This window comes from Mercurialis annua, linkage group LG8 (assembly GCF_937616625.2).
Source record: "Mercurialis annua linkage group LG8, ddMerAnnu1.2, whole genome shotgun sequence".
Taxonomy (NCBI): domain Eukaryota; kingdom Viridiplantae; phylum Streptophyta; class Magnoliopsida; order Malpighiales; family Euphorbiaceae; genus Mercurialis; species Mercurialis annua.
In genome coordinates this window covers 36,288,697-36,360,189 of record NC_065577.1, presented here as the reverse complement: position 1 = coordinate 36,360,189, position 71,493 = coordinate 36,288,697, and the positions used below count along the sequence as shown (strand labels likewise).

Sequence of the window (71,493 nt, the reverse complement as noted above, 5' to 3'; positions counted from 1 at the left end):
AACACCCAAATACGATCCTATAATCGAATAAACGATAAAATCGTTTCGTGGCCTAAAACTTTGAATCAATATAACTCAAAATATAATCAACGAAACGGTAAAACGTCAAGCTTACCGTGATTCGCCTCGTGAATATGATCAATTCGAGTTATTAAACGTCGAAAATGGACGAGAAACGGAATCGAGCGACGGAAACGGCGATGAACTGACGAGCGAAAGGAATGAAAGGAATGGAGTGTCTGGATCCTTCATCTGAAGGGTTTTTATATATATATCTGGCTAACTTGCACTTTGGTCCTTGAAACTTTTCAAAAGTTTCAATTTAGTCCAAAACCTATTCGCGTCCAAATTTTAAACAGTCTCCGATTGACTTGAAACTTTTACCATAAATACTATAAATTATTTCGCGGACTTTGGCGAAATAAAATTCCTTACGGGATTTATAAATTATTTTATATTAATTTCTGAAGTTAAATCCCCAAATCCCGCTAATTGACTTATTAAAATTTATTCAAATTTCCCGATATAATTAAATTAAATTCTTCTTAATTTAATTTATCGGAAATCACGACACGTGGCACGACGTAATTATCTTAAAATATTTTGGGGTATTACATTCACCCCCCCTTAAAATAAATTCGTCCTCGAATTTAAAAGTTAGCCACGTACCTTGCGTAAATAGATATGGGTACTTTTGCCTCATATCCTCCTCTGTCTCCCACGTGCACTCTTCTACAGATTGACTTCTCCAAAGAACTTTCACCATAGGGATTCTCTTCGTTCGCAGTTGTCGTATCTGGGTATCGACAATCTGCACTGGTCGTTCTTCGTATGTTAGTTCCTCGCTCACGTCCACCACTTGCGGTTGAATTATTCGAGAAGGATCTGGTACATATTTCCGAAGCATGGAAATATGAAAGACAGGATGAACTTGCGACATCTCCTGTGGCAAGTCTAGCTTATAGGCAACTGAGCCTATACGCTCCACGATCTGATATGGTCCGACATATCTCGGAGCCAATTTACCCTTCTTTCCGAAACGAATTATTCCCTTCATCGGTGACACTTTGAGAAACACGTAGTCTCCGAGCTGAAATTCGATATCCTTCCTCTTGGGGTCCGCGTAACTCTTCTGTCGACTGGAAGCAGTATTCAAACGCTGCTTTATCAACGGAACTTTCTCTGACGTAATCTGGATGATCTCTGCTCCAGTGAGCTTTCGTTCACCGACTTCGTCCCAACAAATAGGAGATCGACATTTTCGCCCATACAATGCTTCGTAAGGAGCCATCTCGATGCTTGAATGATAGCTGTTGTTGTAGGCAAACTCGACTAGGGGTAGGTACGTATCCCAACTACCTCCAAAGTCTAATACGCAAAGTCGAAGCATATCTTCTAACGTTTGAATCGTCCGTTCAGACTGACCGTCTGTCTGAGGGTGAAACGCAGTGCTGAAATTCAATCGCGTTCCCAGCGCGTCTTGTAAGCTCTTCCAGAAATGAGAGGTAAATACGGAACCTCTGTCGGAAACGATTGATACGGGAACTCCGTGTAGGCTCACAATCTTAGTGATATAAATCTCCGCTAACTTTGCTGCAGAATAAGTCGTCTTGATAGGAATGAAGTGCGCTGACTTCGTCAAACGATCCACGATTACCCAAATAGAGTCAAAACCTTTCTGTGTCTTGGGTAGTCCGATTACGAAATCCATCGTGATCTGCTCCCACTTCCACTCCGGAATGGGTAATGGTTGAAGAAATCCGTAAGGCCGTTGATGCTCCAACTTGACTTGTTAACAAGTCGGGCATTTCGCCACGAACTCTGCGATATCCTTCTTCATTCCGCTCCACCAATACGTTGATTTGATGTCATGGTACATCTTCGTGGAACCAGGATGAACGCTATAAATCGTTCCATGAGTCTCTTCCATGATCTTCTGTCTTAAGTCTTCCACATCTGGAACGCACATTCGACTGCCGTATTTCAAGATTCCGTTGACGATACTGAAATCTTGACTCTTTCCTTGTTGAACTTCCTCGATTAGATGCGTCAATTGAGGGTCGTCTGCTTGCAACTCTTTGATCTGATCAATCAACGTCGATCGTACCGTTAACTGAGCCATTAGGTTTCCGAGAGATGAGATCTCGAACTCCACTCCTTGGCTAAACATCGTATGTATCTCGTTGATTAATGGCCTCCGCCATGTCGTTGTAACGTGCGCGAGACTTCCAGCTGACTTCCTGCTTAAGGCATCTGCCACTACGTTGGCCTTGCCTGGATGGTATTGTATCGTGCAGTCGTAATCTTTCAGTAGCTCCATCCATCTCCGCTGTCTGAGGTTTAACTCTCGTTGGTCAAAAATGTACTTGAGACTCTTATGATCTGTAAAGATTTCGCACGTAGCGCCGTACAAATAATGTCTCCAAATCTTTAATGCAAAAATCACCGCTGCTAGCTCTAGATCATGCGTGGGATAGTTCGTTTCGTGCTTCTTGAGCTGTCGCGAAGCGTATGCAATCACTCGACCGTGTTGCATAAGGACACATCCTAGCCCAACTCTTGACGCGTCACAGTAAACTGTGAATCCTTCCGTTCCTTCTGGTAACGTTAGGACTGGTGCCGTCGTTAAACACTCCTTCAATTTCAGAAAACTGAGTTCACACTGGTCCGTCCAGTTGAATTTCACGTTCTTCTGAGTTAACTTCGTCAAAGGTACAGCGATCTTCGAAAAGTCCTGTACAAATCGTCTATAATATCCCGCTAAACCAAGGAAGCTTCTAACTTCCGTAACTGATTCAGGTCGTTTCCATTCTATCACAGCTTCAATCTTCTTTGGGTCAACCTTAATGCCGCTTTGTGAAACCACATGACCTAAGAAAGCCACTTCCGTTAGCCAAAATTCACATTTAGAGAATTTGGCGTAAAGCTGATGCTCTCTTAGCGTCTGTAGTACCATCCGCAAATGTTATGCGTGCTCTTCTTTTGTACTCGAATAGATTAAAATGTCGTCGATGAACACGATCACGAACTGATCCAAGTACGGTTTGAATATTCTATTCATCAAATCCATGAAGGCTGCTGGGGCGTTCGTCAATCCGAATGACATAACGAGGAATTCGTAATGTCCATATCGAGTTCGGAAAGCAGTCTTCTGAACATCGTCATCGCGAATCTTTAGCTGATGATAACCTGATCTCAAATCAATCTTGGAAAAGTATTTCGCTCCTTGTAACTGGTCGAACAAATCGTCGATCCTAGGTAACGGATACCTATTCTTAATCGTCACCTTGTTCAGTTGTCGATAGTCAATACATAATCGAAGCGATCCATCCTTCTTTTTCACAAATAGCACTGGTGCACCCCATGGGGATACACTCGGTCTGATAAAACCACGATCAAACAATTCTTCTAATTGATCCTTAAGTTCTTTGAGCTCTGCTGGCGCCATTCGATAAGGTGGTATCGATATTGGCTTCGTGCCAGGAGCCAATTCGATACAGAACTCAATCTCGCGGTCTGGGGGTAATCCAGGTAATTCTTCTGGAAAAACGTCTGTATACTCTGACACAACTGGCACGTCACTTAAATTTATACTTTTCTTCTCTGTGTCTCGTACTATCGCTAAAAATCCTTGACATCCCTTCTTCAACATACTACAAGCTTTAATAGCTGAAATGATACTTGCAGAAGATTCCATTCTATCACCCTGAATTGAAACTGCTTCAATTCCAGGCGTGTTAAACGTCACCGTCTTCTTTCGACAATCCACATTGGCGTAGTGCTGAGCTAGCCAATCCATTCCTAATATGACATCAAAAGCTAATACTTCGAGTAAAATCAAGTCAACTAACAAATCTCGTCCTTGAACTCTCACAGGACAGGACGGATAAACGATACTAACTTCCACACTCTCGCCAACTGGGGTAGCTACAGATAAAGGGTTCCTAAGATACGCTGGTTGCACTCCTAACTTACTAGCAAAACTAGGTGAAACAAACGAATGCGTAGCGCCCGGATCAAATAAAATTAGAGCGTCTTGAGAAGCGATAGAAAAGGTACCTTGCACCACCGCATTGGAAGCCTGAGCCTCCTGAGGATTCAGTGCAAAGACTCTGGCCTGACTCCCGCCAGCCTGCGAAGTCTGACCAGTACCGCGTCCTCCGCCATTTCTTCCTCCACGATTTCCATAGCCACGGCCTCTCTGGCCAGTGAAGGTACTTCCTGTTTGATCATATCCTGACGCTATCTGCTGCGCAGTTCTCTGCTGTTGATAGGAAGGCTGTACTACAGTAGTCATCGAACCTTGGGGCATCTGCCTTGGACAATCTCTAGCAAAATGGCCCCGTTGACCACAGTTAAAACATGCTCCACTAGCAGTGTAACACGCGCCATAGTGCCTCCTATTACAGTTCAGACATATGGGAACTCCGCCTCCCATGTCACTCATCGATCTGGCACTAAATCCAGTGCCTGAAGTACTGACTCTAGTTCCATATCGAGCTCTCTTATTTCTCTGCTGACGTGATGGAGGTCGAGAATAATTCCCAGCATATGATCGGGTAGGTGCGCTCTGTACGCTACGAAACGTATTATCTCTCACAAGTGCAACATTGGAAGGGTCAGGAATTCTTCCAAAACGAATCAGAGAAACTTCCATTTGCCTAGCACTATCAATCAGTTGCACTAGGGTTCTTCCGATATCAGACGTCAGACTCACAAATTCAGCTCCTAGACCCTCTACAAACCTCGAGTTCACTCTGACTGGGTCTGTAGTCAGGTCTGGTGCAAACCTACTCACCCTGGTAAACTCCGTCACATACTCTTGCACAGACCGATTGCCTCTACTCAGGGTCAACCACTGGCTACGATAACTCTCTGTCACTGCATATGGTAAAAAGTATTCCCTAAAGTGGTTTGCAAATTCAGCCCAGGTCATAGTATCCATAGTTGGCTGAATGTGCTGCTGAAACCAATCTTTCGCGGGTCCTTTCAATGACATTTCCACCATAATGATGGTCTGTCTCTCATTAGCTTGCAGGCGTCGAGCATTACGTTCTACTTCTTCGAGGAAATCAAGAGCATCACCTGTACTGTCGAACTTAGTTGGCTTAAGGCGCATATAGGCCAAAACGATATCTCGATCAGTGAAAGCCACATTGCGTAACTGTTGCTGCTGTAGTTGCTCACGATGCATATTCTGTACCTCAGCCTGATTGGCTTGCATAGCCGCAATTCCCGTAAGAAACTGATTCAGATCGAAACCCACAACATTAGGTTGCTGGGCTTGCGCTTGCACTCCAGGTGCCTGCGCCTGGGCCTCTTGGCCACCACCTCCTCCCTGAACAGAAGACTCATCTTGAGCTTCTGGATGGACGTCATGCGCCCCTTCTATAACGTTACGTGCTGCAGCGGCAGCTCGCTCTAGTTCTTGTCGTTGGTCAGACATCCTGACCAAGACAAACAGCGTTATTTAGCCACATAACCGCATATTATTGCAAACGCATACCGTAATAAACGCGCATCTCATCACAAGCGAACACACACGTAAGACAGACTCACATCCTAGAGGGAAAGCTAAAAGTTTGAAAATCAAACGAATACGTAACAAAGACAAGACAAGACTCGAGTTCTAGGTGCTGCAGTAGAATCCTATGAAAATCAATCACTCTTCTAACATAAGCAATGGTAACTGGACCATGCTCTGATACCAACTTTGTCACGACCCAATCTCAGGGCCGAGACCGGCGCTAGGGAATGGGAGTGGTTGCTCCGAAACCCGTAGCAAGCCTAAAAACGTAAAATAATTTTTCGCAATTATAAATGTAAACGTCATGCATGACATAAGCAAACACGTGTCATACAGAAGCACACATGCCAGGCACACATATCCTCTGGCAGTCACCACATATAAATAACGCAGCAAGCGTAAAACGTTTAAAACTTTAAAACGTTAGAGTAATATTTACAGAAAACTATATATTACAGCTGACTCACAAAATACTTATCTACTGCAGCTCTAAGAGTAAAGTACTGTTTCTTTACATACTCAAAAATACAGACTTCTGGAAGTAGGATAGAAGTCCGTTGCTTCAAAGCGTCTTTATCCTGAAAGGAAATCTGTGAGGGGTCAGTATATTGGGATATACTGAGTGAGTTCATACATTTACTAATAAGTATTCAAATAAAACGTAAAATCGCAATCAATCATATGCGGCCAAGTATAAGATCCGATTGAAACCTTAATCCTCAAACATACTAATAATCAATCTATCAATCCAATCATAAATATCAATTGCGAGTCCAACTCGCTGGTGGCCCAGCCACTAGATACGGGGACTTCCAGGCTACACCGTAGCCTAGTTCACTCTGCGTATCTAAATCATAACCCAATCGTAAATTTCATATTCATCATCAGCTCCCAGCTGAGTCATATCAAAACTGGTGATCACACAGTCCTATTGTCGCCCAATAGGTAGCACGTTCCATCGGATCAATACTGGTTTCAAATCAAACATATGCAATTCATAAAAAGAATTCGCGTACCAAACATGAAATTCAAACACAAAGCAATATAAAATAATTGCTTAAATACTTTAAAAGCAAATCGTATAAACTCACAGAAAACGCTTATCCAAAAATACGTCGGGGCTTTAGAACGTCAAGCTTCCCGAACTCCTGGTCCAGCTCCTTCTTGCCTTGCTGGATCTAAAACAAATTTCAAAACATTTGACTGACATCAGAATCCTATTCTAAGATTGACTCTAGACTCAAGACTAGACACACTGAGCTTTATTAACCATCGTGCCTCTCACGTGATTATCCCGATAAACGGTATCAAACTCGTTTATGGATAAAATATCACTTTTAACTTCATTAGGTTAATGTCTCACATTAATCAATTACTAACCCATTTCACGTCTCGATATGCGCGTATAAAATTTCTCGAAGAACTAGGTCGATAGACGAAAACACTGTGCGTACGCACGTCTGCCTGTGCGATTGCACAGGGGACTGTGCGTCTGCACGGTGTGACTGTGCGTTCGCACAGTCCTAGCAGACTGTGCGTTCGCACAGTCCATGACTGTGCGTTCGCACAGTCACCTGACTGTGCGTTCGCACAGTTGACTGTGCGTTCGCACAGTCCATTGACTGTGCGTTCGCACAGTCCTGCTGTGCGTTCGCACAGCTCGGCTGTGGGACGCACAGCCACGGGCTTTTGCCCGGAAATCGTTTTCCGACGTGCTCCATCGTGCCAAAACGCTCAAAACGTAACTAAAACGCTATTTCTAACTTCAAAACACCCAAATACAATCCTATAATCGAATAAACGATAAAATCGTTTCGTGGCCTAAAACTTTGAATCAATATAACTCAAAATATAATCAACGAAACGGTAAAACGTCAAGCTTACCGTGATTCGCCTCATGAATACGATCAATTCGAGTTATTAAACGTCGAAAATGGACGAGAAACGGAATCGAGCGACGGAAACGGCGATGAACTGACGAGCGAAAGGAATGAAAGGAATGGAGTGTCTGGATCCTTCATCTGAAGGGTTTTTATATATATATCTGGCTAACTTGCACTTTGGTCCTTGAAACTTTTCAAAAGTTTCAATTTAGTCCAAAACCTATTCGCGTCCAAATTTTAAACAGTCTCCGATTGACTTGAAACTTTTACCATAAATACTATAAATTATTTCGCGGACTTTGGCGAAATAAAATTCCTTACGGGATTTATAAATTATTTTATATTAATTTCTGAAGTTAAATCCCCAAATCCCGCTAATTGACTTATTAAAATTTATTCAAATTTCCCGATATAATTAAATTAAATTCTTCTTAATTTAATTTATCGGAAATCACGACACGTGGCACGACGTAATTATCTTAAAATATTTTGGGGTATTACACCCCGTTAAGCTAACTCCGACGATTACGTGCTGCGTCGATGCGTCTGTCAAGAATACAAACTAAATGCGTTTAATTCATAAACGTAAACCATCTATTATAGTCCTAAATTTCAAACTTAGGTCGGCGTATTTTACTCCTACTATATTCTCTAACTTGATCATAATCTTGCCAACTCAACAACTTTACTTTAAACCGATAATGTATTTAACATTTTAAATACGTATCTCTAAACTCCAACCCTTAAACCTTGATATCTCGATGGTTTATTAAAACTAAACATCATTTTTCTATCCATTCCATTTAACCATTTCTTTAGTTCAAGCATTGATTTATAAACTATTTTGCGCCAAAATCGTTTCCTAGTTTCATAACATAGCGCTTAACGAAAGTCGACAAGTTCATGCTACGGGGGAAGGGGTGGCTCAGCCCTCTCCCCTACCACCGTGCCCTCTCCTTTCCTGGCAAGGGGAGGGACTGATTGATCAGCCCTGGTGCGTCGCACCAGGGCTGTCACAGCCCTGCTCACTGCCGTGCTGAGTTCAGCACGGCGTGAGTCCTGCTGGTCGGAAGACCAGCAGGTATGGTGGTCTTCCACCTCCGGAACCGAACACCAATGCCTATCCAATAAACACAACTCTCACATCTCACCACAACACATCAAACTCAGCCCCCAATTAATAATTAATGCTATAAACTATCAATTCTAGCTTATTAACCATCATCACCAACTTGTTATTTAAAACAGCCCTTAGTTCATTAAAACCTAACTAGATATTGAGCTTTTTTTATCTTGATTATCAGCCCTTAGATGATAGATATTTATTTCATCAATCCAACGCCATAAAAATTATTCAAAACCATTATTTACACATCAAATAATCATGATTTTAATCAAACCATTACTTCACCACGAACAGATTATAAACCCTCAATTTCAGAGACAAAAACTTAATTTTTACCTTGAATTGAAGCTGTATATCAGTAGGTCTTCCTCCCCTCTTTCCGTCGCCGCGAAAACCACTCAATTCCGATGTGTAACGAAGAATCTACAAGTAATACAATCCATTACCCATTCATGAACATAGAACAGCCCCTAATTCCGAAAACCTAACCAAAAATTGTCATCCTTACCTTTAATTGATAGGTTAGATCAGTAGACAATCTTCTCCTCGTCCAACGCCGCGAAAATCACGTGAATCCGATGTCAAACGAATAAACCCCAAGCCTTAGAAATTTTGAGAACTTTGAAGAAGATGATGGGTTCATCTTCTTTCTCTTTGCTGGAAATCAGTTCTTGAAGGCTTAATATTCATAAGCTAATGGGCTTATAAAGCTTGGCAAAGTGCTCTCTTTAGTCCTTAAGATTGCCACCTCCATTCGCTTTGATTCCTAACATTTCTTTCGTCCAATTTAGCCCAAAAATCACTCAATCGTTAAATCTCGATAAATTTTCGTATTATTTATGTCCAAATAAATAATACTCTTCCGCCCACTTATTATTTAAATTCCGCTAATCAATTTTGTCAAATTTTGGCTAAAACGCTCACTTTTCCAATTTGAGCGAAAACGACTATTTTCGTCACTTTTCCGTCCTTATTTTAATTTGAAAAATATCGATATCCAAGTAATCGATATTATTATCTTAAATACCAATTTCCGTCAATAATTTATTTAAATTATATTTTTCGGACAATAAAATTTTATTTTCCAATTTCTTATGGACTTAATCTTATTTTTAATTCCAACTTTTCCTTCGTCCCGTTTAATTAATTTAGGCATTACAAATATTGAAATTCCTTCTTTAAATTTCAATATCGACCTATCCTCGTTCTTAATTACTTAATTCCTTCGCTAACTCCTTTTCTAGTCGCTCTGACTATTAATTTAAATTGCGTTGCTCACTTCGGCAACGTCAAACGTACGGGGTATTACATTCTTCCCCCCTTATAAAAATTCGTCCCCGAATTTTCCAATACTTTAAGTACCTTCTTAGGTAAACTTTCTACTATCTTCTTATACGTTTTTCTTCGTGATTTCTGTCATGTGTAGTTGTCGCTCCTCCGCAGTACTTCAAACGTCGTATTTCTCTCGTATCGTACTTGATACAACTTTTAAACGTCCTTATAATATCCTTCATTTATTAATAAAAATCTTAATTTGATTAATTTAGAACACTTTAATTGAATAACTTAATGTCTTAAGTTATTTTAACTTATCCAAAATTGCTCTTCTTGTCAATTTTGACCCTTAAAATTGCTTTTGTCGAGTAGCTCGTTTGTTAAACAAAGTTGGCAGTCTTATAGTCCTCAATGCCATCTTCAACTTTCATTTGAACATCGAGTTCAAAATAATCCTTGATGATGTCGAAAACTTGCGCTGAAATTGCTTCCATGAGGTAGCTTTGGAATTGCACTTGCAAGTCCTTTAGGCCGCTAATTAAGTGGATCAATCAAACGTTTAAAAATTTCTTGAGCTGAATTTAATTCAGCATTCCCATATTTTATTATTTCGTCTACAACTTTCATTGAGACTCGACTTACTTCCGAGATTTCCTTGACTTCAAAAAAAACGTCCTCAAAGTTGACACCATCTCAACACTTTTATCCTTCCTTTAATTTCGTGTTTTTCACTCACTCTTAAGGTTTAAAGACAACAAATTTAATTTAACCATGCCTTGATTGAATTGTCCAAATTCAATCTATACAATACCATCTACTTACATCCATTAATTTCGATTAGTAATAATCGAGTTCTAATACCACATTTTTCTCCCTTTATACGTTTACTCTAATCAAGTATTAAGCGTTAAACGCGTATTATCCAATTCTTCTCAATACTACTCGTGTCCCGCATTCTTTTCGGGTCTTTACGTTTTATTCTTTTCATTTTATGCTTCTTACTTTCTCTCCGTCTTACCATTTTGTAAGTATAATCATAAGTATCTCATCGACACCTCTTATTACTTATCTCGATCGATTCCATAACGTTTTATTATTATTTAGGCTCAATGCTTTTATTGGGGTGCATTTTATCACATACGTTCATATTTTTATTATTGTCGCAGGGCTTTACATCGGATTTCTCTTACAAAACAAAACAAAATTTCCAATCATCTTTGATTGGTTTGGCCGGCCATTTCAAATTTTTCATTTGATTTCAAATCACTTTGAAAACTCTAGTACAATTGTGGCTCAGAGTGATGACATCTCTCATCACTAAAGAGTTGCTCGATAAAATCACGTTTTCTTTCATCGTTGTACAAATATGATGCATGACCTATATTTTGAAAAACTATTTTTTTTTTGTACAAAAATTGTATGCATTGCTAACGTGATTATGATTGGCCATATGCAGTGTCTGAGCACAATTGCACTGTAAAAAAAACATAAGATCTTCGCATCATTTGCAAAACCGTAAGTCCCTCCAGATTACACACTCTGCGACATTATTGGCTTTTATTATCATTATTGGAGTTTATTATGATTTTGATATTGGAAGTTTCGCCGTCCGTTAACCCTTACCTAAGTATTTCACAACTAAAAATATTCCTCTCCAACACTTCAAATCAAACATCCCGCTCGATACCTTCTAATGTCCATTTATCTTTACGATCCATCTTCTCGACCACATACTTGTATCTCGTAGCCCTTAGGCATACATATCGATTCTTCACAACAATATTTATTTACTAATCGCTTACCATCCTTCGTGATAGATAAAACGTAATATTAGGAATTACGTTTGACGATATATGTATTTTATGTGTTTTATGTATTTTTCGTTCAATTGTTATATTATAAACTATGCATAGGATAAATTCTAATAAACACAGTTTATCATAATCTATTTCTATAGGCATTGCCTACATGATATACTATATATCATATGCGCGCCATATCAATCAAACACAATTACGATCAATCATATACCAAAACAAGGCAATTAACCATATAAAATATGCAACGCACAGTTTATACTATTCACGTGAACACTTAAGAAATCTCACACACACGTGTTCTACTCGGCCATAGAGAGTATATAGCATCAAACAAATTCAATCAAACACATATAGTCAATAAGGCTCGACTCTATACGCTGCAGTAGTTCCTAGGTACTTAAGGTCAAATAGACACTTTTAATAGACTGGCAGTGGTAACTGGACCAACTGCTCTGATACCAACTTTGTCACGACCCAAAATCGAGGGCCGCGACCGGCTCTAGGGAATGGGAATTGTAGTTCCGAATCCCGTAGCAAGCCTGAAATTCACTATAAATTTTTCGCAATTATGTTATAACACGGAAGCATTTAATTATGAAAACATTAATAGTTATTTTGTAAACACTGGCTACGTAAATCTAACATCGTTATAAACATTTTCCAAAACTATAATATTATCCTAGGTCATGACTGGTCACACAATGTACTACTGCAGCGGTCACGGAAGCCGGTCTGTACATGGCAAGACAGACTCTCGGAAAAATGATGGACTTCTAGTCACTCCAAGTCTAGGTACCTGAAATGTTTAAAAACCACGGGGTCAGCTTAAGCTGAGTGAGATATACCTTACTAACGGTATTATAAACAAAATAACATCGCAAGTGAAAATCATTTATTCAAACATACATAATATTATTATATTACAAACAAAGATTTGATCCGATAGAAACCTTAATCTTAAACTGCTAACCTTTCCTAACATGTATCGTATTCATATCAAATCATTTTGATCCAAGTGGTACGGTCCCGAGATAGTTCAACCGAGTTACTCGTTACCACGTGGCATAGTCCCGAGATAGTTCAACCGAGTTACTTATGCCACTACTTTATCCCAAGGTGTGAGTCCCGAGATAGTTCAACCGAGTTACTCACTAGATACGGGTCCCGAGATAGTTCGACCGAGTTACCTCGTATCTACCAAAATTATAATCCTCCTTTCCGATACCCAAACATATTCCATTTCATAATCATAATTATGATCAACATTTAATGAGCTCATATCAAACATTTCTATATACACGTATCTAGACTCTTATAGACACCGGTGATCACACGGCCTATTGACGCCCAATAGGTAGCTTGTTTCTTCGGATCACACACCAATTTTAAACATAGAACAAACAACAACAAAATACTACAATTTGATCCAACACCAAATATATAATTCATACTCCGTGTATCTCACGGTAGAATAACCATTTAGTTCATACAATCTCAAATCACAACAAATCATCATATAATGCGATGTGTTTTTATAACATATAAATAAAATATTTAATAATATGCTTATAGCGTAATAATACGCGAGAGTAAAGTATACTCACAAAATTCGCCATCCAATAAGCACGACATTAAAATGATAGCCGAACCCCGTTAAGCTAACTCCGACGATTACGTGCTGCGTCGATGCGTCTGTCAAGAATACAAACTAAATGCGTTTAATTCATAAACGTAAACCATCTATTATAGTCCTAAATTTCAAACTTAGGTCGGCGTATTTTACTCCTACTATATTCTCTAACTTGATCATAATCTTGCCAATTCAACAACTTTACTTTAAACCGATAATGTATTTAACATTTTAAATACGTATCTCTAAACTCCAACCCTTAAACCTTGATATCTCGATGGTTTATTAAAACTAAACATCATTTTTCTATCCATTCCATTTAACCATTTCTTTAGTTCAAGCATTGATTTATAAACTATTTTGCGCCAAAATCGTTTCCTAGTTTCATAACATAGCGCTTAACGAAAGTCGACAAGTTCATGCTACGGGGGAAGGGGTGGCTCAGCCCTCTCCCCTACCACCGTGCCCTCTCCTTTCCTGGCAAGGGGAGGGACTGATTGATCAGCCCTGGTGCGTCGCACCAGGGCTGTCACAGCCCTGCTCACTGCCGTGCTGAGTTCAGCACGGCGTGAGTCCTGCTGGTCGGAAGACCAGCAGGTATGGTGGTCTTCCACCTCCGGAACCGAACACCAATGCCTATCCAATAAACACAACTCTCACATCTCACCACAACACATCAAACTCAGCCCCCAATTAATAATTAATGCTATAAACTATCAATTCTAGCTTATTAACCATCATCACCAACTTGTTATTTAAAACAGCCCTTAGTTCATTAAAACCTAACTAGATATTGAGATTTTTTTATCTTGATTATCAGCTCTTAGATGATAGATATTTATTTCATCAATCCAACGCCATAAAAATTATTCAAAACCATTATTTACACATCAAATAATCATGATTTTAATCAAACCATTACTTCACCACGAACAGCTTATAAACCCTCAATTTCAGAGACAAAAACTTCATTTTTACCTTGAATTGAAGCTGTATATCAGTAGGTCTTCCTCCCCTCTTTCCGTCGCCGCGAAAATCACTCAATTCCGATGTGTAACGAAGAATCTACAAGTAATACAATCCATTACCCATTCATGAACATAGAACAGCCCCTAATTCCGAAAACCTAACCAAAAATTGTCATCCTTACCTTTAATTGATAGGTTAGATCAGTAGACAATCTTCTCCTCGTTCCAACGCCGCGAAAATCACGTGAATCCGATGTCAAACGAATAAACCCCAAGCCTTAGAAATTTTGAGAACTTTGAAGAAGATGATGGGTTCATCTTCTTTCTCTTTGCTGGAAATCAGTTCTTGAAGGCTTAATATTCATAAGCTAATGGGCTTATAAAGCTTGGCAAAGTGCTCTCTTTAGTCCTTAAGATTGCCACCTCCATTCGCTTTGATTCCTAACATTTCTTTCGTCCAATTTAGCCCAAAAATCACTCAATCATTAAATCTCGATAAATTTTCGTATTATTTATGTCCAAATAAATAATACTCTTCCGCCCACTTATTATTTAAATTCCGCTAATCGATTTTGTCAAATTTTGGCTAAAACGCTCACTTTTCCAATTTGAGCGAAAACGACTATTTTCGTCACTTTTCCGTCCTTATTTTAATTTGAAAAATATCGATATCCAAGTAATCGATATTATTATCTTAAATACCAATTTCCGTCAATAATTTATTTAAATTATATTTTTCGGACAATAAAATTTTATTTTCCAATTTCTTATGGACTTAATCTTATTTTTAATTCCAACTTTTCCTTCGTCCCGTTTAATTAATTTAGGCATTACAAATATTGAAATTCCTTCTTTAAATTTCAATATCGACCTATCCTCGTTCTTAATTACTTAATTCCTTCGCTAACTCCTTTTCTAGTCGCTCTGACTATTAATTTAAATTGCGTTGCTCACTTCGGCAACGTCAAACGTACGGGGTATTATCTGTATGATTTTCACGAATAGCAAAGCAGCAACGTCAACAGTTTTCACGAACAGGCTGATGCTGCTGCTACTGTGCATGGTTATGGCGAGCAGACCGAGCTAAGTGAGTAAGATAATTTGGTTTAGAAAGTCAGCAACAAAGGTTTCTCAGCTAAAGATATGGAGCCCTCATTAAAAATGGTACTGGTTTGATGATATTGGTTTCGACAGCAGCTTCTGGCAGTCGGAGGCGCCTCCAAGGATAAATATTTTATGTGGACGGCTTTGCAAAATAGCTTTCCAACATTATCTTTTCTTGCATCTCGCAAAATTATCTCGACTGATAATTTGAGCTGTGAAATTTGTGGGAGGATTGAGACTAAAAACCATATTTTCATACACGGCAGATTTGCGAGAAAGATTTGGTAGGAGGTTTTTGAGAAGATGAGCTTTTTTTTATGAATGAGACGATGGGTTTATCTTGAGTTTTACCTTCTACCTTTGAGCAATTTTTCTTTCAGTGGATAGCAATTATTCAGAACAGGGACTGTAGAAAGCTTTGGGCTACGATTTGGATGATCTTTATTTGAAAAATTTGGAAGTGTCAAAACAAAAGAATTTTTCAGCATAAGGATTCGTATATGAAAGAGGTTATTTTTTGATACTTTCACAGTGTAGCTTTTTATTACAAATATAAACATCCTTGTTTTGTTTACTCCAGATTAGATTTGTATAGAAATTTGGAAAATATTTTTCTTTCTTAGCTTGTTTTTTCCTTTTTTAGAGTCGTAACATTAAATGGCGGAAGCTCTTTAAATAGTGGAGTTTACCACTTCTCATGACTTTTAATAAAGTTTTTATTCATAAAAAAAATACATAAATTATACCAATACAATGAGGCCTTCAAAGTCAACTATCTACACTCTAAATGATCAATAATGATGATTAAAAAAGTAGATGTTATTTAACAACAAGCAAAATAGATAAAAAAATCGTATGTTAAACTAATATGTAACATGGAAACATGTCCCTCTCCATCCCTTAAAAAGTATTAAACTGCAATACCAGGAAATATATTGAACAAAATAATAATTTAGCCAGCCACTAACACATAACCCATTATTCAAAGTTAAAATCCCACTCTAGCATGATCAATAATGATGTATTGAGAAGAAATAAATCCCTTATACTTTAAAAGTACCAAAGTTTTCCCCGTGCTATCAATTCTAACTAAATCTTATCAAAACATTAATTTCAGCCTATTTCATATTTTTAGCTTTCAATTATAGTCAGTTATCCAATTTAATGGTCTGTTTATCCAAAATAATATCAAAAAAATCAAAAAAATTAACTCTAACCAAACTTAATACTTTTTTTATTTAAAAAATAAAAGCAAAATTAAGATATAATTATTTAAATGGTCATAACTGAAACATGTAAAAAAATGGATACAAGTTTTCTCATTTCAATGAAGCAGCTTAAATTTTATCATTTTCATACACGAACTAACACTTTTTGTCAAATTCATGCATGGTGATGAGGGGTCATGGCTCCATTGGTGTAATTCGCTGAAGTGGAGGTCATTTTACACCATTAAATGAGTGCAACTCAGCATCGTGCAAGAATTTGAGAAAAAAATGGTAGTTTGTGTATGAAAATGAAAAGATTTAAACTGCGTGATTAAAATGAGAAAACTTATAAATTTAGTGAATTTTTATGGCGTTGACCCTATAAAAGTTGACTTTTTCCCGAAAAAGAGTTATTGAATGGCTAAAACTTAAATATCCTTATCAAAAACTAATTGGCTATTTCAAAGATTTGGTTAAATCGACTTCACCGGTAATGGTTTAATTTGTTTGAATGATTAAATCTTAAAATAATTGTTGCTATTTATCATCAAAAAATCAAAGATTACATTCACTTTGATTTGCAAAATAAATAAAAATGTATATTAAGCCAACTGTAGTTGTAAGAACATGGCTCTTTCTATCTAATTAAAAAATACCAAAATGCAAAACGAGGACACATATTTTACCAAATACTAATAATTAAGCCAGCCTCTAATTTAACGCAATATTATAATATCTATATTTCCTATTTCAACCCTAAACTTTCTATAAATTAAGCTTCTATTTCTCTTCAAGAGCACCAAAAAGAAGTAAACTAAAACAGAGAGAAAATAAGAAAAAAATGGGAGTACTGTTGAAGATAGTAGATGCGCTACTGTTAATGAATTACGTCGTAATGGCATTCGCAACGCCATTGATCGATTCGCAGACATGTCTGATACGCATATTTTATATAGGACTTTTTCAAGTATTTGATATAGTATTATTGAATATGTTGAGGATATTATGCTTGGAAAGGTGTTTATTTTGTAGGTTTATGCGTATGGAGTGAAGCGAATCAATTTGGAGCAGATTGGAGAAAAACTGGAAAAAGTGCCTAGTTCCTCAAAAGTGCCTCCAGACACTATTGAGGAACTGGCCCGGATTACTTTCTGCGAATCCAATTCCTCAAAAGTGCCTCCAGGCAATATTGAGAAACTGGCCCGGATTACAATCTGCGAATCCTTCGTGGCCAATTCCTTAAAAGTGCCTTCAGGCACTATTGAGGAACTGGCCCGGATGTACCTGCGAACCTAAAACGTGAAAATCCTTTTTCAACGCGGATTTGGATCCGATTTCAACTACAACTCTTGCAACACATCAAGGACTCTTCCACTATATAAAGACATCTCAAGATCATGTATTCTATCTAGTTTTTCATTATTTTCTTTTCTACAAACAATTTGTCTTAGGTTAATTTTCTTTTAGTCCTTAGTTTTATTTCAAGACTTAAATCTTCGAAACTTTGATTCGAAAACTTGTGTTCCGCATTATTCCAGGTTTTTATTCAAGTATTTTATTTTCAATCTATTGTTTTAATTATGTTCATTATTATTAATTGCTTAGTTAATTCAATTATGTCTAGCTAAATTTCTTGACTTGGAATATTGTGAGTAGTATGGATGCTAGATTTAAATTCTGAAAACTAATTTTTATATCTTTCTTTGTTAATGCAATCCTTCGTTATTGAGAGTAATGCTTGTGATTGAGTAGCTAACAATTGCATGAATTTAGAATAAATTGTGAGGAGGGGACTTAAGCAATTTAATTGGAAAAGGGTAACCAAGGCATAATTACAAAATATGAGTCCGACCACCATGTTTGCGTTATGTGGTCTATGTGGATAACTAATCGATAATGCGTTGTTTATAAATTGCCGTTTATCTTCTATCGTTCTGTAAGCCGTGACAGTAAGGGTGATTCGGGATAACGGGTTATAACCAATAGGCTAGCAATAATATAGGAATATTGAGCTAGTATCTTCGATCTATCCTCCATTGCATTCAATTAAAATTGATTGATATAAGTTAGATTTGTAAGGCATTGATAATACATACGAAAGCAATATTCCTAGTTATTTGTCGTTATTGTTTAATTCTTATATTTTCTGTTTTTATCAGTTTTAATTAAAATCACACAAACCTTATCTTTGTTAGTTTAAATAATTCTTAATTAACTATTTTGGTACTAAATTCAATTCCTCGTGGGTTCGACTTTTACTTATCATTATATTACTTGATTTATCGACATCGTACACTTGCGATTTTGTGTATCAAGTTTTTGGCGCCGTTGCCGGGGAATTGATATTTATATCAATACAACTTAATTAATTATTGCTTTGAACATTTTTTTTTCTGTTTTTTTTTTCTTATTTATTTATGTTGTTTATAAGTTGTCATCATGAATTTTGGTGAATCAACTTATCCATATGAGAGCTTTAATGCACAATACTCTAATATGATGGATTATAATATGCAATATAATCAATTTCAAGTTTGTGAATGGTGTCAAGGAAATCATGATTGGGCATATTGTCCATATTATTCACCAACACTACCTTCAACCGATTATTCTTATTGTGTTAATGATTCTTTTAACTCGTTTTCTAGTTTTGGTGATACTAATATTCAGGTTGTGGTTGATGATCAAAAAGATAAATCAATATATGGGCAAGCTTTAGAGTGGGCTCGTAACAACAATCTTGAACATCTTAGTCATCCGTGCTTAGAAGAAGACGATCCGGCTACTTGGAATTCAAGAATCAATGAGCACATAAATTTAATCGGAAAATATGCGTTTGCACAACTTTCAAAAGATGATGATTGCTTATCGATCGAGGATGAAATCGAGTCTAACCCATCATCTCTTTCTTGTGATTCTAACTCATGTTTTCTAGGTGAAATTGAAATTGAAGGGAAAACACAACCACTCCATAGTGAAAACGTTGAACAATTTAAAGAATATATGGAGGAATCGTGTTATTTGGAAGTTCATCCTATATCTTCAAGTGAGAGTAGGAAAGATTTAGAGGATGAACAACCGATCATAAATGTTGCATATGACAATGATTCGTCTTATAAAGAGAATGTGAAAGAGAGCATATTGTCTGAGAACCCACAAGAAGAACCTTATATTCTTAAATTTATTATTGATCTAAAGGTGATTCAAGTGGAATATGCTCTCTACTACCAAGTTAAAAGGGGGCCGACAAGAGAAAAGAGGGAAAAGATGTTGCCAAGAAAACTCCCTCACGTTCGAATGTATTCTTAATGAATATATGCGAAGAGTCTAGCTATGGACTCTAACTAAAGCGCTACTTGGGAGGCACCCCAAGACATATCCTTTATTTAGTTTTTTTTTCTTTTTAGATTTTCCTTTCACATTATTATCATGGAATTTTTTATGTCTATTTTGTAGGTCATTAAAGATGGAAAGCAATGACGACTAATGTAACAAAGAAGATCAAAATTATCAAATTTAGAAGTTACATCAACTAGGGTGCACACTAGGTAAGTAATCTTGTTTTCTCGTATTTGATTTCTTATATTCATACATTGAAGACAATGTGATATTTAAGTGTGGGGGTACTATTTATTGGACATTAGGATTTTGTTTTTCAATTTTATTTTCTGTTTTAGTAGAATATTTAATTTTGAGAAAACTTTAAATTTTGAACTTAGTTTTTGATTGTCCAAAAGTAGGATAGTTCATTAATTGATCAAATAAAACTTGAGAAGCATGTTTAGATATCCCTGTGTCAAGTTGAAATTATGATATCTTTAAGTTTGTTGAAAGTATTTGATTGAAATTATGAGTTTGATTTTGTTTCAATAATTTTTATTAACTTTTGAGCATAACATTTAAGCACAAAATTCTCTATTACTTGTGATTTAAAGATAGCCAAAATTTCAACTCTTATCAAAGTTAATTTTGCTTAGTTTTTAATTAAATTTCTTGAGAATTTTTGAAGGACTAACCACATGATGCTTTTTACAAACTACACTTAAGAATGTGAGATTTTTGAGCCTAAAGTATCAATATTTTTTCTTGAGTGTGCTACTTGGTATTTATTTGCTAGAACTTACAATTCTAAATCAATTTGAGGCCATATGAGATAGGTGATGACATGAGTGTGATTTGGGCATTTAGAAAACCCTTTCTTTTCCCCACTTAAAAAGACTACCAATTTCCCATTAGGATTAACCAAATTTGAGCCTAGCCTTTTCTTGTTATTATACACATGTTTACACCTTTTATCCTTCTTCTATTTCCCTCTTTTGATAACCCAATGAGTTAAAATTTTGAGCAAGAGAATTAAAAGAAAAAGACATATATTTCACTAAGCATAGTTGACAAGAAATTCAAAAATGAGCGAAAAGAGAAAAGAACCAAAGAGAAATTGAAAAGAAAAAAAGAAGCTTCTAAAAAAGAAAAAAATATAGAGCAAAGAAAAAGAAAAAAAAATTGGTTTGAAAAAAATTAGCAATTGAATTCTTGTTTTGAGTTTCATAAGAAAAATTAGTGATTGTTATTGTCTTGAGATTGATAAAGAAATATTGTTTAAATTTTTAACTCATTTAACCTCATTTAAGCCTTAAATCCTACCTTGAACCTTAGCCCCATTACAACCAAAATTAAAGACCCATTGATTCATGTTGTCATTTATTTTCAAGTGGTAGAATTTTGTTTGAATTGCAAGCCTATGGTTCAATTTATATCATGATAGCGAGGAGTGTGTTCATACCCCAAATACATGAGCGTATTGAGAGAAATCTTGTGAGGAAAAATGTTTGCTTTAAAGTTTGAGTGTGGTTAGAAATTTAAAATTCTTATGATGCTCTTTAATTCTTAGGTACATCTTGGCAATGATAGAGTTGAGTTTTGTGTTTGATATTAAGTTATGGGTAATATTGATTTTTGTGAATAAATGTTTAGCTTGAGTTAATACGTTTTATTAATCAAAGTCAAGGTCATTCGATTTCATGATATATTCAACTTGTTTTTGATCGCTTAATGTCAATCTTGTTCGGGGAAGTTTATTATGCTAGGATTTTGAAGTTTGATTTAATTGAGGTGCTAATTTACTTGAGGACAAATAAAGAACTAAGTGTGGGGGATTTTGATACGCATATTTTATATAGGACTTTTTCAAGTATTTGATATAGTATTATTGAATATGTTGAGGATATTATGCTTGGAAAGGTGTTTATTTTGTAGGTTTATGCGTATGGAGTGAAGCGAATCAATTTGGAGCAAATTGGAGAAAAGCTGGAAAAAGTGTCTAGTTCCTCAAAAGTGCCTCCAGACACTATTGAGGAACTGGCCCGGATTACTTTCTGCGAATCCTTTGTGGCCAATTCCTCAAAAGTGCCTCCAGGCAATATTGAGAAACTGGCCCGGATTACAATCTGCGAATCCTTTGTGGCCAATTCCTTAAAAGTGCCTCCAGGGACTATTGAGGAACTGGCCCGGATGTACCTGCGAACCTAAAACGTGAAAATCCTTTTTCAACGCGGATTTGGATCCGATTTCAACTACAACTCTTGCAACACATCAAGGACTCTTCCACTATATAAAGACATCTCAAGATCATGTATTCTATCTAGTTTTTCATTATTTTCTTTTCTACAAACAATTTGTCTTAGGTTAATTTTCTTTTAGTCCTTAGTTTTATTTCAAGACTTAAATCTTCGAAACTTTGATTCGAAAACTTGTGTTCCGAATTATTCCAGGTTTTTATTCAAGTATTTTATTTTCAATCTATTGTTTTAATTATGTTCATTATTATTAATTGCTTAGTTAATTCAATTATGTCTAGCTAAATTTCTTGACTTGGAATATTGTGAGTAGTATGGATGCTAGATTTAAATTCTGAAAACTAATTTTTATATCTTTCTTTGTTAATGCAATCCTTCGTTATTGAGAGTAATGCTTGTGATTGAGTAGCTAACAATTGCATGAATTTAGAATAAATTGTGAGGAGGGGACTTAAGCAATTTAATTGGAAAAGGGTAACCAAGGCATAATTACAAAACATGAGTCCGACCACCATGTTTGCGTTATGTGGTCTATGTGGATAACTAATCGATAATGCGTTGTTTATAAATTGCCGTTTATCTTCTATCGTTCTGTAAGCCGTGACAGTAAGGGTGATTCGGGATAACGGGTTATAACCAATAGGCTAGCAATAATATAGGAATATTGAGCTAGTATCTTCGATCTATCCTCCATTGCATGTAACAATTAAAATTGATTGATATAAGTTAGATTTGTAAGGCATTGATAATCCATACGAAAGCAATATTCCGAGTTATTTGTCGTTATTGTTTAATTCTTATATTTTCTGTTTTTATCAGTTTTAATTAAAATCACACAAACCTTATCTTTGTTAGTTTAAATAATTCTTAATTAACTATTTTGGTACTAAATTCAATTCCTCGTGGGTTCGACCTTTACTTATCATTATATTACTTGATTTATCGACATCGTACACTTGCGATTTTGTGTATCAATGTCTGCCGGCGGAAATGTTTCCGGAAAAATTGATAAAGCTGAGGAGCTGGTACACTCAAGGATGCGGTGACTTTTTGTACGAAGAGAAGCCAACTTTCCTCGTGGCTATGGTATGGACAGAAATGATATTTCACTGGCCTCTTGTTCTTCTCAATATCTATGGAATGCTAACTTCTAATGGAAAAACGACATGCTCACCTTGATAGTCTTTTGATCTAGGATCGTTTTGCAACGAGAATCGTCAAATTCGGTTAAGAAATGAGAAACCTAAGCTATGAACGATGATGGCGTGAAAGTGATGAAATTTGGTCTCTGTAACTTCATTTATCAAATGAAGAAGATGACTTAAGTATAGGTTGGTTAAAGTACCACTAGGCTCAAGTAACTCAAACTCTACTTTAATTCTTTAATTAACGTCCGCATTAAATTTTAAAATAGTCTCAGAATTACACGAAATTTTACCGATAAATTCTTAAAGATATCTTACGGATGTCGGCACAAATTTTTTTAGCTCGGGACCTATATTTTGTTTTATATTAATTTTTTTAATTTTTCCTTAATCCCGCTAATACCCGCTCTAGTGAATAATAATTACTAATAAAAATTATTGTTCTACGATAAACTTTATAAACTTATTCCAACTACAATTCTAAACTAATTTCCATTTCCGACCTACTTGATCTAAATTTCATAATTTAGGACGTGTGGCACGATCTAATACCTTAAAAGTTTATGGGTTACAAGAAATATCCATTTCATATTTTAAAACGTAAGTTTAGAAAAGAACCCCATCTGGTTTTTTTTCAAGTCTTGAACCTCTCTTGAAATTTACTTTAAAAAAATGAAAAAAATGATAACCAAATATATTCTTGATACATTTCAGATACATAAGTGATACAAGTGTAAATATCTCCAACGCGTGACTGACGCGCATGACTGACGCATTTTTGACCAATTTTCACACGTTATTTTATTTTTGAGTGTGCCATGTGTCTCTTATTTAATGGATGGTTAGAAAATGTAAACTTTCTTCTTATTTTGTTATGATGTAAAGAATTTGGGTTTTGACTATTTGAATAATATTAGATTTGGAATTTCTTTTAGTTTTCTCTATATTTTTAGTGTTTTTTAATATAATTTTGGTGTTTAATGGTTGTTTTTGGTGTATTTTTTATGTATGTTTTTATCTATATTTAGTGCTTTCTTGGTGTATTCTTTTTCCAGTATTTTTGAAAAAACAAACTTAAGTACCTCGCACAATTTGGTATTTCATCAGTATTTTTGTAAATATTTTATTATTTTTAATGATTCTAAAAATATCTCTTTTTAAAATATCATGTAAATTATATTCAAAGATTCACTTTCAGTTCTAGTAATACGTTCATATCATTATAATAAATTGATAGAAATAAAATTTACATAAGTTATAGCAATACAATGAGGTCTTCGAAGTCAACTATCTACACCCTAAATGATCAATAATGATGATTAAAAAAGTAGATATTATTTAACAACAAGCAAAATAAATAAAAATTGTATGTTAGAATAATATGTAACATGGAAACATGTCCCTTTCCATCTACTAAACTGCAAAACCAGAGCTAGTAACACAATAACCCATTATTCAAAGTTAAAATTCCATTCTGCATGATCAATAATGATGCATTGAGAAGAAATTCCTTATACTTTAAAAATATCGAATTTTTTCCCGTGCTATCAATTCTCCTATGTCTTATCAAAACACTAATTTCAGCCTATTTTACATTTTTAGCTTTCGATTATAGTCTTTTATCCGATTTAATAATCTTTTTATCCAAAAAATATCAAACATTTGAAATTTTTTAACTCTAACCAAATTTATTTATTTAAAAAATATTTATCAAAATTAAGATATTATTATTGAAATGATCATAATTGAAACATATATATATATATATATATATATATATATATATATATATATATATATATATATATATAAATTGGCTTCATTTCGAAAAAGATTTATCAAAGAGCTAAAATCAAAATATGCTTATAAAAAAATTAATTAGCGTTGTTTTAAAGATTTGGTTAAATCGACTTCACCTGCAAAATTTTAAATTTCTTGAATGATTAAACCTTAATAAATTGATACTATTTATCATCAACAAATCAAAGTTTGTATTCACTTTGATTTGCAAAATAAATAAAAATGTATATTAATTAAGCCAACTATAGTTGTAAGAACGTGTCTCTTGATTAAAAAAAATGCAAAAATGCAAAACGAGGACATATATTATATGGTACCAAATAATAATTAAGCCAGCCTCTAATTTAATGTTATATTATATCTATATTTCCAATTTTAACCCTAAACTTTCTATAAATTAAACTTCTATTTCTCTTCAAGAGCACCAAAAAGAAGTAAACTAAAACAGAGAGAAACAAGAAAAAAAATGGGAGTATTGTTGAAGATAGTAGATGCGCTACTGTTAATGAATTACGTCGTAATGGCATTCGCAACGCCATTGATCGATTCGCAGACATGTCTGCCGGCGGAAATGTTTCCGGAGAAATTGATAAAGCTGAGGAGCTGGTACACTCAAGGATGCGGTGACTTTTTGTACGAGGAGAAGCCAACTTTCTTCGTAGCTATGGTATGGACAGAAATGATATTTCATTGGCCTCTTGTTCTTCTCAATATCTATGCAATGTTAACTTCTAAGCCTTGGTTTCAAACTACTTGCTTGATCTATGGCACCTCCATCGCCACTTCCATGGTAAAATTATTTTTTTCTTTCCTTCTTATCAAATCATCTATTTACCTTCGGTATATTGATTTCTAGAGTTTTTTTTTTTTTTTTTTTATGAATGATGATTTACTAAACTTTCTATTTACTTCTTTTTATAATAAAAATTTGATGTTTTTTATTTCAAAAACTAAACTTTAATTTCATTTGAATCAAAATTAATATTTTTTTGATTTCAAACATTATTGTACTTATTTAGCAATCGGTGTTTGATTATATATATTAAATGGAGCGTTAATGTCATCATATATAACAATTTTTTGTGTTTTTTCATTTTAAGCCCAAGATATAATTTGTCTTATCATTTAGCATAGAAATTTTAAACTTTTCATTTTATAACCCGGTTTCAATTTTATGCTTTAATTTTTATAAAAATGATGTTGTTTGTTACCGTATGACTGACCAAAATAACGTCATTTTAGACATTTATGCTATATATATAATGAAAGGTTGTGTTATTAGATGAGAAGTTTTGTAGTTTGGGCTTAAATCGGAAAAAAAAGCGCAAAACATTGTGTTATATGGTGACATTAACCCTAAATTTTATCTTATTGTTTGATTAAATATAGGCTTAATGGTAAAAAAAACTCAAACCTTTCCAACTTGTTGCAACTTTATCCAAACCTTTTAATTTTTGCAATAATATTCAAATTACATTATTTTGTTGTAATAATATCAAATTGCACTTTTTATGTGATTTTTTTGAGTTTTTTGCCATTTCTTGGGACTTTTACTATATTATTATACATCAAAAAATAATAATAGCCTAATATCTTAATTGAAAATAACAAGTTTAGCCATCAATTTGACTATATTGCTACAAAAAAATTCAATTTGGATATTATTGCAACAAAAAAATGCAATTTGGATAGTATTGCAAAAATTAAAAGGTTTGGATATAATTGCAACAAGTCGTAAATGTTTGAATTTTTTTTACCATTAAGCCTTAAATATATAAGAAGTCTGTAATCAACTCGATTTTATGTGTTTAGTTATCAAACATCCCTGTTTTTCAAATAAAATTAAAATTTAGTCATCGAAATAAAACACATCAGGATTTTGTGACTAAACTACTATGAAAGTTTAGTGACTTTCAAAATCGATTACCTGTTAAAGATAATCCCACATTGATTAGAAGAACAAATATAAATGAGAATAGGTGGTTGAACCTTCACACTTATAAACTTATTTATATTTGTTCTTCTAATCAATGTGGGATTATCTTTAACACTCCCCCTCAAGTGCAATCGGGACTGGACATCCGGTTGTCACTTGAAATTAACTCCCCCTGAAATTGTAAATGTGATGTGATACACAGCGGCAACACCGGACCGGGCCGCTGGGACTGAACATCCAGACGGACAACCGGGTGATTAAGATTCCGGGCCAAACCTGCTCTGATACCATATTAGAAATATTATTTTTGATAAATTGGTGGGAGTAATTAATTATAAATTGGTGAGAATGTGACAATTTACCCACATGCTTATGAGAGTGTTTAAGTTCAACCATGACCAAAATAGCTAGAACTAGTTAATAGGTGGTTGAACCTTCACACTTATAAACTCATTTATATTTGTTTTTCTAATCAATGTGGGATTATCTTTAACACTCCCCCTCAAGTGCAACCGGAACTAGACATCCGGTTGTCACTTACCTTTTAGATGGTTCAATTTACAGTAAATTATTTTAATATATGAATATTAGTATTATTTTGCATGGTTCGCACGTTGCTGCTAATGTAACACATTTCTCATAATATAATTAGTAATTGAAAACTATAAACATTATGAAATAATAATAAATCAAATATTTTTATAGATAATTATAGAAAATAGTAGTGGTAATTTATTTTATTATGAAATCATTAAATTTGTAAATGAACCAATTATGTGCAATCCGGTTGCCACCAACTTCGACTTCTAGGCACAGACTCTATTAATAAAAAAATTAGAATATAATTTTCAGAAAACAAAATTGAACCAACATTGAATGTCAAAATATTAAATTGATTTTCACTATATAAATTTGAGTTACAAAAAACTTTAGGATTAATGTCCTAAAAATTCACAAATTTTATATTTTTTTATAATTTAATCACGTTCTCTAAAAATTCTCATAAAAATACACCAACTTTTATTTTTATTTTTCCCAAATTCATACACGGTGCTGACGTGTCACTCATTTATTAGTTAAAAATGACTTACAGCTCAGCAAATTGTACCAATGAATGAGTGTCACGTCAGCACCGTGTATGAATTTGAGAAAAAATATAAGATAGTGTACTTTAATAAAAAGTTTTAAAGAACGTGTTTAAATTGAAAAAACGTGCAAAATTGATGAATTTTTATAACATTACCCCAAAACATTTATTTAATTAAGTAATCAATTTGATTTGTAATTTTATAACAAACGTGCATTTATGTATCAGGTTCCTGTATTAGCGGTGGTGTTAAGTTCAGGGAGGGCATCGGCGGAACTGATGGGGAACTACTACCCTTATATGGCTATAGCAATATTGGGCATAGTGCGTGGTCTATTGCCCATCAACACTGCTTTGGCTACGAGCAATAAACCTACTTCTTCCATTAAAAAGAAAGCTTGATCACCATTCCATCCTTTTTCTTGGTCTCTATTTGGATCATATGTTTTTTAATTTGGTTTTATATGAATCCAATTTGAAATTCATTTTCAAATGAAATCTTCTGTTTTTTTTTTATGAACGAAATCTTCTGTTTATTATCACAAAGATAAAATGTAATATTTCGTTTCAAATGAATTGGATATCGTGCTTGTTGTAATTTAAATTTGGTTAATGGCAAAAAAAACCCAAATCTTTACGGCTTGTTGCAATTATATCCAAACCTTTTAATTTTTGCAATAATATCCAAATTGCACTTTTTATGTGATTTTTTCTGAATTTTTTGCCATTTTTTGGGACTTTTACTATACTAGTCTCGCATTACGTGCTATGCACGTGGCTCGTAACGTAACTGGTCAATAAACATATTAGTAAATTTATTATAATTATATTAATTTTTTATTTATCATTAATATTAAATTAGTTAAGAATTTTTGTAAAAGTAAATATAATATATTCGGTTATTAAATGTTTTTCCATACTGAATTTATTTTTCTTCTGATTTTATAATAACCATAATTAACTTAATTTAATTAATAATATCTTTAAAAATAATAAGATAGAAATTTAAATAATAATATATTGACCAAATACAGTATTTTAATTTTGTAGTTCAATCAAACTAAAAGATAGGTATTACTACTAATTTGTAGACAATTTAGTTATTTTTTGCATATTAAAAACTAAATTGGGGATAATTTAGCTACCTATTCTAATTAGGACTTTAATTACAACAGTGATTAATTAAATAACTAATTAGTTAATGGCTATAAAATCTTTATTTAGTAGTAAACTGAAAAGCATTATTCAGTAAATTTTCCTGTCCCCTCCCCCCATCCGTGCTTTTATACATAGTATAGATTATTATACATCAAAACATAATAATAGCCTAATATCTTAATTGAAAACAACAAGTTTAGCCATAAATTTGACTATTATTGCTAAAAAAGTACAATTTGGATATTATTGTAAAAAAAATTCAACTTGGATATTATTGCAAAAATTAAAAAGTTTGAATATAATTGCAACAAGTCGTAAAGATTTGGATTTTTTACCATTACGCCTTTAAATTTTAGTTTTCTTAATACATAATTCAAAAAGTAGTAACAATGATTTTTTTTTTAAAATATTCAAATTTTCAATTATTTTATACTGAATGTGAAGTATATATATAGAACAAAAAAGATGTTGTGAAGTATTTTTAAACTAATTATTTTACGATTACCTACTTAACTTCGTATGAAGAATTCAAATTCTATATATGTGGTTTAACACTACTAGAAATTCTGCCTTTAGCGACAGAAAAGTAAAAATCTACCGGCAAAAATGTTTACCGACATATTGTCGACGGATTTAATCCGTCGGCGAATATCTAGCCGCTAAATAATTCGGCAACGGATTAAAAAAATAGCGACGGAAATTTAAAAAATTAACTACGGATTTTAGCGATGGATTTGAATCTATCGCTAATTTTTTAAAATAAAAAAATTAATTTAATATTTTTTATTAAATCATAAAATAAATTATTATTTAATATGTCGCCCTCAGTCACCCACCCACCGCAATAGGTTACCCACCAACAACTACCCGCGATTTTTGCAAATTTTTTAGTAAATGGCCCACTGTCACCTATCCGCGATTTTTGCAAACTTTTCAGTAGGTCACTCATCCTTCATATAGCTCCAAATCAAGTCTCTTCAACCCTGAAGTTCCTCAACACACAACTGTGGTTATTTTATTTTGGTGACTATATTAAATTTTATTTTACCCGAGGGATTTTTAGTCGCCAAAATAAAAGTTGAAATAAATTTAATTTTGATAATCAAAATCTTTCTTACAGAAACAAAATTAAAATTTATCACCAACACGAAACGAATTAAAATTTAGACGTCAAGTTTTATATTGCATTAACACGACCCTTAAGATAGTAATTCGTGTAGAATTGGGCGAGCTTTACACAGAACCTCTAAAGGCTCAACTTTAGACATAGTAGCCGTTGTTTTTTCAGTCATATCGATCTCTTTACCACCAATTCTCTCCCATTCAAAGCATTGAATTAGCGAACCCAAAGCCAAACCCATTTCTTTATTAGCTAAGCCTTCTCCGGGGCAAGATCGCCTTCCAAACCCGAATGGCAATAACTTGAATCCATCGACTTTCCCATTCTCAAATCTCTCGGGTTTAAAACATGTCGGATCATCCCATAGATTTGGATCTCTTTGAATTTCCCACATATTTACTATTACCATTGAATTAGCAGGCACATGAAACCCTCCTACAGTACAATCATTGGATGCCACGTGCGGAATCAAGAGTGGGGCGACCGGACATAATCTAAGATTCTCGTATATGATACTCTGGAGATACTTTAGCTCTGTTAAGTCTGATTCATTTATTAACCTTTCCTCGCCGATTTTATCATTGATTTCATCATAGGCTTTCTTCAAGACATTTGAATTGTTGAGCAAATTTGTGATGGCCCATTCTAATGCTACAGCTGTGGTATCTATTCCTCCAACCAACATAACCTGCAAAGAATAATTATATGTTATAGTAACGGTTTCCATAGGACGATGATATATTAAGAAAAAATTGTTCAATTCTTTCAGGGAGTGGAATGACACAGTAAAAATGGCAGATGATAAAGAGTTTGTTGTCAAGGGTAGTTGCTCTGTATAGATAGGGACGTATGATGGGATGGTCCGAACATTTTTAGCTTTATCAATTCAAGAAATATAATAGAATTAGATTTATGTGGATAAACATAACAAATAAGGGTACAATTATTCAGGTGGAGATTGACATACTATAATTTCTAAGGGTTGTTTAACTATGATAAAGGGTATATTACAACGTTATAATATTCTCACAGAGAATGCGCTTGTAAGAACATTGGAGATTACTCGGACGGACATAATGATAAAACTGAATTGTGGCATCATAGGTCAGCTCATATGAGTGAGAGAGGATTAGCTATATGGTGAAATTCACTTTTAGAAATCACACTTTTAAGGTCCTAATTCGGCTGAATCCCATAAGGGAATCGAGCATTTTTCACTGCTAGAAAACACACTATCGCTAAATATATATTTTACCAACAGAGTTTGAATCATTTCTGACGTGATTTTTTACAAAAATAAACTATTTTTTATCCTGCAAAAAAAACGGATTTTGTTTAAGCTAGTTGTGTAAAATTCAAGAATTTTAATTGCCCAAAATCTATCAATTCATGCGGTGCCTGATTCGATTGTAGATATATAACATTTTTGGTGAGATTTACTGTAAAGAAAGTAACATTTTTGAATAAAAATAAATTAAAATTGAAGTCAACTAACCAGAACAAGGCCTTTAATGATTTCATCTGAATAGTAATCTGGCTGCAATTCCTGCAAAGCAAGCAAATGATTAATCATGCTATTTCTATCTTGATCCATCCGATGTTCATCAATCAATCCTTGTAGAAACAAATCCAATTTTCCACTAAATCCAATTATCTTCTTTATAAATCCGTTATAATCAAACCATTCAAAACTTGGAAACAGATCTCCAACATGAGTCATCTCGGTATACCCGAAGAACTCTACAACTATCTCCCTTATCTTCAACCCCGTTTCTTCGTCTTCTTCGCACCTCTTTCCTGCAATCATTCTCATCATTATATTAACAGTTAGATCAAAAAACATTGACCTGAGATTGACCTTAGCGAAACCACGAGACGAAATTTTATAAATTTTACGAAGTAGTGAGTTGACTTCGTCTTTACGAACAGTTTCAAAATTATTCAGACGAGTAGATGAAAAGATTTCAACCGCGCTTATGCGGCGGAGATTACGCCAGTGATCACCGTAGTTCGCGGTGACTAGCGTCGTATTGTTGTAATTCGAATACTTGCCCATCAAGAAATGTGGACGATTAGCCAAAATACGATCGTTGCTCTTGGTGAAGCATTCTTCAACTGCCGAAGGTGATGATACGAGGATTACTTGACGGCTCCCAAATCGGAGACTGATGATCGGACCGTATTTCTTTGAGAGGTTTTCGAGAGTTCGCTGGATTGGTTGCTTTAGGAGGTGGAGATGGCCGATGATCGGGAAAGAAGGCGGACTTGGCGGGAGGTTGTTTTTCCATTGTTTTTTTGTAGTTAACAACTTCAATGTAAGAAGAAGAAATAAAATTGTCAAGATTGTATATAGCAATACAGTTTCTTCCATTTGATCAATCAGTTCTCAAATCAAAATGCAAGATTTTTTTATGACACTCACGATTTCATATACAGTTGAATACTTTTATCTTATAGTGACGGTAAATCAGACTCGATCAAGCAAATTATTATATTTGTTCAAATAAATAATTAGTAAATAAATCAAATTCGCCTCTTTTTCAATTTCATTAGCAATTATAATATAATTTTATTCAACGAGCTAAAGTTTTACATTTTTTTTAGTGAATCAAGTATATTTATAAACCACAAGTGTGGCAAATCTCTACTACTTAATAGCTTACACACACTACAAGCTACGACTATATATAAACAACGAGAAAGTACAATTAAGTTCAAATAATGTAATTCAAATTTCTTAAGAAATTCATACAAGAACAAATAAAATTAGAATTAAAACATTTGAAAATAAAAGTTGTCTTTGTGAAACCATCGAAAAAATTGTCTAATTGTTGATGCTTGAAACCTGGTTATTTTGAATTTTTTTAGAGCTCCCAAATTAATAGAATTTAAAGTGTAGCTCCCAAGTTAGAATTAATACCCATCTTGAATAGGCTCAAAAAGACTGTAGAATAGTTGGAAATGGCTTAGTTTAAACTTGTCCATTTATGAAATTATAAATATATACATACACATATGTACACATATCTTATGAGTTTACATGCTTACTGCGGACTGAGTTCAAATGGGTAGAAGAAGCTCCCTTTTATAAATTCACGAATCTCTGACCCCTCTAATCTTTAAGCGACAACGATTTCTAGCCAGTTTGAATCCAACTAAACGGACCACAAGCTCGTCATCCGTATAAATTTCTCTGAAAATCGTCATTGGACGCTTCAGTCTTATCACCTTTTGCGAGTCCGGAAAATAGGTGTCTACAATCACGTACAATTATATTTAAAAATTTAAATAATTATTTTACGGAGAAGAAACATTTTCAGTTTCTAGTAATAAGTTTATATCAGTAGAATAAGGTGAAATTACAGGAAAAATCCAAAAAATGAAAAAAAAATTACAGAGATACATACTTCCAGAAAAATTTACATCTAATATTCAAAAAAGTTCAAAAATACGTATTAGGTTTCCACTGTTTACGTACCGTATCGAGATGTATTAATAATTATCAAAACCGTATTAAAAAGTAATGTATTTTTTTGTAGTAACAAAAAGTATGTAAATGCGTAAAGGTTATTTCTGAGAAAAAATTAATTTTTTACTTAATAAATATTTTTAAAAATTAAGTGATTTTTTTGTGATAGTATTAAAGATAACCCTTAGAATAAATTTACAGAAGTAAAGCTTACATAAGTTATAGCAACACAGTAAGGCCTTGAAAATCAAACTTTCTACACTCTATAATGACCAATAATGATGATTGAAAACTAGATACAATTTAGGGGCGATGACAAAAGTACCTAAAATTTTAAAAATATTTACAAAAATACCAGTAAACTTTTTTTATTTACAAAAATATGACTAATTTAAAATTAATTACAAAAGTACCAAAAAATGAAAATTAATTACAAAAGTACGATTTGTATAATATCGGTATAATTATGGTATAATTTTGGAATACTAAAACTATAAATCAGATAATTTATAAATAATATTTGGTTTATTATTGGTATAATTTCAGTATATTTTCGGTATATCGATTATAAATTTTTATATATTTTTTATAACATGTATATTTTTTTTATATGTACTTTTCACTATAGTTGGTAATGAACTAGAGAATTTGTATATTATTGGTATAATTTTAGTATATTGTTAGGTTAATATTTAGTATGCGATGTGGTGTAATGTTGATGTAATAATAGAATTTCAGTATATTTTGATGTATACACTTTTGGTATACTGTTGGTATAATTTTGGTATATTATTAATTTAATTTTTAGTATACGATTTGATATAATTTTGGTAAATTTTTATTTAATATTAATAAAATCTCAGTATGTATAATGTCGGTATAATTTTGGTATAATGTTGATATAATGTTAGTTTATTAGTATACTGACATTATACCCACAGTATACACCGTATGTTTGATATTATTTTTTATTTTTTTGTACTTTTGTAAATATTATTAATATTTTTATAAATAAAAAGAGTCAACATGTAATTTTGTAATTATTTTCATTTTTTTTGGTAAATGGTGTAATTTTCTCTACAATTTAACAACAACCGGCCAATAAATTCTTTTTTATTTTGCACAATAAATATATTAAACCAATACGTATCGTAAAAAAATGTCGCTACCCATCTCTCTCCATATGATTAAAAAAGTACCAAATGCAAATGATGAGATATTGCACTAAAAAACAAATTACGCCGGCCTTTAATTTAATGTAATGTTATTGCCCATATTCCAGTTTGACCCTTAAATATTCGGATAATTTACTCTAATATTCTTGGACTATCATTTTTCTATCCAAACCGTCCATAATATTAATTTGTATCCTAATTATACTTAATTTTTTGTCCATGCCGTTACTGTTTCCGTCAATTTTAATGATATGACGTGCTAGTTGAAATCCTATACAACGTGTGGAATTTCCATGTGGCGACGCATGGCGAAAATTGTTCTTATAGTACTCTAGTTGGCATTCCAGGTCATTAAAATCGACGGAAACACGCAGAAGTTAAAGCAGAGACAATCAAATTATCAAATAAAATTTTAAGGATAGTTTTAATATATACGAATTAAAATTTATAGATGGTTCGAAGAGAGAGACAATAGTTTAGAGACAGTTAGTATAAATTATCTTAAATTTTCTATAAATTAAGCTTTATATTTCTTTTTCAAGAACACCAAGAAGAAGTAAACCAAAAAAAAGGTAGAAAATAAAGAAAGAAATGGGTGCAATGTTGAAGATAGTCGATCGGATACTGTTAATGAACTATTTCATATTGGCTATCGTGACGCCGTTGATCGATTCGCAGACATGTCTGCCGGCCGAACTGTTCCCGGAGATATTGATAAAGGTGAGGAGTTGGTACACTCAAGGATGCGGTGACTTTCTGTACGAGGAGAAGCCAACTTTCTTCGTGGCTATGGTTTGGACAGAAATGATAGTGCATTGGCCTCTTGTTCTTTTAAATATCTATTCAATGTTAACTGTGAAGCCTTGGTATCAAACTACTTGCTTGATCTATAACACCTCCATAGCCACTTTTATGGTAAATTTCTTGTTTTTTCATGTTCTTTCTTATCAAATCATATACTCTCCTTCTAAATGGTCAAATTTAATTGTGAAGCATTTAAATATGTAAAAATTACATCAGTAGCGTCCAAAACTTTTCAAATCTTATATTTTCGTGTCTCGGCTTTATTTTGTTCTTATCAGTGTTTCAACTTTTTAAAAAATATATATCAAATGAGTGTTTTTAGCCGTTTTTCGATTACCGTTGTGCTAAAAGCCATAAATAACTTTCTTATTTACTTCAATTCATGCGTCATATTAATAGAAATAATAATTTTATATGTAATGTTATGCTTATATAAATATATATATATGGGGCATTAAAATGACAAATCATATAAGCAAATTTAAGACCTTGTTAGCAATTCGGTGATAGAAAAACGGTTTAAAACCCTCATTTGATATATTTTGAAAAAATTAAAACACTGATACGAAAAAAAATAAAATTTTTACATTAAAGTAGAAGATTTGAAATAGTAATATTACGATATTTTACATTGAAAATGTTAATATACACGTCATTAAAATGTCAATATCGTAATTTTGTTCATTACTTATTTACACTTTTAAATAGTAATATTACGATATCGTCATTATTTTAATGACGTGTCATAATGTAGTAGGTTTAGTTCATGAATGACGTGATAGACTTAGTCTATGTTAAAATTTATGTGTATATATGTTTCAGGTTCCGATAATAGCGGTACTGTTGGATTCAGGGAGGGCATCAACGGAACTGATGTTTAACTATTACCCTTCAATGGCTATCGCAGTACTCGGCATAGTGCGTGGGCTCTTCCCTACCAACACAGCTTCGGCTACCGGCAACGGACCCGCTTCTTCCATTAAGAAGAAAGCTTGATAGGATCTCCGGGTTTTCTTTTTGGTTGACATCTCTAGTTTGTGGTCTGTTTTTCAAAAGGGATAGCAGTAAAAATATTTACATGTAATAATTTAGGAGCATTTACTTCAAGGTTAGGATTCGAAATCAAAATGAGAATGTGCATGAAAAAGAATGGGTATGTGAATGATTATTAAGTTGTTCGGTTCAATAAATTAATTTAGGAATGATAATGAAAATGAGTATCACTACTTAAAAATGGTTCTTTTTGAAATTTTAAATTGATTAGTTTTTCGGTTCAGTTCGATTTTAGACATAATAATTTTAGTTAAATTATAATAATCCGAACTGAAAAATCTGACTGAACCAAAAATATGATCAAACCAAATATCCGATAGAACAGAAAGTCCGACCAAAAGAACGGGTTTGGTTCTGTATCAAAAAAAATAAAATTCTAGTGCAGTTCTTTGTTGGAAAAAAAAATTGTTCAGTTCAATTCGGTTCTGAAAAATGGAAAATATTAATTTTCTTCGGCTTGGTTAGTTTGATACTATAAAAAATCAATTTTTGATTTGGTTCAGTTTTGGACATTTTTTACAATTAATTTAATTATAAACCAACCCAAACCAAAAACCAAACTGAATTTGGTTCGGTATAATATTATAAAAAATTGAATTTTCAGTTCCCTTTGGTTTTTACACATAATTTTTTATAAGTTCTAAAATAATCGACCAAACTGACGGGTTTGGTTCGATTTTGAAAAAAAAAACATTTCGGTTTGATTTGAGTTTTTTTTAGTCTTTAGGTTAGATTTTGTTTTGGACATCAATTCTGTTATTTAATTTCCAATATAAACCTAACTGAAATCATCAAACTGAACCAAAAAAATTCCACCAAAGGCCATGAAATAAAAAATCAGAATATCGAAGACTTTTTAAAAAAATTCTTGGACTGTCCTTTACATCACTAAACGTTGATATAATTTGTTCGTTAGGAATTTCTTATAAAACTTGCTCTCCCAACTTTTCATAATGTTCAAGGATATGAAGGAAAACGATTTTAAAAAACCATTAAATTGGATAGTCTACTATAAAAAAAAGTCTAACGTCTCAAAAAAAACCCCGACCTTATCATTTTTAATCATATCCTGATGTTGAAAATTGATCAATTTTACCCTATTTTGCATTTTATTGTTTCAATTGTATCCCTATTTTTCAATTTTTGTCAATTTTTTTACTTAAATGACGAAATCATTCAATCAACGTCAGGGTAGACCTGAAAAGGAGCTGAAAGGTCGGGATTTTTTTCAAACATTAGGCCATAAAAAAAACAAATAAAAATTTTGATTTTGAGATTGAATATGCTGAAGATTCAGATTAATAAAATAGCAAAATTAACTGCACTTTAAGTGTACAAAACTGAAGCAGATAGAAAAACTGAAGGTAAAGCAAAAAAAGATTTTTGCTAGTAATTGAACAAAATTTAACTGCACATAAAATGTACAAAAATTGAAGCTGATTCAAAAATATAAGCAAAAAGAAATTGAGCAGCCATCACTAAGTAACAAGAAATTCTAAAACAAGCTATGGCTGAAAAGTACAATGTCTTCATTGAAAAACAAAAAGGCTTGTCGGCGAATGATATTTGATGCACATCCTGCTGAAAATCTGGGGAGAAAATACTAAAAACTTCCCGCAGCTGGAACGAAACAAAAACAGCCTTGGATGCTCCAGTGAACAATGTATTAAGTTTTGCAAAATCTACCCAGTAGTAGCCAACTTCTTTGGAGGAAGTTGATCATTTGCCGACGCGTTATGTTTGTCCATAGCCTTCCTTGCTAGCTCATAACCAGCAAAGTTCATGGCACCTAATGGAGCAATCCAGAAAAACCTAGGTACTGCTCCTTTAAAGAGACCGAGAGGACCCTCACGGCGAAGTATAGAGATAGCTACCATTGACATCGGTAAGGATCTTCCCTGTGCAGTCATCATTCTAGTTTTCATCACATCAAAAGGGGTAGTAGTCACAGCAGCTAGCCCTCCCGATAAGGCTCCAACAATTATTGTTTCCCACGGTTCTAGTTCCCGTCTTAGCATGTGCTGAACAAGCTGAAAAAGAGAAAACAAAGCAATGATTCAGAACTAATTGGAAGTGTATGTAGCGGACATTGAGACAGAAACATAATTTGAGAGTTTAATATCAAGCAAAGGGTCAACCCGGCCCTTAACTTGTCACTCGAAGTCAAATAACTCACTCTCAGCCATTTTGATCAACTGAGGACAATACTCTCAATTTCAATTAAGGACAAAACTGAGTCATTATGGTCCATGAACTTATTCATATCATATAATTTTGTCCCAAAAATGAAGAGTATTGTCCTTGAGTAATCAAAATGGTCTAAAATGAATTATTTGACCCTGAGTCACAAGTTCATGGACCCGATTGACCCTTTACTCATTTAGTTTCTCAACATACGAGGACAAAGGAGAGGTCGACTTGTCCTTATAGTAATTACATAATATACATATGTAGGTAATGTCATCGCGAGTTGAAAGATAGCATTTTATGTTTTTCAATAAAATATAATAGACAAGCGCAAGGGCATATTCCATTGACAAATAATTACTCCGAATTACTAATGAAATTCAGTATCAGAGCTGCCGTATCTTGAAGCTGTTCGTTTGACTCTAGAATTTCACTTTAACTGAAGTTGAAATTTGCTGCCAAAAAATTGTGGTACTTGCAAATAAATATCATAAAAGTAAGAAAACTAATAGATTAATTTGAAGGCCATTTTTAATTAATTTAAGGAGCATCTGTGCAGTTCAAGTGTGGATTTTCGGGAACAGAATTTCAGATTCAATGGTTTACTTTGTTCAAACAAAATGTGCGATGAAAGTTTAGGCTTATTTGTCTATTGGCCACTCGTTAATATATGTTTTGTGACATAAGATAAAAATGGAACCATGGACCATTAAAATGCCACAGTTGGGTAAAAAAAAAAACTAAAGAAGATTATAAAGTTACACTAATATCATTACCTTTTTGGACTCAGCGTATAAGCCCATGCCAGCAACATAAAAGGGAACCTCACGGCAAAGTGTGGCACCAGTTCCACGAAAAAACCCCTTCAGACCATCTTGCTGCCATGTACCAATAATAGCCTGTCCCACATTGTCAAAAAGGCCAGCTTGCAAGCGTTGCTTCAACACCTCACAAGGGATTCGGACTGCTGTCCCCAGAACTGTGCTGCAGAATGATGATATAGATTGAACCTGCAATAAACAAATTAATGATTTAACTTTTATATTCCTTGAAATCCAATATGTTACATAAAGGAGGCTATAAGACTAATAAAAATCATCCAGCGACTCGGAAATCATCCTTTTGTCAAGGAAATTATGGAAAATAAGGTCAACTACAATATTTGTTCATTAAACTGTTGTTTACTGACTTCACATATTCGCAGAAATGCAAGCATGCTCACAGAAACACTTAACTAAACTAGACTAAGCCTCAGCGGCAGCTTCAGTAGGGCCAATTACATGGAATTTCCATTCTCCATGCTAAATCATTAGGGAATATATGTTCAGAAATCTTTAAAGTCACTAATAAGATAGAGAGTATCTAAGAGCAAAAAAATAGGAGATAACTCAAGGGAAGGGCGTGAACATCATTAACAAGATTTTCAAGCAATGACAATCATAATTGCCATTTTGTTAAGGTGCACATGCATCAAGTAGAATACTGCAAATGCAACATTGATAAGGTTTCCTTCTGAAGAGATAATGTGTTGGAGATTCCTGAAATCTCTCAATTAACATCCATAATTTATAGGGGTCTTTATTTTCAATAACTTAAATATATGATCCGTTAGTTAATTTTCTTTTCTTTGATTGATTTTTCCTTTCCTAAGAAATCTTAGGATGTGATCCTTAGTTAGAACATTAACGAGTCCGACATGCGGATATCTGTCCGACTCGGACATTTGTATGTGAGTCCTGGTAACATAGACTGTAACTATTTCCTATAAAGTGAATAAAAACAATCTATGGCTTTTATAATCACGATGAGACATAATGGGAAGAAACACTGAACGAGAACAGGAGCAGCTATGTTAATTATTTAGACATGTCACGATAGCAATGACAATAATGTCGAGGTAACTTCATCATATTCGATGAACGAGAACACTAGATGTATGCTAGACAGCTAGAGCTCTATGAAAGTTTACAAACTTTAACATTATAACCATTACCTGCAAGTCTGGTAGTGTTGGAGCAAAATTTATTAGCACAAGTTTGCTTGCTTCAAATATTCCAGTCCGCAAACCATGGCTGCAACATCCATACAAAAAATGTCAGCTACGAAAAAAAAAATGCCCTTCAAATAAAAGAAAAAGATAAGAACCTTGAAAACTGTCCTAGAATGGCAGGTATTGAGCCCCTGTATAATCCCTGAGCTCCAATTTCTGGAAGCTTTGAAATGATTTCTGGGAAAGTAAGAGTTGACGCTTGCACCCGAGTCTAAAGAAGACCATGAAAAAATGAGTATTAATACAATTTACATCATGCTTACAATAATTCTCAGATGTTTAACACGCATCCAGCAGTTTGAATTTGCACTTGCATGTTCCAATATACTCGACCATCAAAACTATGTTTTGAAATTCCACTACCTCTTAATATTCAAATACAAAGTTGGCCAGAAGGAAAGGCTACACATTGATGGAGAGAGGAGAACAATTCAACAAGAAAAACCATGAAAAATTTGGCCATGGAATGTGTTAAACACGGCCAGCGGTCATAATGGCTGTAAAGGTTCTTCATTGTGCAAGCAACTCATAAACAGAAGGCACAAATGACTAGAGAAATGGTGGCAGTTGGCGCACATTCATTGAATTATGAATAGAAGAATGTAAACAACATTTAATTTCGTTATGAAATGATAATTGAAAAGGCATTTAAAGTTAAAAAAATCACAGGAAAACAATAAAGAAGCTAGCTGCTAAAATTAATTATAAAGCCTACCTTTATTGTGTCAACAGGGTGCATTAGAGCACAAGAGAGTGCGCAAGATAGGCCCCCTGCTAATGCAGATCTTAAAACACTCCCAGCTGGTATCTCAACAGGTGGTGCAACAGCAACAACAGTTGCGGCTTCAAACCATATGCTCCTGCATGTATTACAAGCACCATCAGTAAAACATGATGTTTAACTATAATACTACACATACACAGGCTGGTATGCACAAGTATGGAAATTTGGGAGGGCAAGACGGTTTTTAAATAATTATCAGCATCTTTACAACAGCCAAAATCCATCTTTTATTCAATATTGACTCCAAATTTCCATGCGCTATTCATTACCATAAAATTTGGCAATTGTCACTATCCTTTTCAAAACAGCATGCATGGACTAATCAAGAGAACTAATTAGACCAACTCCGACAGACAAAACTTCTTGCACACGTGAATTAAAAGAATTAAATTTGAGCACTTGTTCAAGTTACTGCTGAGCTAAAAGGGAAACTAACTATAGATCTTGTAATTAAGTTTGAGAGAAGCTCTCTAAACACCTCTTTCAAAATGGAAAATCGTACCTAGGATCATCTTGAAGTCGATCAGAAGGCAGCAAAAGCATAAAATTGCGGAAATGGCCATAAGAAATTGATTCTTCTGTGTCCGCGTTCAAAAATCGCATCATAGCCACAGCATTGTCTTCATTAGCTGGAAGTCCAGCATTTTTCAGTGATGCCAATATTTCACTCTTTTTCAAGGTCCCGGACTTGCTTAAACAGAGGGATGTATAAGCGCGAAGAATTGTTGATTCCTTCTGTTCCATCAGAGACAAAAACTGTTTCCAACCAAATGATTTTGAAAACAAGTGACTTCGCGTACGCTGCATAAATTCCCGTGCATATCTTGGTGGCAATTTCCTTTTTCTCATTGCAATTTCAAGATCTTCCAAATTTACATGACCATCACCATCTCTGTCCAGTTCCTCAAAAAATCTCTTTCCTGTCAGAAATGCATGGACTTGAATGAGGAGAAGAAAGTGTTGACATGATGACATCGATCATGCAGTCATACGAACTACCAAAGAGAGTAACAGAGTTGATGAACTTCCATGCATAAAAGTGATAAGTAAACATATTATTCTTGCAAAGTTGCAAGTCTCTACAATTGACTCAAACTTCAAGTCCTTGCTTCTATCCACAAGTAATATAAGTTTCCCTTAAGTTGCAGGAATATTTGCATGTGTTGAAGGCTTGCAACCATCAAAAAGCGCATAATCTTTAAATGTTTCACCATCAAGTCCTTCTCACATCAATTATTTTATTCCTTTATAGCTATTGATCGAGTTACAAAAAAATGGCGTTTATCCTAAAATTTTAAATCTATTGATTTTGAAAATAAATCATGGTCTCTGTAACCAGATGTGATTTCATTATCATGCCAATAAGATTAAAGATAATTGATTCTTTCCAGAATGCATGCTTGCTGGCCATAAAATCAACAGAGCTACACATCATCATCAATTAAAACGAAACATTTCATGAAACAGACAGTAGTTCATTTACTTCATCTCTAAAGCTGGAATATTCACCCATGTCTTGAAGCAGATTCTAGAAATCCTATTAGAACTCACATAAGCTATCAAAACCTGTTTTTCTTTGTAAATGAATGAATGACTAGATTAACAATGCATCATTTTTCATCTGCAGCATAACACATGAGGTTCATGCAGCAAATGATGTAGCTTTGAATCAAATTTAAACCATTCATTATCCAGGATTTAAAAGAAAATGTGTAGACTCGTCATTTTTCATTTAATACACTGAACTTGGAAAGACAATGAGATCGAAAAAGCGCCACTAAATTTAAAAAATAGATAGACAAGCAACAATACCTTCAGATTCTGTGTATCTAAAGAAATCCTGTACAGAGATTAGTTTTTTCTTGTCAGGATGGTCATTAGAAGATCTTCCCAGCTGTGGCATAAACTCAATTAGCTCCGTCAATGAAACGGTAGATAGTGTTGATCGTAAGCGCTCTACATTTGATAACGGAATACTAAGTAAACCACTTGCCAGCTTTTGTGGTGAACTACCCGCAGTTTCCACCCCAGTTCCAGCACTAAGACCATCATCACCTTCTTCATTAACTGAAGACACACCAACTATACTTGACGGTACACCTCCAACTCTCGCAAAGTTTAAATTTCCCAAAAATCCATTTACATCAACCTTACGACTTTCCCAGATACTCATAATTGCCTTCAAATGATTAAACTGCGTAGATACTGGAGGTGGATCTGGATAGTCATCACAGCCTTTACTCTCTGTTGATTGCAAGTTTTGATCAAATTTCTGTAGGTTATACGACAATTGATCAAACATAAAACCTATAAGGCATTCAAGTGATACATGTTTCCCTTCTTTATCATTTCCGCCGTCATTCTGAACTGCTTCGACAAACTGACCCTGCAACTCGCTTTGCCTTAATTCACTCAAAACCTTCACCTTTGAACCCGGTTTGCACAAATGCAAACGATCTTTATCATCATCACCTACTTTCTGAAACCGCTTTTTGCTCGTTTTGAAAGGGCTAGGAAATGCCTGAACAAAACTACTAACAAGCACTGACCAAGTCACCGCAAACTGTAAACAATTTGTGCAAGAACCATCTTCATTTCTCATTTCCCTCTCTTTCAACCCTTTCTTTCCTACCTCAGCTCTCGTATTAGCACCGTTCTTATTATACCCGTTATCCAAGTTCAACGAAAACATGCCTAACAACATTTTAACAGGAACCTTAATCGATAAACCCTTCTTTCGCTCTTCAACCGCCATAGAATTCCCATTATTACAGCTACTCTTACTAGAATTCCTCTTTTTCACCGCAACGATATGAACTTTAGCATCATTCCTCTCATTATCTACAGAATTCAATTCAAGATTACTAACCCTATTGTTCTTCGAAACTCCCCAGCAACTCTCGAAATCCTTAGCTGCTTTTCGAATCCCGTGTTCGAGTGGTGAAAGTGCATCTTTCACCACTTGAATTGAATTCAGAAAAGGCTCCATTGGGTCATTTGCAGACACCATTACTACTCAAAGATTACAACTTTATAACAAAAACTATAAACCCACCAACAAAAATACAATCTTTTCCTATTCTATGGAATACCCAACTCAAATCTCACCACAAAAATTCATACTCCATAAGAACACAGAACAAGAAATCAATAGAACATATAATAAAACATGAACAACAAGAAAAGATAGTGAATTTACTGTGCTTTGAGATCCATGGTGAGAATCTGATACAAGAACAACACTTAAAAGTAATTGTAAACAGTATGCATTTCCACCATTAAATTAACTGTGCTAGTGGTGATTTAAGAATGGATTAATTGTAATAATATTGAGAGAATATTTTTGTGGATAAATTGGATATGAAATAAAGGGATAAAGATGATAATAAGAAAGAAAGAAGCTGAAATTAGTGAATTTATATATTTTTGGACAGTTTTTTTTATATTTATTATTTGATTATTTTGTTTGAACCTGAAATATAGAGTGACTGGTAGAGGAAAGAACCAGCAGAAGAAGCAGAATAGGCCTCTAGTTTGGTTTTCATTTGCAGTATTTCCCATTTAATTTATATAATCTGATTTTTTTTAAAATTAAATCTTTTAAATATTTTAGTATTTACAGAATTGTGAAATGAAGGAAATTAAATTTTTTTTAATGAATAAATGTTTTTGTTTATTGGGATAATCAATTGAGAATGGATAAAATCTGACGTAAGTGCCTCGTCGGAAATTGGTAGGTCACTTGGCCTTTACTTATGGGATGTTTACAAGAATATCATCTAAAAAAACAAATGGTAAAATTAGCCACCATCGTATCATTCGAAAATTGAAGGGTTCAACTAGATCTGACAATTTTAGACACGACACGATTAAATGATACGACACAACATGAAATTAAACGGGTTTGGGTTTGATGTAAATGGGTTTGGATCATAAACGGGTCAACCCGTTTATGACACGATTAATTTCGTGTCTAAATGAGTTATACACGCCTAACCCGTTTAAACACGGTTAATTAATTTTAGTTAAAAAATATTTGTTTTTATAATTTAAATATTATTAAATTCTTAATTTTTATTAATTTTTTTATATTATATATAATTATAATAGTATTTATTTCAAAATATAGTAGTAATTCTTTTAGTATTATATTAAATAAATTTAAAAAGTATTTAAATAGTTAAATGGTGTTTAAACGTATCACTTTAAACGGGTTGACTCGTTAACACTATTAGATAAACGTGTTTATACGGGTCGTGTCGTGTAACCCGCGTAATAATCGTGTCGTGTTTGGGTTTTGCCTATTATACCCGATTAATAATCGTGTCGTGTTCGTGTTCGTGTTTAGGCTAATCGTGTCCGTGTCTAAACGGGTCTGACCCGTTTATGACCCGCAGACACGAATTGCCAGGTCAAGGTTCAACGCGCCTCTTGAACTTGTAACACTGAATTATATAATTTAATTTATATTATTTTGAGCATTTAATTCTAAAATTCTTTATTTTTTAGTTAAATAATTTCATAATTATATTTTTAAAACGCGTATAATACAAATCGAAAGTGAGAAATGCAAAAAAACAATTACATATTTCCCTAACTGTTGTGATATAATTATCCTAAATCTATTTTTAAAAGAAAAATATAAATTATGGGGTTATTTGACCTAAAAATGAAGAGTTTTGGGGTTAACTGCTCAAAAAAGTATAAATTGGACTATATGACCCCGTGTCACAAATTTAGAGGGTGCGTTAACCCTTTGTTCTTTGAAATTTCCTCTGTCCCTAGTTTAATTTTTTAAATAAAAGGTAAATTTGTTCGTTAAGTTTGTATTTTGGTGCCACATAAATATATTTTAAATTAATTAAATTATTCAGTTTGTTTTATCGGTGTTAAATAAAGGCCTATTTATTTTATAAATCCAAATATTTACACTTTTTATCAATTACGACCAAATTTTTAAATTTTTATAATAATATCCAAATTGAAAGCTTTTTTTGCAATTGTAACCAAAAAACTTCGACTTTTATTTTTTAAAATCCAAACATTTGGATCTTCTATCGATTATGACCAAATTCTAAAAAATTATCTAACTTATAAAAAGAGTTAATATAATTTTTTTGTCGCAATTGATAAAAAAAACAAAATTTAAAGTTTTGGAAAAAATTGTAAAAAAAGCCTTTCAAATTGGACATAATTGTAAAAATTAAAAGATTTGGTCGTAATGGATAGAAAAACGCCAAGGTTTGGATTTAAAAAATATTTAGGCCTTAAATCAATTATTGTAAGTCATTTTTTATTTTATTAGTTAATTAAATTCTCAAATTCCTTAATATTTTCGGTAAAATAACTAAAAAGAATCTTTGATTACTTGACATGGAAGACGAACTCAGATCTGGGTTCGTCTTCCATGGGGAAGACTAACGGGTTTCAGGCTCGGGTGAATGGTTTCAGAGTCGGGTTAAATATGAATGATGTTTTTGAATTTTTTATAAATAAAAAAATAATAATTTAATACTTCTGTGTACAATTGAAAACCGGAAATTTAAAAATGGATAAAATTAACGATTTTTTAATGTTAAAGTAGGATTGGAAAGGGCCCTAAGATCAGGGATTTTTGAGCGATTAGAAATCAACATCACAACTCTATACTATTTGTTTTAAATTAGAGAAGTAAACAAATAATTAAAAAAAATTAGAGTAAAAATATAACACTATTAAAAAACATCAAATTACCGAAAAAATTTCTAATTTAGTGACGGAAAACTGATTTAGCAACAGATTTTAGCCTTTTAGCGATGGAAATGTCCGTTGCTAAAAAGCTGTTTTCTAACATCTTTGATGTTCTCTTTGGCACTACTTCCAAAACTATTCAAAAAGTTTAGATTTTTCTTTTAAATGGAAATAAAATGAAATATTAAATCCAATTTTTTTTATAAGGAAATGGAAGATTCCATCAATAGTTACAAGAGGTTTTCAAGGACTCTTACACTAGAATGGTTAAAAGAGATAACAGAAGAAATGAACCTCATTCATCAAATAAATGTAAGTACTAATTGGCAAATCTTTATCAACACACTACACCAATGTTTTTTCACAACTTCAGCAATGTGTAAAAACAGTAGAAAAAGCCAAAGTGGACAGAAAAAAAACACTACAACTAAAAAAAAATCACATGCTTATCATCCTCAAGCAAGCTCCCTACTACATAATACTTAACAAATCATTAACAATGGCATTTTGTTTAGCTGAATAAATGAAAAAGGTAATTAAACTCGTAGTGTTTATTTGTTCTTTGGAAATCTTCTTCTCTCGCTACTAATACCTATAAATCAAATTTCTTTTGTGTCATTCACCTGTGCTACCTGCTGCTTTCTCCATTTATGACTTTCTCTTCTGAGTGTAATTCGACGTTGTTCACAACGCTCGAGTCGACCCTAGGAGGACCGGAATGCCTCCTCAGTCCAGCTGGTGAACCGGAGAATGACAGTCGCTTCTTTGCAGAGATTATCAATGCTTTCTCTGGTGTCCCGTTCTTATCTACCCCTAATGGGCTTGCTAAGCGGGATTTCGCCTTTGCTGACTGTGTGGGTGCCATAAAACTCGGTACTGATGCTGAGCTAGTGAGGCTCTCGTCATCTCGAACGGAAGACCCTGCTATGCTATGCCTCCGATAATGCTCAGATTGGACACTAAACATGCTCCTTGAGTCATCATCCCCGCCCAAAGCACTCCCTCTCGGGCTTGGTGGCTTCCTTTTTCCCGTGACTGATGATGTCGAAGGCGCTTTGGAAGTCGGAGTTGAAGGGGATTGACGACTGGGAGGTCGACTAGACTTTTGGGTACCAGGTGAAGGCTTGTTATCATGGTTGAGATCACGTCGAGAATAAGCTTTGCTGATTTCCCCAATAGACATGGAGCGGCTCATTGTGCTTTTAACAGAAGCACGGTCAGTATTGTCTACCGTACTCCTGCTCTCCCAAGGTCGGGCAGCCATCCATCTTTCTAACCAACTCCAACCCCAATGAGGATTGTTTGGATCCATAAATGTTGAATTTGCTGATTTGAACGAGTTCTTCCATGATTGCTGTTCCAAAGAAAAGATTATAACAAACATTAAATCAGGAAAAAACTTTATACAATATTAAATAGGCTTCAACATTGCAGATTATTCAGCTCTAGAAGAAAGCCACTCGCTAATTTTGAAATATTCATCCTCAGTCTGATGTTACACATAAATCACCATACATTCGGAAATGAAGATCGCTTGACGATTAAGGTTTAAATAGGTTTCAATCATTTCAGACAAGAAGCTCAATTTATTGCTACAAGTAGGAACCAACTTCTAGTTCATCTCATAGAGGTTGCACAGATAAACGGTAAGCTAAAAGAACATTTGGATAGACAAATGTGCAATAAACGGGAAGATCAATTAATTAATCTTAATTCCTTTCTTAGGATGTAAAAATTGCTAATGAAAAACAAGTAACAAGAGAAAAAATTGTTCTAAAAGAGAAAAAGCGGAAAGAATGTACGTTAACAGCAAATACTCATCTAAAAATCCAATCTATTACCTGATGAGAATATGCATAAGCCAGTGCCTTTTCTCGTCTCATTGCAGCTTCTTGCTTCTGCAAAATGCTTGCTTCAAGTTGCTCCTTTGATTGTGGGCTATCATCCCATTGTTCGCCAATCTGATGAAGAAACAAATTTTAAGAAAATTATTTCTCTGGTTAATAAAATATTTTTACAGTTTTCATGGCCAAAAATGGAAATAAAAAAAATCTTATACATTTCACCTCCAAAAACATAAAAAGAACACATCCCAGGCTAAAGTAATAACATTTGCGTCAAAGCGGGAAACAGAGTCGGAAAGTATAATTTAAAAAATTTCCTCCTAGAGGCAGAATTTAGTACTAAAATAGAAGTTCAAGGGCTTGGTTGCACTGGCAAACCATATCCAAAATTGAACCAGAAAAGGAAGGGAACACAATAACTATAATAATATATTTTGAGATAAAATAGGCGAAGGATTAACTAAAGTATACAGATAACAAAAACTAACAATTTCAGATTGCTGGAAGCACACACGTAACCAGAAAAAAACAATTGGAATTGGAAAACACCATTGATGAATGCAATAGAAGTTAGAGAACATGAAATAGACAAACTCAATATCATAAAGGCATGATTTTAACAGACTCAAATTTGAAAAAGAATAATCTGCACACTTACGGAAGTTCTCAACTTCTCCAGCTCTTTCTCACGTTTTTGTTGGAATTGGCGCTGAAGGGCCTGATTCTCCTCTGACATTCTGATCCTCCTTGCACGAATCTGAGATTGCACACGAGCAAGGGTTTGCATTGCGCGTAAGGTGTTAGTTGCTTGCCGTTTGACAGATTGGCCTTGTATCAAAGTCTTCAATCTCACTAACCCTCTTAATGCTCGCAATGCCCTCCTAGCCTGAAAACAATAGTAGCAAACAACAATTACATGTGTACCTTACATGCCATCGGATAAAATTATTAGAAAGATTATCTTTTGGGCCTTCAATTAGCAAAAGATTGTCATTCATTTCAAAATTTCATGACGCATTAAAAATGAAGTAACAAGATACTTCACATAACTTCGATCACATGTAACCATACACATATGTTCTCAGCACATGCATACATTAAACAAGAAAACTATAATTAGGTCAACTATCAAGGCATCTAAAGTTCAACCAGATATTACACCTTTGTTTTGATCAATCTCAATAACAAAATGAATGGTAAATGCAGTAATCGATATAATTGTCTACATTAACAACTTTACCGCATGACATCCGATCATATCTACATTTTTTAAAACTTATCAGTGTTATATTAATAAAAGCATGGTATAGAAGTCCTTGAAGCAAAAAAGGAATGTAGTAATGTACCAAGTATCCTCTAAATGCCGTTTGGATTTTAATAGCCGCTGCTTCCTCTCTTGATCTTCCAGAATAGCGTGCTGTAGTAGTAAGCCGAACAACTTCAGCTGCAGCCTGGGCGGAAGCAACAGCTGCTTCGGCAGCCACAGCAGTGGCAAGCGCCACAGAGTACGCATGCTTGCTCTGCTCATTCTCAGCTTCAGACAATTTTACATTTTCTACAGGACGAAGAGAATGAAGAGGTAGTGCTGGAGGCGGAGGCGGAGGAGGAGGAGCAGAATGTAGTGAAGTAGGTAATGAAGGCGGCGGGGGCGGAGGGGGAGGGGGAGGAGCAGCTAATGCAGTTTCATCAAATGAAGGAACAACAGGATCTAGATTCTTCTCTTGTCTCTTTGATTTTTTCTAGTTAAACAAAGAAATAATCCAACATAAGATTTGCATCATCATGAACATTAAATAGATAAAAGATCATAACATACATTGAGATACAATGTTGAAATTACCACAGACCTTAGGGCTGAGAGCTTTCTTGAAAGCAGAAAACCAACCCCCCTTCTTCCCCATTTCTTAACAATGCATCCTGCTAAAGGCAACAAAACATAAAAATATATCAAACACGGAGTTTTCTTTTAATCATTACGGGAAGGAGGAGCGCTCGTGGGAGGAATTGGACCCACGAATCCACAGAGTTAGATCAAAGCATAGACAAAAGTTAAATCCATACAATAACATATACATGTTCAAAAGTCCAACTGTATTTATAAAGTAATTTATGTTTAACACAAATTCTAACAAAATGTGTTTAAACCATAAGAAGATAAAAAAATTATATATGGCAAAAAGGAAAATTTAGCCATTTTAAATCTACCATAACCAATGTAATGTGAGCAATTAATGATTAACTTCAAATATGGTAATAAAAACATCAAAGAGCACATTCCAATAGACACGAAATGTGAAAACTTTAACCAAATTACTCCATAAAACAGCTCAAACTGCAAAACAACCCAGATGCAAATGCACAAGATCTTCATTAAAAAAAGAAGCCCAGTTCAAATCTTCAAATATTAAACAAACCCAGAAAGCAAACAGAAAAAAAAAAGATTCAGAACAGCGAAAAAAACAAATCCAAAAAAATCACCTGTACACAAAAAATTCCTTCAGATCTCTGTTGAATTAGAGGAACATTCCAACCAATGTCTAAGTGCAGACAAATAAAACTTGTCAATAGGAGAAATTAATGAACGAGCACGCGTCTCTTGTGAATTGAAAGAGATAAAAAGATTAAAAAAAAACAGATCTTGACAGAGAAAGGTAAATGGATAGAAAAATCATAACACGAACATAACAACTTGGATTGGTGTTTATGTTGGAGGGTCCACCTTGTAATGAATAAATTATAGTTATCTGTAATGAATGAAGATAACAACGAACGAACGGCAATGGGGAAAATAAGAGACACTTTTTGCTGTCTTTTCCAGTTATTCGTTTCTTCTAGTTCGTAAAAAATATGAACAAGGGATCAGTTTACTCCTTCAACTTGGCACAAAATATAAAAACGTTCAAAGCTGAAAATCCGTATCACTTATACCCTGAACTTATCTAAACCGGCTCAAAACCCCCCTATACTGACGTGACACCTTAATTGGAGAGTGTATTTCATAAATATCATAACTTACTCTAATTAATCATAAATAAATACTAATTAATCATAATTAAAATCTAATTAATTTAAAAACCTTTTTTAAAAACAATCAATTTTTTTTTTATATCCGGCGAGGAGGAGCTCCTCAACCTCGTCGGAGAAGAGCCAAGAAGCAGTAGCTCCTCGGTCTGTTTTTTAAAAATAGACCTCGTTAGGTACGTTCTTAAAAAATAGACCTCGAACTAGGTCTGCTCTTGAGTTCGAGAATAGACATGGGTCTGCTCTTGAGTTCAAGAATAGACCCGGGTCTATTCTTGAACGAGGAGCAATATGAATGTAGGTCTGTTATTGAACGAGGAGTGATCTAAATACAAGGAGCAGATTTGCTCCTCGTTTATGTGAGGAGTAGATATGTTCCTCCCAAAAGCGAGGAGCTGCTCTTCTTATCAGACAAGGAAGAGTCCTTCTTCACCTGAAAACAAAAGAATTTAAAAAGAAATAATTTTTCTAGTAAAAATTACAAAATACGGGGAGTTAATTTAATATATAAGAATTTAAGATTAAAAGAATTTAATTGCTTTTTTAAAATTATTATATGTTAATTTAAAAAATATTTAGGACCATCTTATATTTTCACCATCAAAAACCACCTTGACAAAAAAACCACCATCGAAACCGGAGAGTGTGTCACACTCTCTTGGATGAGAGTGGAGAGGGAGACTTTTGAGCCTATTTTAACAAGTTCAGGGTATAAGTGATATGAATTTCATACTTTAAATTTTTTTATACTTCGTGCCAAATTTAGAGGATAAGCTGATCCTTTGTTTTAAAAAAATGTAGAAAAAAACAGTTTTTGTTTTTTTTCTTCTCCTTTTTTAATCACGGTTAGTCTCTAGAATAAAGAATCATTATTTACTGTAAATACGTGTAACTTCCTTTTTGAAAAAAAGGCAAAAGATACAAAAAAAACTCTCGAGATTTCGTTAAAAATATAAATAAATCCTTTTTCTTTTTAGGCACAATTAAACCTCTAGGTTTTTAAATTGAACAAAAAAATCTTTTAATATTTTTTATTAAACAAATAACCCCTTTTGTTAGATATAGCAGTTAACGGCATCAAATGTCTTTAAGAAAAAGATTCAAAAAACGCTTAATATTTATAATATATATTTTAGTTTAATCTTTTACAAGATTTATATTAATAAACAGTTTAAATTAGAAACCCGAATGAAACTTATTAATTCCTTCTAATTAAAAAAATGACCTTCAGCCAGGAGGTCATCGCCTGTTGTAACTTAGAACAAACGAGTATGGTCTCAGATGAAAAATAGACCGGGGCAAGTCCATTCAATAAGAGAAGACCCGCACCGGCGATGTTTCTAGACCAATGGTGGGGCCGGCGGTCAGGGGCGGAACTAGGGAGGGTCGAAGAGGGTCGGCCGACCCTCCTTGCCGGAAAAAAATTAAAAAAAATAGATTTTTTAGAAATTTTTCTCGTAGGGGCGGTTTTAACTAAAAAATAACACATTTGCTCGTACTTATTATCGTTTTATTTTTTTTAAATAGCTTAACATAAAAATTTCGACCCTCCTAATTAAGAGTCCTAGTTCCGCCACTGCCGGCGGTGGTTTCCGTAAAAGGCTGACGGTTTTCAGAATAAGTTTTAATAAAAATAATGTTTTTATTATATTTTATTAATTTGATTAGATTTAATTAATTGGATTAGTTAGGTTTTAATTGATTTAAAAAAAACCAATGAATTAGAACTAATTAGGAAGATGGGGTGAAAAATGATTTTTTTTATAAATTTAAAATTGATAAATATTGTAAACATTAAGGTTAATTTTTTTCCCTGATGCAACGTTAGCAAGTTAGCAACAGATTGTTAAAATATGGATGAAATGACTTTTTTGTTCGATAAAAAAACCAAGAGGGTTTAATTGTGCTCAGGAAAAAAAAGTACTGATTTGTACTTTTAGAGAAATTTCGAGGGTTTTTTATACTTTTTTTCTTGAATAAAAGGTCAACGCGGCCTTCAAACTGGTGTCTCGAGATCAAATAAGTTTATCATAGTTTTATGGTCAATTAGGCGCAAATTTTATATTTTCCGGGTCAAATAAGTCAATTAGATCCCTATATTTATGTTTCAGGTCATTTAAGTATGTATTTGAAGTGTACATTTTTGTTGTTACTGGACGGACCTAACTTAAAAAAAAATTGGGTCTAATTGACTCAAAAAGTTAAAATGGACTAATTTGACCCAGAAAATACAATGCGTGTAATTGATCAAAAAAGTTAAAATAAACTTATTTGGTCCCGAGACACCAATTAAGGACCGTTGACCCTTTATTCCTTTCTTTTTCTCGGTAACATATTGAAAATAAAACCCTCTTTCAGGGATGGAGCCAGGGAGTTAGTAGTGGCATTATCCCCCTCAAATTTTTAATTTTTACTTTTTCATCATTTAAAAAATATTTTTTTGATGTTTTTTTACCCTTGAAGTTTTTCTTTAAAGTTTTATGCCCCTCCAACTATCTAATTTTTTTTTACCCCCTTTTAAAAATAAATCCTGACTTCGTCCTTGTCTTCTTTGCTTCAGTTGTTATTGTTAGTTATTGTTATCAGCTGGTAGTTGGCAACTGATAGCCACTCCCTCGAGTTCATAATATTTGTCGCATTTAATCTATTTTGAATAAATTAAAAAATAATATTATTTTCAGAGTAATGATTAATAGGATTAGAGCAATATTTTCTATATTAACAAAATTATGGTGCTCTCATTTAGATCCATTTCTATGTTATTAATAAAAGAGGGTGATTCCATCAAAATAAAAAATATTTCTATCATTATCAATTGTTTAATTTAACCAAACAACTTTAGTTGCATGGGTTTATTCCTGCCAAACTGAAGGTTTGATCATCCATATATGGCAGTATAGAGAGGTTTATTTACTTAAGACGACAACAACATTTATTTTGTCTCCAGTTGGAGCATCAGTATTATAGTGGTCCAGAGAAATTCAGAAATTTACCCATGCTTGAAGTTGAAGGAAATTGGAGGAAGAAAAATATTCAAATTATTAATGTCATTAATGATGACAAGTGGTGGAGTAAGTTGGACATAACAAACACATCAAATACATTGATAAAATATTCATTTGTGTAAATTTAAAAAATAACACTTTTAACGGTAGGAAAATAGCATCTCATTTTCAGAAATGTGAAGATCTTAAATGGAACCATAATCTAAATTGTCACTGTTAAAGGTTCAAAAGAGTCTAAATTCGTGATTTTGAATAAAACTGCCCACAATTTGTCAATTTTGGGTTATTTTACACCTTTGATCGTAATGTCGGATTGACGTTTGCTTAGGATATAAAATTATCCAAAACTGACAAATTTTAAGCTTTTTTTTAATCTAGAACTGTAAATTTAGACTTTTAATTTTTTATTTCAAGTTGAAGGATCGGTATAAATTGTTAGTGGTTGTAGAACCACAAAAGTAAGAATTTGGAGCCTTTTAGGCAGTCATAAATTTTAGCTGTGGTTTATTTTTTTGTTGAATGGGTAATTATTTTAGATCTAGCTTCGGTGGTTCTGGTTTTGGTTTCTATTTAAGATCTTCAAATTGAGGACTATATCTATACCATATGGCATAGGGCACACTCAACTATTTCATCAGCATCACTTTTTTTTCATTTGAACTCGAACTAAACAAACTTCTAGTGGTTCATTAAACTCGAAACGAAACAAGCTTTTAGTGGTTCATAGAATGATTCTTGTTCAAGAGTTTCTTTAACTATATAGTCATAAATATCGATACTAAAAAAATTATATATAGGCGTTTCACTGTCTAAAAAATATTAACTCTTTCTTACCCCACATCCTAAAGTAAGTTTACCTTGACTCGCATCTCGTCCATGGAAGAATTCTTATCTAGTTGAATTTTCTTATCTAGTTGATTCGATTGTTGAGGTTGAAACCTTGATCCCTCCAAGATAAAGGATCATTTCTGGCTTTTTTTTAAGAGGATTAAAGAATTCCACTCTTATCCCATGGTGTCTCGAACCATAGACTTATTCGTTTTAGGCGGGATGCTCTTACCACTTCAGCTAACCCATCTCGTCTTTCATTTTTAACTTATCTACCTCCGCAAGCACTCATATTATTTGCTTTCTCAAAGTTTGATATTGTTTTACGTTATGCCCAAACATATCACAATCAATACGCAACTATTGCTTGGAAGTGTCTATTTATAAGCATCTCAACTTGCTTGGTTAAAATGGACATTTTGAATAAGAGAGAATTGCTGGACAACCAAATTGTATCTTTTCAAACGCCTTGCAAAAAAATTCATATCCGAATAATATTTTGAGTCCAGATTTAATTGTCACAAACATTAATCAGCTACTATACAACTGGAATTTAAGCTTGCGAGTGATGTCGGTTACGATCCTTCTCCCTTGAAGAGTAAGAAGAACTGTGGTGATCCTGATCTGAGATTGCAAAACACTATCAGATCATGGAGCATGTAATCAAGGAAATAAGAATGAAAAGGAATACGAAAAGATAATCACTGCTAAAAGAAAATTGGAATATGTACCTCGCGAGGAATGATATCTCGATTTGTTTGAATGTCCTGCATTTACATGGAAGAACACAGCATGTAATTGCTATATGAGCTAGATGAAACACTATATTTGCTTCCTAATATGAATTTAAGGTTGTACAATATGTGGTCTATGTAGCACGAAAACGGAAACGTCCAACAAAAAACGCTGAAACAGAACGGTGAAACCGACATATTTTACAAGAATAAATTATAAATATAGAATTTCAAGCTGTAGAAATATTTTCGGAAATTGAAATGAAAGGCATAAACATAGGACTCGGGAAGTTCTCATGCAGCATAGTATATGGCTCGGCAGTAAGCTTACATATTAAGAGACTTGATTACTGACCTGAATCCTTTCTGTCCTTCGAACGACGACCTCGATCTTTAGCTCTCTCTCTGTCCCGCTCGCTGTCCTCTCGATCCCTTTCCCTTTCAGAATCTCTTCCTCTCTCACGATCATGACCCTTTATTCTATATCTCTCCCTGTCCCTTTCCCTCTCTCGATCCATATCTCTCTCTTTACTCCTGTCCAAATTCGACTCTGCCCTATGCTCAGACTTAGATCTTGGAATAGGCTCATCTCTCGCATCTCCATCAGCTGGCTTGGACTCATCACCACTCTTCACCGAATCCTTCAGCTTGTCAAGGGCCGCTTTAACTACTGGAGCCTTGGAACCACCAGATTCAGCATTAACCCCAATTGACCCTGTCTTGGGAGCCAGGGCGTCATTAGCCGGTGAGTTAACCTGTGGAACTTCCTGCGGAAAGAGCATAAAATGACAAACACCTTAGTACTATGTGATGGACCTAATTTCTATTTGTCAACTTTAATATAAACAAATGGTCAAGTCCTTCCAATACAGCAATACTCCATATTCTTAAAATAACAGTATTAGAAATATCATTTGCGCAACATAAATTTTGAGGGGAAAGCAACTGCCAATAATATTTAGCTAAGAGACGTAAAACATAAACAAATATCAAGTGCATCAAAATTGAAAACGTTCAACCCAAAAAAAAAACCTTTGGAGTAGTTTGACAATCTGAAGACTTGCTAGAAAAAGAAAAATCCCCATCCTTGCATACTGATAGGTATTTTGCCTTGGGAAGACTGTACAGATGAGCTAGAACTCGGCAAACTTCATCAATCCCATATTTATCTGCATCAAACGCCTTCCACCATGGTGGGTTCTCAGGAAGAGGTACGTGGAACCTACGCGCAGCAGCATATACAACCCCACAAGCCACAACTTCACTCTTGAAACGAACACATAATGCTGTACGCAAACTATAGAAAGTGGAAGTAGAATTAAAAACCAAACAAAATAGCAATTTAATAAGTCTGAGAAAAAGAGAGAGGATGTAATGACTAATAAAAAAAACCACCATAATGACCTGCAGTAAATCACATGCAACAAGAGAAAAATTCCTTCCAACATTCTAACCATCGTATTTACACAAACCACCTTTCACTAATACCTTAAACCAAATAAGTACCCTCAACCTAGATAACCTAAAGTACAACCTGGACTGTACTACCTGTCATTACATAGATGTTGAAAACTGTTTTAAAATTGCTCTACAGTAGATCATTAAATTGTTTCAGTAAATCATTATGAGGATCATCAATTTCATTAATTAGAATTTAGTTCATTCCTAAAACATTATTTTGCTTCTGGGCGTCAATATGTTGGAAAGGGCTACAATCAAATATATGTATTGTTGTATTAATGTTTCTAACATTTTTAAGTCATGCTCATCTCTACAGATAGTATACTAAATTCCTGAGTTCTCTATCCACAGACTGACAAATGAGAGGATAAAGACCATGCCAAATGACAAACAACTGGCAGAAAAAGTAAAGCACTAAATATGCAAATGTAATTTGATAGTGATATCATGCACCTATCATTTGCAAGATTCCAAGCTTCTTGTCTCAGTTCTGGAGGCGTTTCAAGGGTGGCCAAATAGTTTGAAATAAACTTGTGAGGATGCTCAACGTGACAAATGAAACCCATCTCTTTCAATATGTGCCTTTCCGTTTTGCTCAATTCAACCTTCAACTCCGCAAATTTCTGTTCAAGAAAAGAAATAGGAAACACTTTGAGTGCGAAAACCCTAGGAAGACTAGAAGAACCTGGTTAGAATTGAAAGGAAGTAAACAAAAATCACATGAAATGTACCATCCCTAAAAACCATATTCTAACCTTTGAATTCAGGTCCAAAAATTCAATCGGTAAATTCTCCCTCCTGCATTCCATTCTGTGAAAAACAATGATGACCTGCCGTGATTTCCTCGGGTTTTCCTCAAGTTTACATGCAAGCCAAACACAACTAGCTGCAACTTTCTGCGAAATACATAATCACACCTTAACAAACCACTAGATAAAACAGAACGATTAACTACATTTTATACTGTCTGCACTTCACTCTAACTTAAAAGACAAGCTTATTCTTAGCTATAATTTTCAAGAAGCCTTGTTGGGGGTAAATCATGCGAGAGAGTTCAATCAAACTGAATCTTACAGCATACATGATTTTAGTTCTTATTCAAATTTAGCCGAATTCTTGCATTGTTAGAGTTTCCAAAATAACAACTTAACACAAATCATAAAATATCAATTCAAAATCAATCAAACTCGGTACAAATGCAACTTCTCGTGATCAGTGGCCGACCCAAGAATTTTTTTATAAGACGAGCAAGATTGTACTGAAAGTCTGTAAGCTGGGAAAAATTGCAAAATTTATGCGCAATGCAGGCGGAAAAACTATAGTATTAAATTCTATATTAATATTTTTTTCAAAAATTCAAAAGTAATAAAGTTTACAACTGTCCATCATCAGCTCTTCCCAGGTCCGCCCCTGCTTATGATTATAAAAGGAATACTAACCTTCACATTGAATCGTGCAAATGATTTCTTGCAATAAAAACGATGAAATAAAACTTGACCAGTAGCCATCACAGCTTGAGGCCTGCAAAACAGAACAAAAACCAAAATGAAACTTGAAACAAACCCTAATAAAAGATTATTAAAGCTAAAAAAAAATACATACAATTTAAGTAAAATTCCACTTTCTTGAATCAAATCACAGCCGTAGATTCGCAGGGTAGTTTCAGTAGCTTCATCAATTCCATCTTTTCTCGACGGAGAATTCTGCAATTGCTCGTCCGTTAAGTAAAAATTGTCGATTGCAGTGTAAATCATCTTCAGAATATCGGATTTTTTTATTTTAGGGTTAGTATAATCAAAGGATTTGCTGAGATCGTTTTTTAATCAAGCATGAGGGAATTAACAACCAGCTGCCGAATGCTGGGCTAACGCCGTCAAGTGACTGCCGTGGCGGCGGAGCTTCGTCGCTGTTCGGCGCGAAGAAATAGTGGAGTTCGAAAAAGAAGGCAAATGTGCAATCCGACTCCAAATGGTTAATCTAAATTTCTACCTTAATAAATTATTATTGCTTTAAATATTTAAATTTCATACTTAACTATGCATTTACATCCAATAATTAATTTAAACTGTAATTAAATTTAAATTTAAATTCTAGATTATATTTTCTATATACGGCTTCAAATAAATTAAATAATTAATTAGATAATCAAAATTTATAAAGATCTGTATATACTAAAAAATATTAATAATATGAGATAATAGATAAATAATGATATTTAAATATTATACAAAAAATCAAAAATTATCAGTGTTTTGTAATTGCATTAAGACCTATAAATTTAGGAAAACTTCAAAAAAAAGTCCAAAAAACGGGAAAAAAATTACAAAAATACATTCTTCTCAAAAAGTTTATATTTCATGCTTAAGAGTTTACAAAAATACGAAATAACTTTTCACTTTTTACGTACTGTATCAAAATGTATTATCAAATATGTATCAAATATATAATCAAACATGTATCAAAAATGTATGTTTTTATAGTAAAAAAAGTACGTAAATTATATAAAGTTTTTGATCTTGAGATACAGTTGAATTTCTTTGACTAAGTACGTCAAAAATTAAGTGGTTTTTAGGGTAGTTTTGCTAGTATCTCATAAGTTTATATGTTTTTATGGATATTTTGGGCCTCTTTGTTTCAGCTGTTTCTTATAACTGGTAGCTGTTGGTGATAGTTGTTAATTGTTGGCTAATAGCTGATAGATTATACGTGTTTGGTGAAATTTAATTAGATATACGTGTTTGGTGAAATGATCGTAAAGGGCATAATTTTTATTTTTATTTGATAAATATAAATATATTATATTATATAATATTAAATAAAAATATTAATAATTATTTTTTTATAAGAAGCACCATTTAGTTAAACTTTTTAAATATTTGTTTTTTGATAAATTTATAATTTATTTTAAAAAATTATTAAATTATAGTTGTTTTAATATAAACAATACAATTGTATATAATTTATAAATGATTAGAGTATATAAAAATAATATATACAATCTTATATATTAAAAAACAATATATTCTAGTATAAATAATTTGTCTAAATAATTAAAAATGTTAAAATAGCTATCAGCTGTTGGAAAAAATTTCAAAATTGAGTTTTTCCAACAAAAGTAGTTGGAGGTTCAAAAATCTGTAAAAAAACTCTTAAAAACACCTCACAAAACGCTTTAGTGAAATTTTTTGAAAAGTAAAAGCTAAAAGTTTCACCGAAAAGCTGAATGAAACACCATCTTTGTTTGGACAGCAAAAAAAGTGGTAAAGAATTAAGCATTCTATGACGATTTTTAGAAGAAAAAAAATGTTTCGATGACGAGTTGTGTATCTATTTGAAAACTTTTGTAGAACTAGATTGGTGCATAATAAGAAAATTTGAGAGCGTGAATTATAACTGTCATGAATAACTTGTGAAATTTTAACAGTATTGTTATTGGACTAATTCTCAAACTTTAGAAATTTATAGGTAAATTTATTGGGTAATTGATTCTGCGTACTTTACTAAAGTTTCAAAATGGTTACCCAACTAAAATTCATCACAAAATGGTTACCCAACTCAACATCGATGGACTTCCGGTGGTTCCTAAATGAAATCCGGTGAGTTATGTCCCACGTGGTAGCCGGATGCTGACTCACTCCATCTGGCTTTTGCCATGTCAATCTAATCACTTACACATCTCCACATCACCATATCATGTCACTTCCCTCCAACCCACTTTATTGCTCATTTATTTCTCCCAATTCCCTACACACTCAATCCCTAATCCATTAAATCTGCAAACCTTAAAAATCCAATTCATAATCCCCCAAAATCCCAAACCCCTTTGTAATCGGAAACCCTTTTTAGAATCCCTTTACTAAACCTAACCTTTTCATCCCGAAATCCATTAAATTCCCAAATCGCAAATCCCTAATCGATGGAGGATGGATTATATCTTCCTAACTGTAGATGTGGTGAGGTAGCAATTTTGCGAACTTCGTGGACCGAATCCAACCCAGATAGAAGATTTTTCGGTTGCAACAGATTTGAGGTAATTTAGTTTGGATTGTTGTCTTGTTTCTTCTTGCTGAATATGGTTCAATTTAGTAATTTTTTTTGCTGAGCTGCTGTCGATTTTGATGGTAGAATGGGGGAGGAGGATGTGATTTCTTCAAGTGGTTTGATCCTCCAATGCCGGTTAGAGTTCGTATGGGACTGTTGCGAAAAGGGGAAACCAGTTGTCGCAGGTGTGAGCAGAATATTAAGGAACATAAGCCTAGCAAGATATCATGGATTCAGCTGCTGTTTATTTTTGTAATTGGGATTGTAGTTGGAAGACTAAGTTATTGATAGTTAGTAATGGTTTGCAGTGTTAGTAATGGTTTGTAATGGGTTGCAGTGGTTGAATTGTAATGCTTTTAGTAGTTAGTAATGCTTGAATTATAACGGTTTGTAATGGTTGAATTTCAATGGTTTGTAATTGTTGACTACTAATGGTTAAATTATAACTGTTTTTGATGTTGGTGTGCAATGGTTTACGCTTGGTTTTTAATGCCTTATATGGCTGAATTTGAATGTTTTATGATGCTTGGTAGTAATGCCCCATATGATTGAATTTGAATGGTGTATAATGCCTCATATGGCCTCTACTTTGGATGGTGTATAATGTTGGTCTGCAATGGTGTATAATGCTGGTTTGCAATGGTTTAGGTTGGTTTGTAATGGTTGAGAAGGTTGGGTTGTAGTGGTTTATAATTTTTTATGTCTCCACTTGAAGATAGAATATAATAAGTAGACCTAAAAAACAACAAGCAAAAGTACATTGAAATAGTTGAAATAACACAATATTATAAAAAGATTCTTACTTACAAATTATATGCTCTCTGCATGCTAAAGCCAAATAAAAAGGAGAGCATCTAATGCAACCAAAAGAGTTGGTCCTACATTTACTCATATCAAAACAAAAAGCACAACAAACAAGGCTGGCAACACAGTCAAAATGGTCCCAAAATTAATAATGGCCTCTACCACCATATCTATGAGTAAATGTACAAAAACAAAAGTAGAAGATAATATCCTCATTTTCCTGTTGGGATCCAGATCTTCCTCTTCTTATCCTCTCGTTCTTTCCCCTCCTTCACTACTTCCTTTCCCTTGAGTTTTGCTCTTGGTCCACTGGCTGCTGCTGTTGCAACCTTCTCCTTCAGTTTTGCTGCTGGTCTCTCTGCTGCAGTTGCCTGTGTTCCTCCATTTATAAATAACCTCCTTGCTGTTAGCTTAGTTCTGGCATTTTTTGGTTTGGGTAGACCATGGTCCAGATCTCCCACATCCCTAAGCTGAGATAAGTTCTTCATCTTCATTTGTAAAGGATCATCCTCTGGTGTTAATACCTGCATACATAACTCACAAATCACCACAAACATTCAAGAAAACTTACAAATTACATATGTTAAATAGAAAACCCCTTTTTATTGAAGAAACCTTACTTGTGACACAAGGCCTTCATGCTGTGATATTATATCAGGCAGTTGTTGTTCAAAGGGAGGTTCCTGTGCAGGTCTAGGAGATGCAGGCAATAGGGGTGATAGTGGCACTTCATTTGCTGGAGATGCAGGCAGTGCAGGTGACAATGGCACCCCATTTTGAGAAGCTGGGATTGCAGGTGACAGTGGCACTTCATTATCAGTTGGTCCAGTTGTTGGTGCTTCAGTTGCTCTTGCTGCAGGTGCATTAGGGTACCTGCTGGTTCCCTGCATTGAACAATTATTACATACATGTTCTATAAAAACTAACAAAATTTATTAATTTTTTATCTTACATCAGGCATCCACTGAACTGTAGTAGGAGGTCCAAGATTTTGACTTCTGCATCCTCTTGCTGGTCCAAGATTCTGGCCTCTAGGTCCTCTTGCTGGTGCAGGATTCTGGCCTCTAGGTCCTCTTGCTGGTGCAGGATTCTGACCTCTAGGTCCTCTTGCTGGACCAGGATTCTGACTTCTAGCTCCTCTAGAAGTCCCATGTTCATTTGTTGCTGATCTACTGCAACCTCTCCTGTTATGACCTTTTGTTCCACATTTGGTACAAGTCATTACACGCCCCCTTCTTGAAATCCTTGTTGCTTCTAACTCCTCTCCTTCTCTTCTAGGACCTTGTCTTCCACCTTGAAGTTCATCTGCTTCTTTCCTCCTCAATACTGCTCTCCTTCCTCTATTCAAGTTAACAGGTTCTGGAGGTATGATTCTTGGGAGATCACTCTTAGGCCACATCTCTTTTCCATTTGTGGGGTTCAGTAAGTGACTGTATATTCTCATAAATGTTTCTACTTTGTAGCATTCATGCAGGTATTTTTCTGGGTTGTCATTGTTGATGTTCATTGCTGAAATTGCATGGTGGCAAGGTATTCCAGTTAATTGCCACCTTCTGCACTCACAGGTTTGCTGTCTCTTATCAACAACAAACTGACCATCATTCCTTACAACCTGATATTTAGACCCCCCAGACCAGTCTGCTTTGTAGTACCAACTGATTTTCTTTGCTTTCTCTAATTTTTTTAGGATCTTTGGACAAAATTCCTCAACTGATCTCATCATTATAGTCCTTTTCTTCTGGATTCTTTTCATTAACATAGTCCTAATAATTTCATTCATTGTTATATATCCTTTACTCCTAGCATCTAGAATGAAGCTGTTGAAACACTCACAAAGGTTATTTAACAACATATCACATTTAAAATCCTCTGAGAAAGCAGACCTAGTCCAGTGAGTTGTACCAATGGCAGCTAGATAGGTATGAGCACTTGATGACATCTCATCTAACACTATCATCTCAGCCTTATATTTTACCTCATAACTAGCCCTAGCACATCTCCATAATGCATCCTTTAGGGCCTTTCCCTTGAACCTAGTTCTATAGTTTGTTAGGATATGCCTAACACAAAATCTATGTTCAGCATTTGGAAATAAAGTTTCCACAGCAGGAATTAGACCCTAATTGACCAAACAAGCAAATACAAACACCAACAGTTATAATCAGCTAGCAAACCATATCAAATGCAAAACATAAAATAATTTAAAGCAGTTAGAAATAATACCTTCTGTCTATCACTCATAAATGCCCAATTGGAGCTGTTGTATATCTCCAGATCTTCTCCAAGCAACTGCAGGAACCACATCCAGTTTTCTTTTGTTTCCCCATCTACAATAGCCCATGCAATAGGATAGATGCAGTCATTTGTATCTATCCCCAACGCAGTTAGAAGTTGACCTCCAAAAAGTCCCTTAAGCCAGCAGCCATCAACACAAATTACTCTTCTGCAACCAGCTCTAAACTCATCTCTCAATGGTGCCAGGCATATATACATGCACCTAAAAACCCCATTCTCCTGCTTGAACATTATTGTTGATCAAGGGTGTGTCCTAATGAGCTCAAGTCTATAGTCATGCAGCAGACTAATCTGCTCTGTCTCATCTCCATTAATGATACCTAAAGCTCTCTTCTTGGCTCTATAGGCAATTGTCTTTGATATCTCTATCTTCTGGTTTGTCCTAACTGCTTGCATTATACCCTCTAGCTTCCAGGTTGGGTCTGACCTAAACTGCTCTAGGTATTCCTTTGACACCCACTTTGTGTTGACATGTCTTATGCTATGCTCCCTAGGACATGAATGGGTCAGAATTCCAGTTTTGATCTGGACAGTTGAATTGTCCTTGCTCATCAAAGAAGCCCACATGAAGAAAGGGCAGCTTTTCTTGCAAATGGCTTTGCATCTCCTCTTATTGTTTGGCTTGAAGTTGATAACATATCTGTTTTTAATGACATAGTTTCTACATGCCTCTTTGAACTGTTGGAAACTACTGAACATCATCCCTACTTCAAACTGAGGATCATTGATGTTATCTTCATCAAAGTCTGGAAACCTAGGCCTGGATAACCCTTCATTGTCACTATCAGAGCCTGACAGTAACTGCTCTGACCCTGCATAATCAGATGAAGGGCAGTCTAATGGTTGATCTGCTTCAGACTCCACAGCCTCACCATTCTCTGCAGCAGCTTCAGACTCTACAGCCTCATCATCTACCACAGCATCAGGTTGTTCCTCATGGAAAGACTCGGATTCTAATGATACAATGTCATCATTTTCCATATCTTCATCACCACCAAACGAGTAGTCTGAATCATACACATCACTGTCATCGGCATCCACAATTTCTGGTTCATTGACATTCACATTGGTATTCACAGGAGTCGAGAGCCTAGCCTCTACTATCACCACCCTAGAAGGACCCACAACTTCAGCCATGTTAAGAACATCAATGTCTGATGCCAACTCTCTTAGGAAGCCATGAGTAGGACTTGTCCAAAAATACTTATACTCCCCAACTTCTAATCCTAAGGCTTTACCCATTTTCTCAATTTCAATCTTAGATATTGTATCTGCAGAACACCAATCTATGTAGCCTAATAGTCTATTCTCAAGTTCCCCATTGCCATTCATATATGCTTTGAAATATCTAATCGAGAAAAACTCAAATATAGGCGCTGCAATTACAACACAAAAGCATACTACCAGTTTTAATCATCAATTCATACATAACCACAATCTCAGAAACAACATAACTTTAATTAAACAAGCCACTCAATCAAAGCCAGTCGAAATTACCCCCAAATTATCCCCAATTTCAAACTTATAAACCCAAATTTTATAAAAAAAAAAACCTATTTCAAACATAACCCTAAATTTGATAAACAATGTCAATGAAAATTACACCAATTTCAAACATACAAAAGCATAATGAAAACCCAACACAGTGCCATTATTCTCAATTTAAATTTGAGCCCTAATGTTAAACTTATAAAACCCTAATTTTATAAATAACCCCAAATTCAAACATAACCCTAAAATTGTTTACAACTCTAATTACAATCAATGTAACATTGAAAAACACAGATAACGAGTTTCAGAGATGTATAACTTACAAAATAGAGGCCCGTCATGAAGGTCGAACCGTTCAGTCCACACACCCAAGGACATCGTGTGACAGCTTGATCTTCGTAAAGCTTCAGCAGTAACCCAGCTTCGTTTTATCTTCCAGTTTGATCGATTGTTTTAGGTTTTGCGTTTTTAGGGAATTCAGTAAGTGATCTGAAAGAGGAAAAGTTTTTGATTTTGAGTTTAGGGATTTTAGTAACAATTGATGGAGTGTTTAGGGGATTGTGTGTTTAGTGTATCGAGGGGAAAATAAATGAGGGATTCAGTTTTTGAGAGGGAAATGATGTGGCATAGTGATGTGGAGATGTGTAAGTGAAGACATTGACATGGCAAAGATCAGATGGAGTGAGTCAGCATCCGGCTACCACGTGGGACAAAACTCACCGGATTTCATTTAGGAACCACCGGAAGTCCATCGATGTTGAGTTGGGTAACCATTTTGTGATGAATTTTAGTTGGGTAACCATTTTGAAACTTTAGTAAAGTACAGTAACCGGCAGAATCAATTACCCTAAATTTATTAAATTGAGTAGCTCGGTAAAACTCTATGAGAAAATTAGGATTTGATAGCCTTAGGGCATCTCCAACCAACTCTAAAAAAGAATTGGGTCCAGTCATTTAGAGTTGGGCAACTCCAACCCAACTCCAAAAATCAACTTTTTTTTAGAACAGTAAACTCTACATGTAGAGTTTCACTATTTGAAACTCGATAAAGACTAATTTGTATTTTTTTATTTTTACAAATTACTTGTTTAATCCATTAGTTTTAATTTATACAATTATGTCCTTTGATAAAATAGTATATTTAAATATTATAATTTATTTTTTTATTATAATATTTTATTACGACTTTTAATAAAACTAAATAATTAATTAAATAATAAAAAACCACATATACTATAAATTAATAATATATAAAATCAACAAAAAAATATTTTAATAAAAAATACAAAAAAATTATAAAAATAACAAAAATAAAAATAAAAATTAACAATATTACTACTACTACTAATAATAATAAAATTATATGTTTTACTATTGATAAAATTATATGTTTCTAATTGTTGGATGAATATGTAAAAGAAATTCAATTTGAGTTAAATTGTTAAAATAATAAAATAATGTAGTTTTAAAATATTGTTTTAAAGTTAGAGATAGAGTTTGTGGTCGGAGAATAACTTATTTAGAGTTAGAGATAGAGTTTGTGATTGAAGAGAAATTTACTCTATCTCTAAAATATAGAGTTTTAAATTTAGAGTGGGTTGCAGATGGCTTTAGAAGTTTATTCCGTTTTAAAGATCAAAAAGACATTTTTGTCACTTTTTTTAACATTATATATAATCTTAATTTTTTATACGAAATCCTTAACAAACTTATGCACTAAATTGCAGAATATTTTGTTAAAATTCATCAAATTATATTAAATCGAATATGAAACACTTACATTTATAAGAAATTTAAAAAAATTAAGATTAAACCCGATAACTTGACATGGAACAGGCTATTACGCTACATACATTGTTTGATTCGCAAATTTACTTACGAAAACAAAAACTAAATTATCAATTGTTTCGCCAATTAAGTGAAATCCCCGATCAAACTTTTTCAATGTCCGTGAACTGATTTATGATATTAGAAACTACAACCATAATATCTGAATCAACCACCACCCGACAAACCCTTTAAAAGAAAGGACAAAAAACTTTAAAAAAAAAAACAAAACTTTCATAAATAAGAAAGGACAACAAACATTTCACATTAAAATAACAATAAATTATAAAAAAATAACAATAAAAAACTATTATAACTCATAAACGATTTTATCTTTATTATTGAAAGGCTAAATGTACATATTGGACCCTCATGTTTGGTTCGGTTTTAAATTTGGACCATAATAATTTTTTTCGATATATATACTTAACGTTGTAAAAAAATCACATTGGACCCTCCTTACTTAAAATGTAACATGTTCGTTAGTGACTGGCGAATTTAGCACTAACGTATTAGGTTCGATGGTTTACATTGGTCAATCACTAATGGACACGTGGCATTTTAGGTTTTGAGAGTCCGATGTGAAATTTCTTTTATAACAGCAAGTATCTCCATCAAAAAAAAGTTCATTAGAGTCCAGATTCAAAACCGAACCAAACGTGAGGGTCCAACATGTATATTTGGCCTTGTTGAAAGGTTTTTATTCTATCTTTGATTCTTCACTTGCGATAAACTAAATTTGATATGCGCTTCGTCGAGAAATTTTTATCCATCAAAAATAAAAAATAAAAAAATAGTTATTTATTAAAATTTATGAAATTAAAGTAATATATAAAAAGAGATGGCTACCTCTAACGGTAAAATTAAACCATTAATAGCAGTAAAAGAAGAAATAATAAATAAAACATAACCGGATGGAGTTTTTTTCTAGAGTAAAATGGAAAGACTAAAATAATGTATGTAATTGAATAGTCACTCTATGTCATAAATAAAGGAGGGAAGAAATTTTAACAAGCGATTATTTTTCAGATATCCGTTTTTGGCAAAATATTTACACTATTTTGGTCCATCTTTCTCTTATTTCCTACACTATCTATTTCTTTAACTTACTTACCAAAAATACACTATATAAAGAACCCTTATCTTATTTTAAATTAAATTTTTACACGACCAATCTTTTTTCTCTCTTTTCTCTCTCAAAATTCTCTCTTCTTTTCTTCTTCTTTTCTTCTTTTTTTTCATTTGATTTTCAGTTTGTCTCCTCCGATTACTTTTTCGTTCGTCTTTTCCGTTCATCTTTCCTGTCGCGCTTCCCTTCGTCTACTTCCAATGGATTTCTCGTCGTCTCCGGTCGTTTTTCCGTTCGTCTTTTCCATTCGCGCTAGTTCGTTCGTCTCTTCCGTTCGCGTTATGGATTTCTCGACTCGTTTTTAGATTTGTGTAATTTTTTAGATTTTTTGTAATAATATAAACATTTTGTAAATAAATTATTGTAGATATATAATTTTTTGTTTATAAAATTGTTTTATTATTCATATAATTATTTATTTTGTCTTTTCTTATTCATAGATTTGTTTATTGCAACTGATTTTGTAAAGAACAAATTGATTTATGGTGCATTTGTACTAATATTATAATATATTTACGTTTTAGTGTATTTTTGGTGGATTTATAGTGTATTCCTGCCGTTTTTAGTATATCTATGGTGCATTTACAATGTTTATGGTGTATTTGCAGTGTTTATGGTGTATTTTGCAGTGTTTCATGGTATAGACCATAAAAAAACACTACAAAATGTCATAAATACACTATAAATATACTATATATACACTAATCTTACATTATATATACACTAATCTTACACTATAAAAACACTATTGTTACACTATAAAAAAATTCCAGGAAAAAAATCTATAAAAAAATAAATTATTAAAAACTGAAAAATAAGGTTGTGCAATCGGTCAGTTCGGTCGTCCGAACCGAAAATCTGAAAACCAAAATTGGAAACAAAAAAAGGTATTTGTGAAATTAAAAAAAAAAAGGTATTTTTCGTAAATAAAAAAAGTCAGAAAAGAAAATCAAAAACTTGATAGGTAAAAGTGTAAATAAATTATTAAAACATGTATTTCAGGAAAGTACCGCTTTAATAAGACAATATATATATATATATATATATATATATATATATATAATCAGAAAATAAGATTTTAGATCACTACTCACTAATCAGCCCAAAGTTACTAATCCAAATAAAGAACAATATATTCTATCAATCAGCTGCCAGTTATTTGAAGATTTGCACTAAATTCTTCAACTAAATTATCAGAAAATGAGTTAAGAACTTATAATGATATTTCCAGCAGTGTTTTAAAAACGGAACCAGTATTAAGTCGGTGAAGCTACCGGTTTTTGGTTTAATCAGTTCAACTTATTCAATGGCCGGTTCAATCGATTCAATGGATTTTTTTTAAAAATATGGAATTAGCGACATATTTTAAGTATTTAGCAACAAATATTTTCGTCGTTA

The 71,493-nt window shown here is 33.7% G+C and overlaps 7 protein-coding genes and 1 long non-coding RNA gene across 11 annotated transcripts; 2 read left to right on the top strand and 6 right to left on the bottom strand.

The window, feature by feature from the left end:
* Positions 1-7,912: 7,912 nt before the first annotated feature.
* LOC126661020 (uncharacterized) lies at positions 7,913-14,660 on the bottom strand. 2 transcript variants are annotated; one of them, XR_008789618.1, is made up of 4 exons: positions 14,412-14,660; positions 14,240-14,326; positions 13,236-13,323; positions 7,913-7,956 (listed from the first exon to the last, which is right to left on the bottom strand). It is a non-coding gene; the product is annotated as an uncharacterized LOC126661020 (long non-coding RNA). The 2 variants fall into 2 exon arrangements; XR_007635486.2 differs by lacking the exon at positions 7,913-7,956 and adding an exon at positions 11,929-12,427 and having other exon boundaries at positions 14,412-14,658.
* A 10,816-nt stretch (positions 14,661-25,476) lies between these two features.
* On the top strand, positions 25,477-28,683 carry LOC126659965 (uncharacterized). Of its 2 annotated transcripts, none has more exons than XM_050353299.2 (2): positions 25,477-25,729; positions 28,314-28,683. In XM_050353299.2, the coding sequence occupies exons 1-2, from the start codon at positions 25,529-25,531 to the stop codon at positions 28,485-28,487; spliced, it is 375 nt and encodes a 124-aa protein (XP_050209256.1). In that variant the 5' UTR covers positions 25,477-25,528; the 3' UTR covers positions 28,488-28,683. The 2 variants fall into 2 exon arrangements, with proteins under 2 accessions (XP_050209256.1, XP_050209255.1); XM_050353298.2 differs by having other exon boundaries at positions 25,479-25,852.
* A 1,632-nt stretch (positions 28,684-30,315) lies between these two features.
* On the bottom strand, positions 30,316-32,855 carry LOC126659953 (cytochrome P450 81Q32-like). The gene is made up of 2 exons (XM_050353284.2): positions 31,859-32,855; positions 30,316-31,051 (listed from the first exon to the last, which is right to left on the bottom strand). Exons 1-2 carry the CDS (start codon positions 32,732-32,734, stop codon positions 30,443-30,445), a joined length of 1,485 nt encoding a protein of 494 aa, XP_050209241.1. The 5' UTR covers positions 32,735-32,855; the 3' UTR covers positions 30,316-30,442.
* Positions 32,856-35,580: 2,725 nt separating this feature from the next.
* On the top strand, positions 35,581-36,951 carry LOC126659596 (uncharacterized). The gene is made up of 2 exons (XM_050352892.1): positions 35,581-35,922; positions 36,634-36,951. Exons 1-2 carry the CDS (start codon positions 35,599-35,601, stop codon positions 36,805-36,807), a joined length of 498 nt encoding a protein of 165 aa, XP_050208849.1. The 5' UTR covers positions 35,581-35,598; the 3' UTR covers positions 36,808-36,951.
* Positions 36,952-38,229: 1,278 nt separating this feature from the next.
* LOC126660516 (uncharacterized) lies at positions 38,230-45,416 on the bottom strand. Its single transcript, XM_050354073.2, has 7 exons — positions 43,698-45,416; positions 42,388-42,805; positions 41,817-41,961; positions 41,197-41,312; positions 41,045-41,123; positions 39,828-40,061; positions 38,230-38,894 (listed from the first exon to the last, which is right to left on the bottom strand). Exons 1-7 carry the CDS (start codon positions 44,893-44,895, stop codon positions 38,547-38,549), a joined length of 2,538 nt encoding a protein of 845 aa, XP_050210030.1. The 5' UTR covers positions 44,896-45,416; the 3' UTR covers positions 38,230-38,546.
* Positions 45,417-47,892: 2,476 nt separating this feature from the next.
* Positions 47,893-52,241, bottom strand: LOC126660836 (protein IQ-DOMAIN 3-like). 2 transcript variants are annotated; one of them, XM_050354527.2, is made up of 6 exons: positions 51,938-52,241; positions 51,307-51,379; positions 50,806-51,198; positions 50,118-50,345; positions 49,457-49,576; positions 47,893-48,969 (listed from the first exon to the last, which is right to left on the bottom strand). In XM_050354527.2, exons 2-6 carry the CDS (start codon positions 51,358-51,360, stop codon positions 48,244-48,246), a joined length of 1,521 nt encoding a protein of 506 aa, XP_050210484.1. In that variant the 5' UTR covers positions 51,361-51,379; positions 51,938-52,241; the 3' UTR covers positions 47,893-48,243. The 2 variants fall into 2 exon arrangements, with proteins under 2 accessions (XP_050210484.1, XP_050210485.1); XM_050354528.2 differs by having other exon boundaries at positions 51,307-51,376.
* Positions 52,242-56,747: 4,506 nt separating this feature from the next.
* Positions 56,748-60,488, bottom strand: LOC126661080 (cyclin-L1-1). The gene is made up of 8 exons (XM_050354845.2): positions 60,111-60,488; positions 59,948-60,029; positions 59,264-59,404; positions 58,962-59,131; positions 58,080-58,344; positions 57,403-57,814; positions 57,045-57,080; positions 56,748-56,937 (listed from the first exon to the last, which is right to left on the bottom strand). Exons 1-8 carry the CDS (start codon positions 60,260-60,262, stop codon positions 56,867-56,869), a joined length of 1,329 nt encoding a protein of 442 aa, XP_050210802.1. The 5' UTR covers positions 60,263-60,488; the 3' UTR covers positions 56,748-56,866.
* A 5,400-nt stretch (positions 60,489-65,888) lies between these two features.
* On the bottom strand, positions 65,889-67,517 carry LOC126661994 (uncharacterized). The gene is made up of 2 exons (XM_050355879.1): positions 67,463-67,517; positions 65,889-67,024 (listed from the first exon to the last, which is right to left on the bottom strand). Exons 1-2 carry the CDS (start codon positions 67,515-67,517, stop codon positions 65,889-65,891), a joined length of 1,191 nt encoding a protein of 396 aa, XP_050211836.1.
* Positions 67,518-71,493: the final 3,976 nt, after the last annotated feature.

Bases quoted from the DNA above. Each gene is read 5' to 3' on its own strand.
- LOC126659965 (XM_050353298.2), top strand. From the start codon at position 25,529: ATGGGAGTATTGTTGAAGATAGTAGATGCGCTACTGTTAATGAATTAC. The intron at 25,853-28,313 runs GTAAAATTATTT...TTTATGTATCAG, and splicing joins CCTCCATCGCCACTTCCATG to GTTCCTGTATTAGCGGTGGT.
- LOC126659953 (XM_050353284.2), bottom strand. From the start codon at position 32,734: ATGGAAGAAACTGTATTGCTATATACAATCTTGACAATTTTATTTCTT. The intron at 31,052-31,858 runs GTTAGTTGACTT...TATTCTTTGCAG, and splicing joins TCATTAAAGGCCTTGTTCTG to GTTATGTTGGTTGGAGGAAT.
- LOC126659596 (XM_050352892.1), top strand. From the start codon at position 35,599: ATGGGTGCAATGTTGAAGATAGTCGATCGGATACTGTTAATGAACTAT. The intron at 35,923-36,633 runs GTAAATTTCTTG...TATATGTTTCAG, and splicing joins CCTCCATAGCCACTTTTATG to GTTCCGATAATAGCGGTACT.
- LOC126660516 (XM_050354073.2), bottom strand. From the start codon at position 44,895: ATGGTGTCTGCAAATGACCCAATGGAGCCTTTTCTGAATTCAATTCAA. The intron at 41,124-41,196 runs GTTCTTATCTTT...TGGATGTTGCAG, and splicing joins ATTCTAGGACAGTTTTCAAG to CCATGGTTTGCGGACTGGAA. The intron at 40,062-41,044 runs GTAATGGTTATA...TGTTTATTGCAG, and splicing joins CAACACTACCAGACTTGCAG to GTTCAATCTATATCATCATT.
- LOC126660836 (XM_050354527.2), bottom strand. From the start codon at position 51,360: ATGGGGAAGAAGGGGGGTTGGTTTTCTGCTTTCAAGAAAGCTCTCAGC. The intron at 50,346-50,805 runs GTACATTACTAC...TATTGTTTTCAG, and splicing joins CGGCATTTAGAGGATACTTG to GCTAGGAGGGCATTGCGAGC. The intron at 48,970-49,456 runs GTAATAGATTGG...TCTTTGGAACAG, and splicing joins CTTATGCATATTCTCATCAG to CAATCATGGAAGAACTCGTT.
- LOC126661080 (XM_050354845.2), bottom strand. From the start codon at position 60,262: ATGATTTACACTGCAATCGACAATTTTTACTTAACGGACGAGCAATTG. The intron at 58,345-58,961 runs GTGCATGATATC...CACTTTCTATAG, and splicing joins TGGAATCTTGCAAATGATAG to TTTGCGTACAGCATTATGTG. The intron at 57,081-57,402 runs GTCAGTAATCAA...ATGTAAATGCAG, and splicing joins GAAGGACAGAAAGGATTCAG to GACATTCAAACAAATCGAGA.
- LOC126661994 (XM_050355879.1), bottom strand. From the start codon at position 67,517: ATGTCCTTGGGTGTGTGGACTGAACGGTTCGACCTTCATGACGGGCCT. The intron at 67,025-67,462 runs GTAAGTTATACA...TTGTAATTGCAG, and splicing joins TCATGACGGGCCTCTATTTT to CGCCTATATTTGAGTTTTTC.